This window comes from Condylura cristata, unplaced genomic scaffold, assembly GCF_000260355.1.
Source record: "Condylura cristata isolate star-nosed mole 26May11 unplaced genomic scaffold, ConCri1.0 scaffold00018, whole genome shotgun sequence".
Classification (NCBI taxonomy): domain Eukaryota; kingdom Metazoa; phylum Chordata; class Mammalia; order Eulipotyphla; family Talpidae; genus Condylura; species Condylura cristata.
The window spans coordinates 25,404,678-25,476,766 of NW_004567119.1; the positions used below are offsets into that span (position 1 = coordinate 25,404,678).

Genomic DNA, 72,089 nt, shown 5'->3' on the forward strand with positions numbered 1-72,089 from the left:
AAAGGAAAAGGACGTAGGGAGGGAGAGTGCAGGAGGTGATGGGGCATTTTGGAGTGCTGACAAGATTCTGGAAGTGAGCCCTCCCTGGTGGCACAATGGGTTAAGAGGCAGCACTGCAAGCTAGCTACAGCCACTTCAGTGCATGTTCCTAGAGGTGATCCATACTGTGCAGCAGACCTCTCTTGGCCCACCTGCTGCTCCGCTCAGCAGTGTACTTCCTCAATCTGCCTATTCTGCTCCCCACTCTGTTTCTCGTGAACCCTCTCTCTGCCTCTGGCCTGTACCCCAGTTCTGGATGCACAAATAAATTAATTTAAAAATATTCTGGACAATACTCGGATTGTGGATACATGGCATTATGCATTTTTCAAATGCCATTGTATTATACACCAAAAAGTGAATAGTAACATAACTGATAAATTTGAAAAAAAAATCATTTAGGAGATTCAGAGCATATCAGAATAAAATGTAGACTGTGACAGAATAACCTACTGTGTAACAAATGTATGAAACAACCTCACAAAAGAGTCTGGGAGAAAAGTTGCTGAGCTAAGTAACTTTTAACAGTCATTAAAAACAAAATTTGTTGCATGGTGCTGTATTCTAGTTGATGAATTTGGAGATCACTATATGTGCATAGAGGAGTTGAACATTCATAGGTAGGTAGATAGTAGAAGGCAGGTGTTGCAATGTGGGAGGGGAATTTGCAGAATGGTGGGGAGGAGGCTATAATAATCCTGTAGTAGTGTACTAGAGTTAGAAATATCAACATGAACTCATGTTTAGCCTAATAATAGCACATATCTTTATATATAACTACACAATTACATGTGCAGTAGTATACATTTATATTTTCTTGCACCTGAAGGTCTAGAAGCAACAGCAACCCCATACCACTGAGCAAGCCTAACACCTAGATTTTGATTTCTAATCAATTTTCCAAGAAAAGGAGCCAGGGTTTGTTTACAGAAATGGCTGACTCGAGGACCAGGGCAGATCTAGAAGATGAGCCTGGAGCATCCTGCAGATTCAAAAAGACAGTATTTGAAGCAAATAAACTAACGCTCGCAATAATAGAGATATACTAAAGGGGCAGGGAGAATTATCTGAGCAACAAAATAAATATGCTAATATTGAATCCACCAACCCATCAATAAATAAGCTCTTCAAAAAGTAAAAGAAAAATCTTTCCAAGTCATTTTGCCAAATGATATCATTCTGAACCCAAAACTAGGTAAAGATATTACAAGAAAGGAAACTACACACCAAATCCCACATGAGCAGAGAGGCAAAATTCTTAACAGAATCGTAGGAAGTCAAATCAAGCAATATATAAAAAGGAGAGATGTGATTGATTTGCGTTGCATCAGTTAAGTCGGAACTGTATTTTTAAAGAATTCTTCTCCTCCCAGAGCTTCATGTTAACTTTGGCTGGGAGAGATGTTTTGTAGGAGACTTGGAAGGGAAGTGGAGCTGCCCCGGGATTACTTTCATGCATGGAAGACCGAAAAGAGCACACTTGGCCTTGGTGCAGGACACACACGTGTCGCTGAGCTGCGAGCTTGCCTTGTTGGCACGGGGCAGTGCTGGGCCGTCGGCTCCTGGCTCTCAGGGGATCACCTCTTGTATCTTCTCCAAACCCAGCGCCAGAGGATGCAGCTCCAGAACAGCAGCTGAGCCTGCCGCTTTTCCAGGTCTCTCCACATCCCCCGCATCAAGCTCCTCGGGTCCTTGGCCAGCAGGTCTAACTCTTGAAGCAGCCTCCAAACCCACAGCTCTTCCAGCTCACATTGAATCTCTTCCTCCAGGATCTCAGTGCTTGGGCCCATCCTGGCACCCAAGTGAGAGCTGCAATAAAATATTGAACTAGTTCCACAGGTATATCAAGTCAAATTGTGATGAAAAATCCCCTTTTCTATAGGACTTAAAGTGATTCTTTTCCTCTGATCAAACTTTGATGAATCTAAGAATATATCATGGTGAGTGGAATTTATTGCAGGAATGCAAGATTTAACATTTAGAAATGCATCAATGTAATTCATCCTGCTAAAGATAAATGTAAACCCTGCATGATTATCTCCATATCTCAATTTTCTCATTAAATACAGAAATTTGATAAATTTACCATTCCTTTATAATAAAAATTATCAGCACATTTGTTAGAAAGGAAACTTCTTCAAACTGATAAAGTACATCTACAAGAAATCAATAGTTTACATCCTGTTTAATGAAATGAAAGACTGAGAGCACTTTCCCTGTTTGGAAGGAAGCAAAGCTCTCCAATTTCACTACCTTTACTTAACACACAGTAGAAGCCCCAGCCAGGGCTGTCAAGCAAGAGAAATTTTAAAAATAAAAAAGCAGCATGTTTTCTGGAAAAGAAAGGAAAGCCTAAACATAGATGATATGATCGTATAAAAAAAGAGAATATGAAGAATACACAAACAGAATCCACACAAATAAGTAAATTTAGCAAAGCTGTAGAATGTAGTCAATAAACAAAAATCAGTTACAGAGTAGCACCAACACATCCAAAAATAGGGATGGATTTAAAAATAATGTACAAGACAATCACACTGAAAATTCTCTCAAGTTATGGCTGATATAAGTTAAAGGTCTAAGTAAATGGAAAGATTTCTTATGCTCATTAATTGGAAGTTTCAGTATTGTGAATATATTGATTTCCTTAAACTAAGCCATAAATCTAAAGTTATCTCAACCAAAATTTTAGCAAGATTTTGTGAAAATTAGCAAGCTGATTCTTAAATTTATGACTGTCCAAAGGACTCAGAAAAACTACAGCCCTTTTGAAGATATAAAAGAACAAAGTTGTAGAGCTAAGACTACCCTGATCTTAAGACTTACTAATAAACGTCAGTAGCTAAGACTGAGTGGTGTTCAGGTAAGGATGGATAAAAGAGACAGAGAACCCAGAAATAAATCCACACATATACGAGCATTAATTAAGATAAAGACACCAAGATAATCCAACAGAAAACCTTCTCAACAAATGGTGCTGCCTGTCCATGTTAAAGTAGTTGACATTGATTCTATTTCATACTGTACCTGGAAATTAACCCAAATTGGGTCATATACCTAAACAGAAGAAAAGTTTTATGAATCCTGAAGTCAAACAAATTCTTAGGAAGAAACAACAGAAACCATAAGAGAATTAACATGCAAAAAAAAAATCATAAAATTAAACATTTCTGGCCCTCCCTGGTGGCGCAGCGGGTTAAAGCACAGCACTGAGAAGCTAAAACCACTTCCGCATGAGTTCGATTCCCGCCTGCCTCGGAGGTGACCACATGGCGTGGCAGACCTCTCCTGACCCGCCCGCTGCTCCCCTCAGCAGTGTACTTCGTCGATCTGCCTGTTCTGCTCCTCACTCTGTCTCTGCTGAAGCCTCTCACCACCCCTGACCCTCTGGCCTGTACCCCAGCTCTGTATGCACAAATAAATAAATCTTTAAAAAAAAAAAAATTAAACATTTCTATTCAAACACACCATTAAAAAAAACCCTCTGCTTGGAAGAACATATTCTGACTAAAGACTTTAATCCAGAGTAGTATCCAAAATTATAAAGAAATCTTATAACAACTCAATAATACTAATAATCCTAGTTTTAAAAACTGACTTGATAATGGAAGAGGTTTTACATGTGATAGCAGATGTATACAGGAAACCTCTGTACCATACTCCCAATTTTGCTGTGAACTTAAATGCATTAAAAAATAGTCTATTAAAAATTAAAGACAGGCCTCTCTGGTGGCCAATTGGTTAAGGTGCAGCAGTGCAGAGTTAGCAGCTGCTTCAATGAGTTTGATCCCTGGCCAAGGAAGTGACCCACATGTGAGGCAGACCTCTCCTGTCTTGCCCACTGCTCCTCTCAACAGTGTACTTTGTCAGTCTGCCTGTTCTGCTCCCCGTTCTGACTCTGGTGAAACCTCTCACCACCCTGCACCACTGGCCTGTACCCCCATTCTGTATGTATAAATAAATAAATCTTTAAAAAAAATGAAAAAAGAATACTCAAGGCAGAAAGGAAAAAAAAATTCCCTAAAAAAATACTACAAAAAAATTGACAAATATTTTAAAAGATCATTCAAAATAGAAACTATGCCAATGACCAGTAATCACAGAGAAAAAAAATGCTCAATATTATTGAACATAATTAGTCCTCAAAATCTTCATAGTACTTATTTACTTTTTTGGCAAGGGACACATTTGCTTACATCGTGTGTTCAGACAAGTAAAGCACACCCCCTCAAAAGCAGCTACATTTTAATAGCCAAAAGTTAAAAATAACCCAAATGTCTATCCATGGTGTATGTATAAACAAATGATGGAATGTACTAGAACATCACTCAGCAATAATAAGCATGAATTATTGATATGCAAAACCTTATTACTTAATATAAAAATGTTATTCTGAACCAAAGAAGTATGACACAAGACTACACACTGTAATTTTAGTTATATGAAGTTGCATAAAAGGAAAATGCATATATCATGGCAAAAGGTAGGTCAGTGCTTGCCTGAGGACTGGCTGAGCAAGGTTGCTGACTGAAGAGGGAAACCAGCAAGATCTTAGGCTTAGTCAGTATCTTGATGTCAGTAGTGGTTACGAGGGACAATGCTTTTATGAAACCAATCAAACTACCCATTTACAAAGAGAATATTTTATTAAGTGTGAATTATACCTTAATAAAGTTAATTTAAAATGTATTCTTTTGTATCTTACAAATAAGGTATCAAAGTGCTTACTTGGTGTTTATTCTTCTATTATCATGTCCTTCACTAACTCATCAAAGTGCAGTTTCTGTCCATTTAACATCTAACAATCAATTGTAAATGTGTTTTAAAATTTAGAATATTGATAAATTATTATGGCTGGAGCTGATTGTCTCAATTGATCTGAATCGTGTAATTTCCCAAAGTTGAAAATGGGTACCTCTGATGGTAATTTTACTCAAAATTAAGTAACTTAAAATAATATTTTTTTGGATGAAGCACATTGACTTATGGATTAGAATACAAAATAAGCATGATGACTTTAAATTTAAAAAGGAGCAAGCAGAGTGGTTTCGTCTGCCATTGTTATGGCTTGATCAAGAATATTTTTTGAAAGGTGAGAATATTATAAAGGCAAAGGTCTCAGGTTTAGATGTAGAATCTGAAAGGAGGAGGCACAATCTAGGTAAAGAAGTGTATCATTAAGATTAGACTGGTAGAGTGGGAATAAAAAGCTCTACAAGTATTGTATTTACTAGACTACTATTTTAGGTGTTGATAATGTTTAGATTTTTAATCTAATAGTAGCATTTATTACATTTGGATTTTTTTTTCCTCCTACCCACTGTTCCTTTTGCCTGTTTTCCTGGAGAGCAGTCACCTACTTTCAAGTATTACTGCTTTTTTTTTTTTTAAGATTTATTTTTTTATGCTTACAAGAACTGAGGTACAGATCTGAGGTGCAGGGGTGAGAGGATTCATCAGAGACAGAGTGGGGAGCAGAACAGGCAGATCAATGAAATTCACTGCTGAGGGGAGTAGGGGCTTGTCCGTACAGGTCAGTTGCACCATGTGGGTCACCTCCCTGGCTAGGAATTGAACTCATGCTGCAGTGACCACAGGGCCACTTCACAGTGCTGAGCTTTAGCTCGTTGTGCCACCAGGGAGGGCCTACTACTCCTTTATAATGCCCTTCCTGCTATGGCAGTAGAAGTAGAGCTTCCTGACTCCTATCTCAGAACACCCAGTGTGGACCCACATCACTGCTCACCACATAATCCTCAAATGATCTCCTTTCTTTCTTTCTGACACCTTTAGACACTGAGCTTCTGTTTTGAAATCCCTCATCATCGCAGAGCTGCAAATAGCAGCCCTTAAGTTTGTAGAAGGACGTAAGCTTGCAACAACAATCAAAAACATTGCAAAAGCAAGTGCATTTATTTAGTGTTTTAGTGGACAGGATTTCTGCAACTTGTCTGTTCCAGTGAGATGAATTGCAAGAGCCTGAACTTACAGGTTCCTGCTGTTCATGTTTAGCCATCTTAATGCATCATGGCTGATTGGGCACAGAGAATCTCTCAATTAGTCTTGTTTTGCCATGTTGCACACAGCTCTGTCCAGAAACAGCAACAACAGCACATAGCTGCCTGATACTGCTGAGGAAGACACACCTTATCTGACACCACAGCCTCAACATTGATAAGGCTATTGCCATTGAAGATCTCTAAACCTGGTATAATATCTATGGGGCAGATAAAGGGTGCATTGGGGAATCTGAATCCCTATGTGCTTACTCTCTGTCATTGAACTTCAACAGGAAAAACTAGGAAATGATCCAACATGTTGTGACCGGAAATTAAAGGGCTAAAAATGAGAAGCCAAAAACAAAGCCTTTTGGAAATAGGTCCACATCTTTTTCAGCTTCAACCAAAGCTTAGAAAATCCCATCATCTGTAGCTCTGAGCTATCTTCCTGCAATGCCTCAGTGAGCTCACTTCCAGCCCTGAACTCATTCAATATCAAACAAAACAAAAATCTTGCTTCATACCACTCCTCATCCCCACTCCAGAACTTCCTCTTGCTTTGCCAGACATATTGCTCTTTTGCTACAGACACATGTGAAATTGTGTTACTGGGAAGAAATTGGAAGTCAAAACAACCAGAACAGAATGGTCTAAAGCACAAAATAACATTTGAGTTGAATTTTATTCCAATCCCATTGTACTACTTGATAATGTTCCAGAAATGACGAGATCAACCTCCGTTAAGTGAAAAGCTCCAGTTTTACTTGTGTTAACCATATAGTGCCTATAGGGAATAATCCAGAGAAAAACAAACCTGGAAGCAGATGAAAATGATCAGTGCCATAATTTAAGCTTGGGATTCACAAAGTGTTCCCACCAATACATTTGATTTGCAGTGACTGGAATTCCTAGGAAAGATACATCAATTAAGAATTAAATGTAGGGCCCTCCCTGGTGGTGCAGTGGGTTAGAGCACTGCACTAAGAAGCTTAAGCCACTTCCTCATGAGTTCGATCCCTGCCTGCCCGGGAGGAGATCCACATGGTGTGGCAGACCTCTCCTGACCTGCCCGCCTCTCCCCTCAGCAGTGTACTTCTTCGATCTGCCTGTTCTGCACCCCACTCTGTCCCTGGTGAATCCACTCACCCTCTGCATCTCTGGCCTATACCCCAGTTCTGTATGAATAAATAAATAAATCTTAAAAAAATTATTAAAGAATTAAATGTAGCCTAAGGGAAGAAATCCTACCTTCTGAAAAAAAAATGTAAAAAAAAATCTTGTAAGCATGAATCAAATGTAGGGTGATAAGTACATGTCATGATAGAATTTTAAAGTATTTGATTGACTTTCCCACGTATTTCCACTGGAAATAAAATTTAGGTAGAATGGAGCTGAAGGGCTTTTAAAATTGATATAACTTGTGAGAGTCACACAAATGGAATTTACAATGGAGACCCAGGAAAACAAGAAAAGATACATACACAACACTCACACAAGACAGACACACGTACACACACATACACACACAAATGGGGAAGTCTTAGAAGATCTTAAGTAAGGAAAATATTCCTACTTCACAGTCACTAGAAGAAAAAAAATTACTGAATTAAGAATGAAATGCTATTAATTTATAGCATTTAGATATTTACTAGTGTTTTAACTCATTTTATGAACATCAAAAATACTATGAGTAGTCATTTAAGCCATGTATAACTAATACATCTTTATTTTAATATATTTTTTCATTTATGACCTTCTAAACTTGCGTTTAAGCCACTAGTTAAACAATAGCAAAAGAAAGGTAATGGATAATAGAAAGAATGCCTAGTATTTCCAACAGCTTCCTCTCAAGAGTCTAGGCATTTTTGTTACTAGAGCTGATGCTTAGATGTGAAATTGTTTTTACTGAGTTATTGATGACTTTATCTACACAGAGCCTAAGTCAAATTATAGTGTATTATAGAAGCAATAGCTTCCTTCCCTTTTTTGCATTATTGTACTGTAAGAGCTACCTAAGCCCATTACACAACTGCCATGAATATTGTGTCTGGACCATAAGTCATCTAGGTTTTAACCAAATTAAGTCTCTGCGACATGACTCAGATTTAGTATCTTCTGAACATAGCAATGTAATCTGTAACCATGGAATTATAATAAGAAAAAAAAATGAAAACACAGTGCCTTATTCACAATGGGTATTCAATAAATATTTGTCGAACTAAAGACATGACCTGGGCCTACTACAAATCTCTCCTATTTTTCTCCTATAAATGAATTAGGAGTTACTAATCTATAACACTTTTCTCATGTCATCAACCTTGATATATGAAATGATATTCCTGGAGAGAAATTGTAACTCACATTAGGATGAAATCAACTAACACACATATTCTGAAAGAATGAGTGTTTTTAATCAAGCTCCTAGGTGATCTGTTTCTTAGTGATAATCAATGTAGGTTAGATGGTCTTTTATATTTGACTTCACTGGCAAGGCTTACTCCAAGAATATTCACAAGTGGATTAAAGGATAAATTTTAATCCATTTGTGTTTAGGAAATACATAATTAAAAGGAGAAAGAATGATACATTTTTGAGATCTAAACAATAAGTTCTATTTTCTTTGCAGTGTCCAAATTTTTACTTGGCGAGAAGTCTCATATTTACCAAGTCAGTAGTATATTTTGCTCCATGACCATTTACAGGAATAAACTTCGCCCAATAATGTTTAGTTTAAGATTAATTTAACCACTTAAATGCTGTTTTATGCATGCAGAGATAAATGTCCAGATGCAATTCGCCTTCACCAAATAGATAGGAAGGAAGAAAATGGGTGTAAATGAAAGTATAAAGAAAAATTGATTAGGGAACTTGATTTCTGTATGGATTATTTTATTTAATGTGATTCCCTAATGGGAACTTTTAAGGAACGCTTTACTAGAAAAATTTAAAAATAAAATCTTTTGTCTCTCTGGGACTGTCACAAGGAACTTTGAACAAGCTTTTTAATTTTTTTTTTCATGTAGTAGTGAAAGTTTTGGAAGTTGGCAGGAAGCTTGATTTAGATTTGTGTTTCATTTTTTTTCTCCATAATCAGGTTGTATTATAATTGTCAGGGCCTATAAGATCAAAATCAAGGTCACTAGTAGGTCTCTTTTTACTCAGATAGATGCACATTTAAGTATCTCTTTGGAAAGTATCCTTTCTATTCTAGAAAGAAGGGCTTATTTGGACCATATTCTTTCTTTTGGGGGGAATAAGTATTTATATTTGTGTATTTTTTTCTCGTTTAATTATCTTACATACCAGATTCTGTTTTGAACTCTCCAACTGAGTACTGAATAGTTTCCTTCATGAGACTCCTGTTCAGTTCTCCAGATTCAACTGGTTATGACATTTCCCAATTCCAAGTCCTTGTAAAGTCCAGATATAATAGTGCTGGGTAATTTGCCAAGGCAAGTGAAGAGTTAAATGCAAAACACCAGAATTAAAGTTGGGTAGTAAAAGCAATAAGTGTTTTACTTCTATCTCATTTGGGACCTCCTAAGGCAAGAAACTAGTGAGCTATGCAGACTTAAGGGGAAATAAAAAAAGAAATCGTCCCAATGCTATTCAGTAATCAATTGGAGAAGAAGAAGGGGAAAAACCAGTCAGTATCAGGTAATAAAATATGGAATTAGGGTAGAGCGCTTGCCTGAGGATATATCCTGTAGAAAAGGTTATTTTTCATGATTTATAAGGGTTTTTAAAGAAGCTTGCTGAATGCCTCCGGAGGAAGGAAGACTTCGGGAGGCTTGACATGATTCTGCAAGTGCTTTCCTAATACTTGTTTATGTTTTAGGTGGGGGGTGGAAGAGATGGTACCGCGAGGTGGAACGGTTATTGACCAGATTGATCACGGGAACAAATCTGCCGGTGGTAACCTTGTTTAATGATATGTTGCCGGGCTCAGCACCTTGCTGAGGCTGTGATTCTTCACCGGCTGGGGCCGCATGATGGATCGCGGCGGGACGCTGATGGTGCAATCACTCACGGCCGTCAGCGCTACCGCGCCTTCTGACACTCGCCCCGCGCCCACCGGGCCACTCTGGGCTCGGCGGGGAGCAGGGCGGTATCGAGGCCCAGCACCTTCCTCTCTGGGGCGGCGCTTCTAAGTTCTGGCGCAGGCATCTCTGCAAAGAACTTGCTTGCAGCTCAGGCGACTGTATTCCTGCCCCACCCCCACAGCTCATTAGCGTTTATTTTATTGTGGCCAAACAGCAGAGAAAGCGGGATCTTCAAATCTAAACCCACAGTCGCCTGAACAGGCAAGAGATGTTAAGTACGCTATAGAAAAGCGAACATCATGGGTTATCATTTTTTTATAGGTTTAGAATATATTTTTTAAAGATTTATTTATTTATTCATACAGAACTGGGGTACAGGCCAGAGATGCGGAGGGTGAGAGGATTCACCAGAGATAGAGTAGGGAGCAGAACAGGTAGACTGACCAGTACACTGTTGGGGGGAGCAGCGAGCGGGTCAGGAGAGCCGGTGGGTCCGGAGAGGTCTGCCGTTCCAGGCCAGGTGGGCCATCTCCGGGACAGGGACAGAACTTGCACTGAAGAAGTTGCAGCCAGTTTGCAGTGCTGTGTTCTAACCCCTTTGCGCCACCAGGGAGGGCCCAGTTATCATTTTTTTAAATAAATGTATGGCATGGGTAAGAGGTTGGTACAGTCTTGGGGTAGTTTTTGTCCACTGAAAACGGAGGTGCAGACTTGCATAATTCAGCTGGGGACTTTGAAGGCAGTATCTGTGTTTGCCATCTTTGTCACTCACATAATTGTTTGCTCAAAAAAATGAAGACACATGCAGCTGTGCGTATTTCTACTGGGTAGCTCTTTTGCCTAACACAACTATTATAATTCCTCATTGTTTATCTCACTGATTCTAAACTAGTGTTTTCGCACAAGATAAACCCAAAATCAAAACTTAACAATTCTTGTTACCTTCCATCAGGCTCAATCAGCACCCCTTGGTTGTTCAGGTTGTCCATGTTCACTCTGGGCTTTGAGCTTGCTTCTCCTTTTCACCCTTGACCTGCTTCTAGAGCCAGCAGAAGACCACCTCTTACAAGAAGTACTCCTTGATTGCTTTACCTCCTTCAGTCCTTCTTAAAGACCTGAGTTCTGTTTCGCAAGGCTTAGGATTCCAAAGAGCCTAATATCCTCAGCTGTTACAAAAGTAGTGGAGACTAGGGCTAAATTAATTAGTGTAATAAATTGCCTTAATGATATATTGGGTCAGAGGTGGCCTATACAAAATTTATCAAGTTTGGCTAAGTATTGGTATAAACTCATTTTCTTTTCCTAGTGCATGAACAAGCATGCAGGTCTAGATTCTGGGAAATGTCTCCGAGCGTGAACAAGCTGGGCTTAGGATGAAGGTAAGGCAGGCTGAAGGAAAGAAATGAGACAATCTGGTGAATCACTGAGATACTCAGGCCTTTTCTGATGCCAGTCCAGACTCCTCCATTTGTATGCTGAGTATTCTTTTCCGATTTCAGCAAGTTTTATAGGGGTCTGTCACTTGTAACTAAGAACAACATTATCATTGAACTCATGTTCTATTTATGGTAGATATTACTTGTTTTGAATTTACTTTTTTTTTTTAATATCCAACTATTCTCCCTCCAACAAAGTCCAATATAACAGGATGCATTTATTCTTCCATCTTCTTCTTGAACTTGAACTGTACTGGTGTAAATACACAACCATATGTGTGGTTTTATTCCTCCAGGACAGACTTGGCATTTCTTCAGACTTGGTGGTGCCACAGGCTTTGCAATCTGTAGGCTCCATTGGCGGGGAGTGTTCCTTGAACTAAGTACAGAAGTCTTTGTCATCTCATAGCAACAAGGAGATTTATTTCTTACACCTATGAGGATGGTTGCTATTAAAAAATGCAAGAAATACTATGCATTGGCCAGGATGCAGAGAGAAGGGCCCACCTATAAACTGTTGGTGGGAATGTAAACTAGTACAACCTTTATGGCAAGTGATATGGAAATTTCTGGGGGAAAAAAATCAAGAATCAAAATGTCTTATGATTCAAGTTCCACTTCTGGGTATTTACCTGAAGAATAAGAAAGCACTTCTGCAAAGAGATACATGCACCCCAATATTTACTACAACACTGTTTTCAATATCTGGTATAAGGAAACGAACTCAGTGTCTGTTGGTAGATGTTGGCATAAAGAAGATGGGGTATATATGCACACAGTAGAATACTACTCAGATACTTTAAAAAAAAAAGGTAAAATTTTAAAATTTTATCCTATTTTATCCTTATCAGTAACATGGATGGGCCTAGAGGGATTATGCTAAGTGAAATAAATCAGGTGGAGAGAAATAAATAATGTATGGCTCAATCATATGTGGAAGATAAAGAAAACAAAGTGAAAGCAATCTCTTAGATTATAAGAGAAAAATGCTGATTACCGGAAAAAGGGAAATAGGTAAATTGGGTGAAGGAAGTCAACTGTATGCTTGTAGAGAGAACTTGACTGTTCACAGGGGTCCTAATGTAGTCTATACAGATGTTGAATTATAATGCTGCAAACCAAAAGTCTATGTGGTGTTTCAAACTAATATTACTCAAATATAAATTCTATAATAAGTTTAAAAAAAATTAAAGGAGATTCACAAAAGTGATTTAGTGTCCTCTCAGCAGATCATCTCCATACTTCTCTTCAAGTGACTTCAGTCACTGACCCAATCTGTGTTACGTTACTTCGCTTACTACAGGCAACTCAATTTAACTGAAATAATAAGCTGGTCTCCCAGCTCCTTCAAGGGGTAGGGTGGGAAAGTGATAAATAGAAGAGACACAGGCTCGTTACAGATGATCAAAAACTGGTTGGTGGTCAGTGCCTTTGACAACAAGTACAGTCATTAAAAATTAAACAAACAGGCCCTCCCTGATGGCGCAGCGGGTTAAAGCACAGCACTGAGAAGCTTAAGCCACTTCCGCATGAGTTCGATTCCCGTCTGCCCCAAGGAGATCCACATGGCGTGGCAGACCTCTCCTGACCCGCCCACTGCTCCCCTCAGCAGTGTACTTTGTCGATCTGCCTGTTCTGCACCCCACTCTGTCTCTGGCGAATCCTCTCACCCTCCGTATCTCTGGCCTGTACCCCAGTTCTGTATGAATAAATAAATAAATCTTTAAAAAAAATTAAACAAACAACCATCGAATTTAGAAAGAACCACTTAAAACAAGTTTCTAAAGCTTTATAATCAGTCTCTTTTCTTGTATAAGAAATAGCTTCTTCTTTAAAAGACAAACTGTAGGAAAATATAGTTCTCAGGAAGATGAAAGCATCTTGAAACATTTGAAGATAATGGTTTCTCAAATTTTAGCATGCAAATCAATTACCTATGAGCTTATTAAATGGCAGCTACCTGAGCCCCCTATTGAAGATCTGACTGGGTAGGTGTGGTTTGGTGGGTAGGACACCAAGCAGTGAGGGAGAAGATGAATTGCTCACCCACAGTCCACGCGTCAATGGCGCTGTGCCAGAATTCATCAGAGTAGCTATATTTACATACTTGCAGTTTTTCAGCCAAACTAGGTTATTGAGTTAAGTTTCAACTATATTTTGGAAAGTCACATTTTCCTCCTAAATTCTTCTGAATTTATTCAGTGTCTTCACACAATTTAGAATTGTCACCCTATTAATTTTTCTAAATTACTCTTTAGCTAGAAAAAATAAAATTCTGAGTATTCTGAAGTTATCCCTTGTGTTGAATGAATGCCTGTATCCTAATTTAGTTATATGTTGTCTTTTATCCTCAAACAGGCACTAAGTCCTGTCTTTTTTTTGTCCTCTCTATATTACGAATTATGATGCTGTCATTTGGGAAATAATCCTATGTATATTATTCATTCTATTACTAATAAATCACTATGCTAATCTCTTTCAAAAAGTTACATCAGCAAGCTGTGTGCACAGCCCCTCATAGAAGGAAAGAGTAGCTTTATAAACCATGCAGAATCAAAAACGTCAGACATTATGCAGAAAATAGCTGTACTGAGTTACACTGGTAGACACGGAATGTACGAAAGAGAATTCTGGTTTCCCAATTTCCACCTGGTTGTTGTTTGGCTTCCTCAGCAAGCTTGCTTAACTCCAAAGTGTATGTTAGAGATGTTCTAGCATTGGACTAAAAGGCGATGACTGGGTTCCACAGCCTCAAGAAGCAGAGGCACAAAATAGACCCACAGGATGCTAAGCAAAAATAACATGTAATCTCTGATTTTCCACATTTTTCCTATTTTGTTCTTGCTCCTTCGATCTCCATCAAAGAATGCCTGTGTGTGTGTGTATGGGTGGGTGGATGGGAGTATGCATGTGTTGAGAGAAAGAATGGAGTTCATACATGCTCTTAACTCTCTTCCTTCCACAGGCAGGCAGTTACACAGACTGCCTAAATGTCCCTCTCTCCACCTTCTGGCTCCTTAGCTGACTCATCCACAGGCCATACTGGCAATTTTGGTGGGTCTGCTTTTGAGAGCAACACTTTGTATAAACACGTGCACACACACACACACACACACACAAAACTTGCTCACTGTGGTACTCATTTTGGCATCTTGGTCCATTTGGGATCCACATCAATGTTTAAAAGATGCTCCAAAGTGAAGAGCACAGGCACTGAATACCCATCTTCAGGGGGAGTCTCCTTTATGCTTTAACAGAGAAAGGTACTGCCTATTTAATCATCACCACCTTATAATTATTTTGTAAGTCATACATGTTATTAAAGGCAGAACTGAAACTCACTGCAGTTCAAGAAAATGGCAGTTTCTCAACATATACATAAAAGCCACTTCTTTGTAAATAAGAACTTAATTTAGTAATATTGTAATGTCAGGAAGAGGATATCTTTCACCTTAAAATAATAAATAGCTTGCTAAAGTACATTCTGCATGATGACCATTATAAGCACTGGCTTTACATGGTGGTTAGTATAGAACAAAAACAAACAGTTCACTATGGATCTAGAACAGACTAATGCTATCACAATAAAGTGGTGTGCTTCTTAAAGTTACTTCTTTATTTTTTAGACTCTTAGAAAGTTCTGAGAGCTATAATGTTAAAGACCCTCCAGATAATAACTTAAAGCCAAGACCAGGTGGTAGTATTTTAGCACAATTTTAATTGTGAAACTAATGCACAAAAATTTTAAAACCAGCAGTTGACATTGTTTGTATTTACATATGCTATGTTCATAAATACAGTAATAAATGTACTTTCCATCAATGTTTTAGTCATTGAAAGCTTACCAGAAAAAACACTTATGATTTTTGTGCTCTTTTCATTCCAATAGACAGAGATACAAATGACATTTTATTAATATATTTTCACAAATATGTTTTCTTATGTAAATAATTACCACCAATATTTTATTATTTGGGCCACCCGATTTTTAAACTGTTGTATTATGCCATGTTGCCTCTATAAAAAGGGAAACAGAAAAACAAAATGCTTTGTAGGTGTAAACCCTATTTCATAGGAAGGTATTTATCAGCTAAAATGTGTAATCCTTTTTAAAAAATATAATTTGCTAGTTTGTGAAAAATACAAAAAACAAATTGATGTTTGGAAACAAATAGTAGTTGGCAAATTTTGAGGGAAAACACTATTGTTAGTTACAGTGATAAAATTCAGATGCCTAAAAGAATATTCTAGGGTCAAAAATGAATCCTTTAAAGCCATTTTACTCTCCACTCCAGTTCTATCATTTTAATCACTCTATCACGCTGTATGTGAAAATCACAAGGAAAAATATTAAAGCATTGCAGTGGGTACATGAACATCTGTGGACAGCACTGAAAGCCACTTAATAATCCCAGTGAAAGAAGTTTTACATTTTAAAATCTGAGACCTCCTTATGCAAATCATTTTGCCTTTAGCCATTTCAAAAAGAAATGAAGGACCTAGAGGATTTCAGTTTTATATAACACTGGTGAGATGGTTGTCAACTTTGATCTTACATTAATTAGTTAAGATCTTGACTGATCATAGCAAAACTCAAAACTCTGGTCCCAGTTAAGACAAAGTACAGCCACAGTCTCTAATGATAAAAATCCCCTTGTATCTGACACACTCTTTGTGTATGTATTATTGAATGGCCTATAGTAACATAACCCACTGTCTGATCAAGGCCTTCAAAAATGATACAAGTACATTGTTTAACCTTACTATAGAGACATCAAGTTCAATATTAGGTTCTTGAATACTTAAACCATGGAGGGTATAAACCAAACATGTCTGGGGATTTTTCTATTTAAAGACTAAGAGTTGAGAAATAACTTTTTATCCTTAAGATAATTATAGGAAGTCAAATAGTTGTGGCTGTGTTTCTTGAATATGCCACCTTCCAATGGAATAAAATCTGTTGTGTAGGATTAACAGTTTTGTTTTGTTTATGCTAAGATAAAGCTTAAAGCTACATCTCACTTGTAGAAAATATGACCTTTCCATTATATATGAACTAAAATGTAAAACTCACTAAACAGCCAATCCTGGCAAAGAATGTCCTTTTCCCTACAGGTAGTATGAAATGGAGCCCAAATGACAGGACCCCATCTGAGCCTCCCAGCTCCCCCAGTCTGCACAAACCCACTCTATCAATCATGGCAGGATAATACATAGTGGCTGCACCTGTGACAGGAAATGATTGAGTGCTGAACACAGGGCCTGCTTCGCCTGTCGCCTTCTGCATTTGTATTTCTCCAGGGCCAGTTTGAGAATTTTCAGAACTTGGGGGCGGGGAAGAAGGGATTCCCATTGTATTTGGAGAAAGAAATAATAATGCATTTTGATTATCAAGACATAACACAAAAGAGAAATCAGGCAGCTCCACGCCCAGGTCTGCTCAGGTGTGCGAGAGCATCCTGGCAGCCGGGACCCGCAATTATGAAGCAGGACTTTAAATACGTAGACAGCGCTGCCCACGGCCGTTCTTTCAGAGATGTCTCACTCACCCAGTCGCAAACAGACATTTCTGCCTCTATGATCACATACAAGAAAAAGAACAAAAGGTTGAGGCTCACCTATTGTCCAAAAGAACTGTACAATCGAGCTTGGTTTTCAATGGCAGTGGGGATTTTTTTTTTCCAGCTTTTCAGTTCTTTTTTGGGGAACCTCTGATTTCATAGTTATTTAAGTGGCTTGAGTAAATTCTATAATCTGTTTATGAATACATTGAATTATGGTATATACAATTTAACTCAAGTTCCATTAATTCAGTCATTAACTGAAAAAAAATGGTGAAAACCTATCTGAAAGTGACTTTTTCACAGCACTTAATTTTTGAGTTGATTCTGCCATGTTTTTCTATTGTAAAGAATAAAGTATTGATATATTTTATGTATGCATAGTTTAGATAATTGGATTTTGGGGGTTTCTTAAATAAATGTTTTGGTTACAATAATAAGATTATCTATTAAACAATGATGAAGGTCAAGGAATAACCCCAAAGTAAAACAAACCACCATACTATTTGAGAGTTCTCCCCACTCAATGGGGAAGTGGGAGGACAGTTAATAATGAAAACAGCCAGTCTGGATACTGAACTCAGTTCCTCGGGTACAATTTACATTTCTCCTGCACCACCATTCTCTCTACTACAGAACATGGTCATACGCTCAGACTTCTAAAAAAAATGTGTAACAGAGTAGATTGGAGGGAGGGGGGGATTCCCTTTTATCTTCCCTACTCAGTATCATTATCTCTCACCTTCCCTGAATGTGGTCAAATAAAATTACTGAGAAATAAAGCAACTTCAGTCTTCTGATGCCGGCTCTTTGTGGCACAATGGAATTTCACAGGGTAATTAATATACAAGCAAACATACATGTCCTGTTTTATTGTTTCCAGTCTGGAGAATGTTTTTCGCCTCTTTCAAGCCTTTGTTGACCCGTTGCCAAAAAGTGGAGCAGCTCTCAATAAATAGGGGCAATAGAGGCAGTTGGTTCCGAAAGGGTGGGGGCGGGGGGGGGCAGAGAGGGGGGACTGACTTTCTTTGCTAACGAATTGATCACAGCTTAACGAGAGTTGAGACTGAAGGATAGGAATAAAGTAAACTGCCTGACAATCCCTGTGCCCCAGAAATTGTGTAGCCACATGCGCGGGTGTCTCTAGACCCGGTGCTACCAGTCATAAGCCAAGCCCAGGAAATGGGTGGGAAGTCGGAGGAGATTTGAGGGCTGATCACCTAGCTGCTTTGGGGGCGCTCCCGAGTGAGCCAGGCTGGTACTAGCACACCCTCTCCATCTAGAGACACAAGTTGTGGACAGAGGCTGGGACCGAGCCTGCTTCCCCATCGCTGCACGCTGGAGGCAAGACTTCTCCCCAGCTGCCCAGAGCGCCTAAGCCTCCACACGCCCAAGCTGAAGGTGTCTCCCGCATCAGACCAAACTGAGTGTCTCCTCCCCAACCCCCTTCCCCAGCCCGGCGTCACAGCAGGACTCGGTCGGCGGGGCTGGAGGCTCACTTTTTCCGCAACTGGGGCCTGGCGGTGCCAGCGCACCCCGGGGTGGCGGAGTGGGGGGTCCTTTCGGTTGCTCACCCCCAAATCCCTGCCTTCTTTCGGAGACTTCCTGCTCTGGGCTGCTCCGGGACACCAGTGGTCCCCGGGCCCGCATCCCCGTGGGGCTCCGCAAGGCTAAAGCGCCTTGGTACTGCGCCTGGCCGGGGGGGGGAGCTCTGCTGTCCCGTCGCCTTCGACAGCCCCTTGGGGTCCCTCCTCCGCACCCCACGTCCTGACTAGGAGACGACTTTAATTGCAGAGTTCAACATAAATCATTAGGTCCAAAGAATCCTCGCCTTCCTCCCACTCATCTGCTAGCTAGGGAGCCGGCAAGACAAAAGACGTCAAGGGGAATTAAGCCACTTGGCACCGGGCGCTGAACTTGGAGGTGGGGGCGCGGGAGCCGGCGGTGAGCGCAGGGAGGCGGCACCGGTCGGGTTCCCTAACGAACCCCGAGAAGGGGGAGGTGGGGGTGGAGAAGGAAGAAAAGACAAACATCTGGGGATTGGACCATATGCTGAAGCTTTGTCTTGTCCTTCAAAGTTCGGCTGCCCTTGAAGGGATTCGTCAGGCGGCCCACGGGTGACAGGGAGGATGTGCGGCGAGGGGCGGGGTGCCGGGGGCCGGGGGGTGGGGGCGGAAAAGGCGGAGGCAAGCGCGAGAAGCCGAGCCGAGGGGGAGCAAAGTGACCCCAACTGCGGGAGGAAGGGAGAGACTGGCACCCGCGGAGGTGCGGCGCCAGAGCCCGGCGCGCGTGGATGCCGAGAAGGCCGAGCCTGCGAGAGAAGCAGGAGGCAAACAGGGGTTAAGGAACAGGACCCGCGAGCCGAGAGAACTGCAAGAGGAAAGCGACGGAGGATAAATTGAAGCTAGTAATTGAGGTGTCTCTAAGAAGGGTGCACGTCTCTCCTATTTTAGGAAAAGTGGCTTTGAGGCGTCCCCCCCCCCCCGCCCGCTTTCCTTTCTTTTTTTGCCCGCCAACCGCTGAACTGATTACACTGTAATTAAGGCCATAAAGCCCTCAGATTATCCACCTGTTTATTCACTAAAGTCGGGGTCTCATCAAGCAAATTAGCTGCTTCCAGGCTACACATTGGGCCTCGAGCTTGCCTGATTAATGAAGTTTATTGGGAGCTGTTAAAAGCATTAACTGGAGAAAATCTCCGCAATTCGTCATATTTAAGGGATGGAAATTAAATCTTGCTATGCAAATGAGAAAAAAATTTTAAATCATCTTTAGGGGTTACTATCAGGCTATTATTTTTCTTTAAAGTTCTGCTCAGGAAATAAGCATGAGAACAGGACTCATTACTTGGACTAGAAGTCATAAAAAATCAGTCTTTATTTGGCATCATGATGAGTGAAAAGGGACAAAGTAAGAAGATTCTGATTCCCAGTGCAAAGAAAATGTCAAGACACCCAATAACAGGCAGTTCTCCCAAGCAAGACAATTTTTAGTTGAAAGTTAATGTATCCATCTACAGAGTGTGATTGGGAGTAGTTGTTCGCAGGGTTTTTAATAAACATTATTAAGGGAACGGAGTGTGAAGAAATCAACAGCTAAATGAGAGAGGAAGGGAGATAAGAAGCGCCCTCAGGAACAAATGCAAAAGCCAGGAAAGTGACATAAAAAACCACCTAAAATAAAGCCGTGTGTTTATATATACATGCACCAGTTACAGAAAATGTTTCTTGAGTCCAGTGTTTGCTATCCTAACCACGGCAATTCTTGGATGCAGCACCAGCAAGGAGGAGGCAATGTGTAATCCAATGGAAAGAGGAAATGTAGTGCAGATGGAGGACACCATCCAGAATTTGTCAGGTACTTGCTTTAGGTGTGGCTTGGTGATCTCATTGCTAGCCAAATGTTTATTAATGGTTGCAATTACAGAAGTGAAGGGGCAGAGATTTTAGGATACTAGTTCTCCTGGAAAAGTGAAATTTTTTTCTACAAGAGTAAGAAAAGTTCATATATAGCTATCTTCTATTTCAAGAAAATATTGAAAATAAAAAAGGTGCAGTGGATACCTTTTTAAGCCTATGAAAATCTTATGGAATTACAAATCTGTCAATATTTTGAAATTCCTTCTATAATTTTTTTCTAGGGAGATTTTAAATAATTGTATATCTTGAAATGTCTGCTTGACTGGTACATTGTATGTTTCTTTATGGACAATGTCTGTTTTACAATTTCAGTAAAATATATATCAGGGTGTAGAAAATCTAAATGCTAGATGAGACAAAAGAGACTTAGTTAATAGGAAATTAGGTGATTTAAAAAATTTATCTCACTGGAATAGGCAACTCTTAAGAATTTAGTTCCAAAATAGGTTAGATTTTTGTAATTATTCTTACTAAAACTGCCCTTCAACATTGATCTTTAGGTAATTCTCACTTTCTTTATTAGAAAAACTTAAAACACGGAGATTTATTCCTTTCACCTTACTGAAGTCACAGTAGGCAAGTAGCAGCAATCATTTATATTAATATTTCTTTCATAGAGGTCCAAGAAAATCCAATGTATGTATTCCTTCCCTCTGCTGGTTGTAATGTAGCTTTGTGAAATCAAAAGAATATAAATTCAAAATCCTGAAAATTCATTAGTATCTAAAACCATAGGTAATCTTGCAATAATGTGTCTACTATCTCCCTAAAATGCTAATATATTCTAAATAAGAACCACAAAAATCTCCTTTCCTTTCTGTCAATTCTCTATGTTGCATTATTTATATATATATATTATTTATAGCCTGATTGTTTTGAATTAAAAGTTTAATTCAATATTGGAAATAATCATCATCATTTCAAAAAGTTTTGGTTAATGACTGAAGCATTTTTGATAAATGCCCCTGATACTGTCCATTGCATTATTTAGAATGCATTTTATCCTTCCGTTCAAATGATTTTAAGTGATTATTCAGTAAAATAAAGCACAGATGTAAATTTTGCACATTTTTGTTCAAGCAAATACAGGGTTCAAAAAGACTTTTTCTTCTATTGTTTTGAAGCAACCTGAGGAAAAACAATGATCCTTTCTGCAGAAACTGATCATTTATTAGGATTTGGCTTTGCTTTTAATATTTTAATTAAACACATCAATGAGAAAAGAGTGACAAGTAAATTCTCTGAGTATCTAACAAAATACATTTTGCTGCAAACAAAATTTTAGAGGCTATTTTATGTCTCACAATTTTAAGATCAAAACATTTTAAAAGGACATGATGCACAGCTTAGTCTCTGGTTATCAAGGTGTCAGGTATTTAACAGTTTATTAAAAAATCTGAATATTTTTGTACAAAGAGAATTTGCTATTAGGGATATCGTTGTATAGGGTGGGCTTCTGGGCTACTAGCTAGTAGATATCAGTGACTTTTACTGTACTTCTCACCTCTAGAGTGGTGTGGATAAAGAAGGTCAAACCGTCCCTGATGAAAAGAAACTTTTAAAATGCTTGGAAAAGTCAATGAATTAGATTACTCTGTGCTGGAAGATATTAGGATTGGGAGATCAAGCTCCCATCAGCCAAATCAAGAATACTCCAAATTAGTAAGAAAACTCACAGTTTCTTTTTCCCACATCAGAGAAAAGCCCTCCCAAAGCTAAAAGTGCAATTTATGGAATGATCATATTACCTGAAAGCGTATGTTTCACAAGCAGTAAACTTTTCAGGACATGCAACCTAATTTTCATTGTATTTATTTCATAAAGTGCTTCATAAATGCTTGAAAATGATTCTTGTCCTTTTCACTTTAAAAAAAGTCTTTTGCTACAGATAAAATTGTAATGTTAATAAACCATAATTACTGTTTTTTCTATTTGCAACAGTAATGAAAGCTCAATGAAATGAACCAAAGTAAAAGAAACATACAATCTTCCCCCTTTTCTCCTAATAACCTTTAAATGATTTATGAAAGAAAAATGCTGCTTTATTTTGCCTTTATTAAGCAGCACTTCCTTCACCAATTAGTCTGTCTTCTTACATATTCAAAATAGTAGGATAAAAAGGAACTCTACATTTTTACCAAAGCCTCCAAAATTCATTGTTCTAATTAATATGATCTATTGGTTTTTCAAATATTAATTTAAAATTTGTTTTCAATTAGAATAGATGCCAATGTGCCTATAATATTTAGCAAGGACATTTAAAATGCCACCTTTTCTATTGTGGGTTTTTGGGAGACACAGACTTAAGTGTTAGAATAGACAGTTCAAAACTATTTCCAGTCATTTTGATAGAGTGAGCTTGCTACTGGAAAAATAGGTACATGAAGATAATAACGTTGAAATTATTTTCATTCTCAACTCTACAAGTATTCCTCAAGTGAAATACATGTCATTGTTTTCCTTCCAGGGCAAACTTTTGAGTCTAGAAAGGTCAGTACTGGGATTTTATTTTGAAACATGATATGACCTAATTCTTTCATATGTTGCAGAAATCCAAAGGGGGTACAGGGTGCCTCTTTCTTTTTTTCTTTGATGTAAGTCTAAATTGCAACAGCTAAAATGCCTTCCCATAATTGTAATGAGATCAGTGGGTTTTAAGTATGGAATGAATCAATTATTGTAAGCAGAGCCCCTGTGTAAATCACTGAATGCCAAACCAACCCAGGATTATACAATGAATCTTTGACAAGTACTCAAGGTTTCAGCATAGTCTCAATAATGAGGATTAAGTACTTGCTATCAAGTGAAAGCAAAGTTTTATTCACTTATAAAGGATATGTGAATATTCATTAAAAGAGGTCAGTTTGAATGAAGCTTTGTGAAAAAAAAAATCATTAATAAGTAATGTCAAGTTTATGTGAGAAAAGAGAAAGATTCCAAAAGCATCTTCCATGAAATGGCAATATATCTGTGATTAATAAATGACTACCAATTAAAGAGAGCAAAGCTGTTTAATATTTTTTATTTTAATAAAACCCTCTAAAAGTCAAATAAAATGAACGATAATCACAAAGGAAATCAGGACTGTGTCAGTATTAGCAATTCTTAGAATTGAGTATTTTTCAGTTGGGAAGAACAATAGAACAGTTTTAGCAGAAAGAAGAGAGAGAAAAACATTAATTTCATTATTTTTGATACACTGCTAGAGGCAGACAGACTCACAGAGTAGAGTCCATTTAAACCAGGTAGTTCCTTTTTGCCCCTTCACACAGTGGTTGCTTGCAGATAATTGGCCTTCATTAATTCACTGTAACTAGTTCTTTAGTAACTTCACAATTTACGGTTGTAGATAACAACTTGGAAACATGAATTGTAGCTCATGTTTAAGTAGCCTGAATCCTTAGCAGTTTCTGAATACACTTTACTTCTTAACTTCACAGTAGTGTTCATGTGATTCTTCTAAAACAACATTTGGAATGATTCAGACAGAATATGCTTTCCCTGTTTCAGGTAACATTTCTTGGACATATTTAGGTTCTGCATCAGAAATTAATTAAACTAGTAAATAACCCACAAACCTTAATATCTGTGAAAACTGGACTACTGAAGTTCTTCAGTAAATTTTACATGTTGTTTCCTCTACTGTATCACTCTTTGGGCATTCCATGCATTATGCACCAAGATAAGAAACATGATTCTTTAAAAACATGGAATAGTTTTTCTTACACACTAAGTGAATTCAATATTCACAACAATGTATATGTAACAGAGAAAGGATAAACTTATATTTAAATTTTTACTTTTTAATTTGAACCATAGTATATACAAAATAAAAAGAAAATACAACAGTCTGTGATTTAATTTTTGTCAGTTAAATTATGCTAACGAAATATACTAAATTAAATTATACTTATTTCTGTAATTAGAAAATTAAAAGTTGTGGCATAGATATTGTAGATATTTGCTATAAAATAAGATCTATAATACCTACATTTTATGTGAACATCATCATAGTCTTTTCCTTCTAGGTTTCTGTTTCATCAAAAATAAACTGTAATGAGCTTCTTAAATTTTTAGTGCACATTCTTCTACTCTCTGTTTCAAATATACTTATTTTGCCATCTTTGTATGTTATTCTTATTTTAAGAGAAAGATCTATTATTGATGTGCATTGTATAAACATGGAGATCTCAAAATAATGCAAAACTCACAAGAGTGAACTGAAAGAGAAACACTTACCAAGAACCTGTCAGTGTCTGCCTGAGACAGCTAAAATCAATGTCTCAAATGCATATTCAAAGGCAAGTTTTTAAGAGAGAAACTGGAGTTGGAAAAGAAATGATTTCGAAATACTGAACATTTATAAATAAAAAGACAAGGGAGTCTCGTGTTCCGGGATGGAAATGAAATTTGCAGTGAAAGTCTGACATCTGGTGGCAAAAAGGAGGAATATCGGAGAAGGAAATATTACAAATTATTAAAAAAATGCTTTTTTAAAAAAATCTTTTAGGTATTTTGTGTAATAGTTCACCTCTTCCTAATGGGTGTACAATGACTGTTACATTTACACTTCCTAAACAGTGTATTAATGATGTTATTTTGAGAGGATCAATATATCAGGCAGCAATTGTTTTAAAAATAATAAACATGCATTTAGAAACAGCTTAATGCTTATTAAATTGACTCATAGAAAGTAGATTTTATATCACACCCTTAGACGCCAAAGGAACTTTTCCTATACCACCCCAATAGCAAATGAAAAATTAAAAATTCACTGAGAATTTTTTTAAAAGCCAAGATGACAAAAGTCTGAACATTCCATTGAATGTAATCTTCACCCCTGCTAAGCATGAAAAAGATAATTCAGAAAAAAGTATTCATAAGTTTTTCCTTCTTATCATAACCATAATACATTTTTTATTAGAATTGTCCAAAGGCATCACAAAGTTGATATAACAAACCATGCCCTAAGATTAACAACGCAGTATAGTGAAATTTGTTTTTACTATGTGAAGTTAATCCTGTTCAAATTGTGCAGAAGCAAATTACAGCAACAACTTAAAAATAAAATTAGGAATATTGATATGTCATAAAGTAGATCTTTTAAAGTAATTTCATCTGATAATTTTAACACAGACCTCGAATATTTTTTTCATAATAACCAGGGATTTTTTTTTAATTACCATTAAATCTCAAAATACAAAACTTGAAATTAGTGCAGGTTAATATCTTCTGCATATCACAAGTGAAACGAATTATCCAGAAAGAAAGCTTTTGTATAATTTATGTTCCTTAAAAATATTTGACCAAACAGTGTAAAAGTCGTTGCTTTTAAAAACATGTATTGGTAACTGCCCTTCATCCCCATTCTGCTTAGTATGTACAAGCGAAGTCTTAGTGCTAAATTGGTTGTTTCTGGCATGGCTTTTTGATGTCTTCATTCTGAGAGGCAGCACGGTTCACAGCATCGAGAACGCTGCTGAGATGGGAAAAGGATCCTGCCGTAGCGTTTCGTAAATCCTCGGCTGTAGCAGATAAGCGATAACCACTAGATCAACATCTGGTTTTTCCTCACTTCCCATGCTGTAAATGTATCTGTGCACGGATCCCTACCGGGCTGGCTAACTCGTCTTCCTCCTTGAAACCATGTGTGTAGTGCAGGACAGACAATTCATGGCTTACGGTGAATTTTCTGAATGAACTTTAGGGACATTTCATGGACTGGGAACATTCGGTCCTGTGGTTAGCAAAGAATCTGTTTTATCACACCCTGCATCAAAGACATTAAAACCACCCTGCTAATTCACCCAAGAGAAGGTGATAGTCCACCTGCTGAAGAAAGTCTTGAAGGGATCTTTAAAGGTGAAATACTTTTGTCAATAGCATAAAACATTATTCTGTTTTAGAGTCCAGGAAATATTTGGGATGTTTATCCAATAATAGAAACTATAGGATTCTTTTCTTTCCTTTGGAGACACCTCTCTTGTCGTTTACATTAAATACTTACAATGCAGTTAGGTTACATGGGAAAAGTCTCTCCAAGTGTTTTGAAGGTAAGAATCCTTTCTTAGCAGAGATATGTGAATATGTATGACAAAGAAATTTCAAAGCACTGTAGAAGAAAAACTTTATGTAGCCATAACAAATTTTGCTCACTTTCCTCCAAAAATACCATATGTCCTTTTTCTTAAAACAATGGATTTTTGCTGCCAAAAAAAAAAAAGTTTTTTGAGACTCTCTGGATGGGAAGCCTGTGTTCTTCCTTTCTTATTTTAGCGGGTAAGAGCTGCTGTTTGGGCAGATTTGAAACAAAAAGGGTGGCGTGAGCTTTTGCTGGTCTTCTAGCTTCAGTGTGTGGCACATAGGGGAAATTCTATGATTATTTTTGAATGTATAATAAATGAATGAAAAATGCTGCTTTTTTCCCTCTCCAATATCAGTAAGCTTCTCCTAAAGGCATCTATTCATGTTTAAGAGAAAAACTGGAATATAAATTATAACAACACACGCAGAGACACAGTATGTGTGAAGTCTTTGAAGATTATTTTCTCTGGACAAAAAAAAAGGAGATGAGAATCATATATCACAAGCTTCCCCAATTAAGCAACACTTGGGCTCCATGTTACAGAGTATGTACATGAAATAGGTAACGTGTAGTTGCTAATACCTATGTTGGTGATGTTTCAATAGTGAAGTGCCATCTGCTGCATGAACAAATTTGCACATAGTAATGAGCCCTGAGTCTGAAGTGATGTATTTTAAATGCAGAAGTGTGTCAGAAATCTGTAACATATCAAATACGTGGGTCCATAATAAGTATTCCATAGTTATGTTAACCATAATCTGAACATTTGATTTTCTGTGCTTTTTACCATATAGTGATATTTTTAGCCGTATAAAAATTTATTTTTACCATATACTATATGGTAAATGATATAATGATATCTTTTTGGAGCTCTCTTAATTTCCACATCTTCCTGATCATTCTTGACTGTATTCATTTCTCCTTTTGATTATATCGTACAGTATCTCTTCTCTATGCTTTTAATTTACTACTCAAATGACCGTCTTAGTATATACCAATTTCTCTAATGACATAGTTATCTTTCCCAAATGGCTGTAAGTATCCCAGATCAAGTTGTACATCTCCAGTGTTTGGCATATACATAATATAGAACAGGGTTTTCAGAGAGAATGTTAACTACGGGTATCCCTGGTGTCTGCTTTTATAGTTATGAAAAAATAGAGACTGTTTCCTTGTTCACTGTTCATCTAAAGGCATCTGGTCCTATCTCCAGTCACTCACTGTATTAATGTTATTTTTATAACTCTAGTCACTATTTAAAATTAATTTATTATATTTTGTTGGTTTCTAACTTCATCACCTCTCTCCTTCACTGGAATCTCAGTTCCAGAGGACAGGGCCCAATCTTCCTCATTCATAACTGTATCCCTAAAGAGTAGGAATGCTTCATTCTAGAGGGGTGCTTCATGACTGTTAGTTTTTCCTAATCCATTCCATTTAGAACTGCAAGCTCACTGGGATTAGATGCATAACATGAGAAGAAGATTTAGAGTTCACTTAATCTCACTGTCCCCCCAGGGCAGGAATCTATTCTCTGTCATTCCTGAGAAAGACTCACTTGGCTTCTACTTGTGTTTGCACAACAGGAGGTTCTTCTTATATTGAGCCAACTCCAGTCATTGCTGGAAAGTGCTTGTTTTGAAAAAGATTTTTCTTGCACTGTCTAGAAATCTGTCTCACAGATGCACTCAACACCGAGTCTAGTTTGACTCCATGGAGTTACACAACCATGTCTATTTCTACATAATTACTCATCCAATATGTTCACACTCACACACACACACACACACACACACACACACACTTTCCTTTTTGAATAAAACATTGCTGGCATTGTTTTTTCAGCCTGTGAGCTGTGTCAGACAGGAGCAATCCCTGCATTCATGTCCACATAGTCGAATGGGAGAGACAGATAATTAAACACATTAGGATGATAAGGTGCATTAAACATGATACTTGAATAAGAAGTACAAGATCAACAAGAACCAATGAAAGACTTGGTCCTGAAGAGAGGCAATCCCAAATTGTGTTGACTCAAATGGATGTAACTCTCTCCTGCATCACTCTCTGACACACATAACCTACATTACATGGAGACACTTCTGAAATTGGATTTGTGGGTTTTTCCTTGAGATGGTAACATAGTAAGTGTGGTCTCAACAGAGTCACAGCACAAGAGGGAAGTCTACCAAAAGGAACAAGTTACAATTAGTTTACTTTTGTATAAATGATTACATGTTACCATCCTTTGCTAGAATTTTATTTTACGTGATCTTTTGAAAGATTAAGTCTCTCACTATGGCTTCACATTTTTCCCAATAAAACGACATGGGATTGCCATAAAGAAACGTGGTATGTTTTTAGACCTTGCATTTTTTTGGGTTATGTGCTTTTAAATTTCTTATTGTAATGGTCTTTTTTTTTTTTTTTTGATTTATTTATTTATGCATACAGAACGGGGAGTACAGGCCAGAGGTGCAGGAATGATGAGACAATTTGCCAGAGACAGAGTGGGGAGCAGAACAGGCCGGCTGATGAAGTACACTCACTGCTGAGGGGAGCAGCAGGCAGGTCAGGAGAGGTATATTGCACCATGTGGATCACCTCCGGAACGGGGATCGAACTCATGCTCAAGTGGCTTTAGCTTCTTAACTCATTCTCAAGTGCTATGTTTTAACCCACAGTGCCACCAGGGAAGGGCCGTAATGATCTTGTTTAAATAGACATTCAGTCCTCTAGTCAAACCGAGTAGTTTCTTAAATAATGTAGACTGTCAGTCATATTATGCAAAGTTTGATCTGAAATGTTAAAAGGAGGTATTTAGGAGGTGTTCTGATGTTTTCACAATTAGCCTTAACCAGGTTGAAATTTCCTTGCAGGGTTCTGTTGTTATCAGAATTTGTTTTTAAAATTTATTTTCCCCAAGTTTACTGCTTATCTTAATTTTCTTCAACTGTCTGACTGCTTCACTCATTCTGAAATACATCATTCTCTTCATATTTTTTCAGCACAAACTTATATTATCCCTTTCATTCTCTCCTTTTCTAACATATTGCTTAAAAAATGTAGAAACTCCTAATGTAAAAAAACATATAACATGGCCCTCCCTGGTAGCGCAGCGGGTTAAAGCACAGCACTGAGAAGCTAAAGCCACTTCTGCATGAGTTCGATTCCCACCTGCCCCAGAGGTGACCACATGGCGCGGCAGACCTCTCCTGACCCGCCCGCTGCTCCCCTCAGCAGTGTACTTCCTCGATTCTGCTCCCCACTCTGTCTCTGGTGAAGCCTCTTGCCGCCCCTGCACCTCTGGCCTGTACCCTAGTTCTGTATGCATAAATAAATAAATATTAAAAAAAATACATGTAACAGTCAAGATGATTTCACATGAAATGTCAGAAACTCATAAATCAAATTGATTTGAACAACAAGGAAGAAGGAACTTTATTATCTCAAAAAATCCAGAAGCAGGGATCTGCAGAGTAGGGTTGAGCTGTACTTTTCTGAATATCAGGGGTTGACCTCACATGTGGGTTGGTGTCTTGCTCCTTACACAAGTTGTAATATGGTGGCAACAGTCCTGAACATCACATTCCGATACAGTAATGTACAGAAAGAATGGTCTCGTCCACTGGATTCTTATTTTCAGTGTAAAGCTCTTTAGCATTTAAAGTTCATTCATTCAGCAACCATTTTTCACTACCCTATAAATGCAAGGCAATAGTCTAATAGCTTGAAATGTAGCTATGAGCAAAACACTGGACTGCCTCTGGTACAGGGTATTTGTACCTGTACTGATCAGGGGGCCACTATGATTGAGACATAATCCAAGATATGCCAGTGAAAAGAATCACTTTTCTCCAAGTCATGGGGGGGAGGGGGGAACCATTTCAACACATTTAAGGTTTTCTAGGAAAGTTTCAGTGGAGGAAAGTACAGTTAATAGGCAACAAACTACTATCAAAGAATTTATAAGAATATTTTATAATTTAATTTCTGAAGATTATGTGATTGTCTTGGTAGATTCTCTTGTTTATAATTTTAGGTTAAAATAAACAGCATTGATTTACATATTATATATAATCAGTATTATAGATACATTGTGATCACAGCTACATCTTTTTAAATCTTGGCATATTTTTAAATAGTAATATTAGAATGCTGAATAATATGTTATCTATAACTGGGTGGTGGGACTATTTTATATCTCTCCTACTTATTTTTATTGAGATATTATTTGGACATTACTGAGAAATTCCCACCAGAATGCACGCACTTCACCCATGGTCCACCGCCATTTTCTGCTGGGCTTCCTTCTCTCTGTCCTCGTACTGCTTCCCTCGCACATTCTATTTATGTTCTACTTTGCCCGCTAAACTTCTTTTTAATAAGCTTGTTCCTTTTTAAATTGTTCTTTAAATAAAAATAATTTCATGTCAACTGTGTCCAGGTATATTATCTATCTAAATCAAATAAAACAAATTTATGGAGCCTGACGCGCCCTGGTCGCAGATCATAGCAATGACATCGCTGTTTTTTCTTCTCAATAACTTCTAGCTCAACAAAGAGATCAGCAACTTTGACTTAAGAAAAAGAACTCCTTTGCTAACACCCTTTAGGTGATTGAGCAATAATATACACTGTTTAAGAATGTAAATATTTGTTAAAGTTTATGATGATTATAAATTTGCTCCATAGTCTTGCAACTATACTTTATATTACTGTATTTTTTAAGATTATTTTATTTATGCATACAGAACTGGGGTACAGGCCAGAGGGGCAGGAGCAGTGAGAGGATTTACCACAGGAAGAGAAGGGAGCAGAATATGCACATTGAGGAAGTACACTGCTGAGGGGAGCAGTGAGCCATATGGGTCACCTCCCTGGTTGGAGATCGAACTCATGCTGCAGTGACTGCAAAGGCTTCGTAGTGCTGTGCTTTAACCAGTTGTGCCACTAGGGAGGACCCTACTGTATCTTATTTTTTAACTCATTAATCATTTACTAGAAAAACTGTTTTTAAAAAGATGTATTCATTTATGCACATAGGAAGTGGAGTACAGGCCAGAGGTGCTGGGGGTTAGAAGATTCACCAGAGACAGAGTGGGGCACAGAACAAACATATCTACTGAAATACACTGCTGAGAGAAGTGGCAAGGGGGTCAGGAGAGGTCATCACTTAAAGGCAACCTCCCTGGCGAGGGATTGAACTCCTGCTGCAGTGGCTGTGTGTAGCTACATGGTGCTGCACTTTAACCCACCGGGCCACCAAGGAGTGCAAAAATCCATTTTATAGTATAAAGAACAACAAAAGCCCTTTCTTCACACATACATATTACAATGTTCTTGGTTTCTACTAATGTCAGACTTAAAATAAGTCCTATGTAGTCCAAAGTCCATCCATCCTTCCCAAAACCCTGTGGTTTCGATTTTCTTGAAAACTCATCTGTGAGGCTAATAATGACCACACACACTGTCAGGAGCCACACATTCTCTGGGGAAGAAAAACTGTCAAATTGAAAGGCAGCAAGCCAGCTCTTCATGGCTGTGGACAGGATAATCTGCAAAATACCCTCAAGAAGAAATGTGTGCAAGCAAAAATATATCTAATTTCTCAGTTGCTCTAGCACACCTATACTCATAGCAGGGCTCAATTTAATATTTTAGAAAGTGGTTATGGAAGAGAAAACATTTGGAGTTTACCTTTAATGCTACTCCCTGTAAAGCAAACTGTCAGGACAAGTGCAAATCGGTCAACACTTAACATTCCTCAAAAGGACAGAGCCTGGATGTAGCTGGAGAGTGTGTTAGCTGTGGACCTCTTGAAACTGTTTGCAGGAACAAGGTGAGCACTGTTTTTTCCTATCAGTTTGATACCCAAACAGCTCAGAGCTGATCGGATCCTTCATCAATCACCATGATCACAAGTGTTGTATGGACAGGGAGTTTCAGAGAGCTGATCTGCCCTGTCACTTTGAGCTAGGTGAAGAACATTGCTCTTTTTCTTTCTTACTTTTCTTGAGGCCATCTCATCCATCAATTGAACTGCACAATTGAGAACTGAAACGAAGACACCTGTAATGATTCTTGGTTAAATGATTGGGCTCTGCTAAACCCTCAAGCATTCAGTTTGACTTAAAGAATCATCCACTGATTGTTAGATATTCACCTACATAAATGAGTAGTCAGCCTGGTGACTCATGTAGCTACAGTCTCTGGTTTTGCAGAGACTTCAAAAAGAACATACGTATTCCAAATTAAAGCAGAAACTTGGAAATTTCTGAATGAGTAGCATTATGAATAAATCTGAAAGGCCATTTTTAGAAAAGAAAAATGAATACAGAATATAGGAATCCTGGTGAGTGAGCTTCAAAATGTGGATCAAAGACAGGTGTCTGTAGCGTACAAGTTCCAGTATAAAAAGTGGGTGGATGTGTCATAGTGTAGTGAAACCACATGAGAAACGGGGTGTGGCCAGGGAATCTCAGGCAGTTCTGCTACCTTGGAAGTGACATCTTCTACAGAAGTTAAAAGAGCCTTATTTTGTCTTTTGCATCAGTGAATATGATTAAACTTTGGCTGTTGTACTAAATTTCCAAGATTGTAAAAATTCAGGGGAATTAAAAAGGTCATTGCAATATTTCATAGCACTAGCAAATCTGGAATAATGAGATTGGAGAAGTGAAGAAATTGTTGGAAAAGAGAACAAGCCTACAAATTCTGGAAAGTCACAGTAGTAGATCCTTTTAAGTATGCATGTATACAGTACTTATGCCATCAGCATGTATGAGGTAAAGATGGAAAGAAATCCATCAAAGCCAAATACCAAGAGAAGATATGGCTGAGCAATAAGCACCTTTTAGATTGCAAAACCACATCCTTTCAGATTCAGTTATCTTAGATAAGAGTACTGTGTGAATTGAATTTTGCGGTTAACTGGTTTAATAGAAAAGCCATTGGTCAATGATACCAGCCTTGCTAATCAACAAACAGAAAAATCACTAAAGAAGGGACCTCTTCATCCTTGCAACCCAAATCACTAGCATACTTACTATGTGTTCATTAGGCATTTCTTAATTATATGAACTGATCAACTATTAAATTATTATTGAACATGTAATGAAGCAAATCTTAATCGCAGAAGCAAACTCATATATATATATATATATATATATATATATATCACACACTTTAAAAGAGGCCCCATTAATATGCATTGTTAACTTACCTCTGGGGATTTTTGGCTTTGATCTTGTCCCCTGGCAACAATCAGTACTGCAGCCAGATAATGTTTTTACAACTCCAACTTAATCAACTATCCTGCATAAAGTCCTTCAAAATTATTGCCCCCAGGATAAAGTTTTTAAAAATAACAATTAGGAAAAATCATAAAACCCTCTTGGTCTAAAATACCAGGACAACATTAATTCTACTCTTCCACATCTCTGACCACAGCTTTTACCTCTTACTTCCTGAAATATAAGCCAGAGTGTTAGCAAGCTGTTTACCTTCCCTGTCCTCTGATCCCTTCTTCTTTCTCTCTATCCAAGTCACTTACATATGTGCTCTGGATCCTCTGGGCTCAGCAGAGGTTACCCCAAGTCTTCCTTTCTACCTTAGCTTGAGTGTCAGGGTACCCATTATGGGAGAGAGAGTGAGCACAGGAGAAAATTTCTGTTTTTTCTAGGAATTCCATTAATTTTTCCCCCCAAAATCCCTACCTCTGGGGATAGGATTTCAACATATTAATTTAGGGGTCACAAATATTCAGTCTATATCACAAATCAAAAGAATGTCAAGTCTTAGCAATAATTTTGTTGTTCATTCTTGATTCCTTCTATGTCTTGGCTCTAAGTTAACTTTCTAGTCTCCCCTTAATAATCCGCTGTTCAGATTGTGAGTTTATCCATGTCCTTATAAAAATACTACCAATTTCACATTGTAATCTATGCATCATTGGTAATTCCCTCCTGAATCTGACTAATACCTACTCCAACTTGTAGGTGTCAGGTAACATACTTTATTTTCCTACTAGTCTAAGACTATACCAGATTTAGTCTGTGATCAACATATATAAAATCTCTCAATCAATTGTCTACATCTTTTTTTCTTTTTTCAAAATGTTCTTGAGCACCACAAAAACACAGCATGAAAATACAGATAATTGGGTGCCGTAGAGAGTGAGTTATTCCACATGGATTTGCTGATGAGGCCAAACAGTACGCCACACTAAGTCACAGTCAGGAATGGAGGCGACATGATTTTCAAGTAATGGGAGGATCTGCTGGATCTGTTGTTAGCACACTTACTGACTGATTACTGATTTGGACAGTTCTTACTGCAAGGAAGTGACGTATTGCTATCATGTAATTTACTTCCATGCAATAAAACTCTTTAACAAGGGCCCATTTTGGGGCCTCAGTAAAAGTTTATGAATAAAAAAGATCATACTGTAGCTTGCATCACCTTGAGGTCAGGGAATAGGAGGGATATATTCATAATTTTTATATCTCTCTTAGAACCTTGACAAGCTGGAGGAAATGGAGAGGATCATATTCATGTACTTCAACGACTCCAGCACTGTGGTTCACTAAGACAAAATTCTAGAACTGAGTGTCTGGGATCATTTTCTTTGCATATGATGAGAATGGATGGCTGAGATTGTCCACTCAGTATCCTGATTTGGTTCAGAGAAATGAACATTTGATATTCAAACCCTTAAGGTCTTCCTTGCATTTACATCATAGCACCCGAGGAGCAATCAGTTTACAGGCTTTGCATTTAAAAGCCTGAGAATCAGTGACAGCTTGCCTTTTCCTTAGGAGTCTCTCCTTGTTTGTAATAGCAGACTTTCATGAGTAGAAACTGGATTATCACCTCTATCTCCCACCTATACTTAAACCTTCCTTTCCTGTGTAGTCAACAGATTCAATATTTGTAATTACAGTGAGCGGTACCAAGTGGTAAGAAGCCAAGTATCTGTCTGAAAGGATTGAACTATCTACTTGAATGACCTGTCTCCATCAAATCCAGGCAATGGAAAAAGAAAAGCCTGTACTTGGAAGGCATTTTTAATAAATACTTTATATGCTTCTATTGAAATACGTTTCATGGAGCCATATCTGCTTACATTGATCCATTTTATCCTGAAAACGAAATTTTCATTTTTCCACAAAGTACAACAGTAAAGACAAAAAAGTAGAAACATAATAGCAATCATTATAAATGTTTATAGACATAACGAAAGCCTTATCTAAAGTTCATCCTGTTTAAGGACATGTTTTATGTTGTACAATTCCTCTTAGAATATCAATCTAATAAGCACCAAATGAGGCTGAAGACAATGCTGTTATAAAAAATGGAGAAAAATGATTAAAATATGATAATTATACTGACAGCTTATATGCTCAATCTAATCAACCAAGCTTCCAATTTGTCATAATGTACACTCACTCATACATTATTGCTTAATTATAGCAACACTTCTGTTTGGAAAGGCTGTCAATCATGTGCATACCCATCATTTTTCTTTTTTTTTCTAAGAAGGGGCATATTTTAAGCAAGGATTTGGAGCCATTATGCTACTGATTTAACCCTTGGAATACTTTGTATGCAGAACTTCAGTTCTTATTGAATGCTTTCCTTTGTACATAGATTAGTATAAGTATTATTATGTTAATGTCATTATTTTAAGTCAGAAGTGATTTACCACATTCTAAAGTGAAATCTTGGCAAATTTGTGATTTTTATCGTTCTTAGAACAACCTATGTGTTTGCACTAAAAATAAGAAGATGCAACTTTTTTTAAGAAAGAGAAAATATTCCCAGATTCTTTCTCCAGCTACCTGAAATCACATTGATGGAGAATAAAAGGAAGTGGTGGAGCAGAGAGGATGAAATGTAGATCTTAAATAGGACATAAGTCCTTTACCCTCAGAAAGAGTTCTTATTTTTTCCTTCATTTCCTTTGACATTATCATTCCTCTTCCACAGATAAAAAAAAATGTTTAGCATGTTGCTCAGTGTATCTGCCAGGGTCACTGAGAGCTTAATAACTTGACCATATCACCAAGTGGACACTAGTAAAATGAGCCCATAAATCAAAACAGCTATTCTTATTATTGAAAAGACTGAATGAAACTTCGTTTTAATCAATTATTTTGAACATACTATTTAAGATGTATGTTTGTATATGTGTACAGACCCCATAGCTGGTATGTATAAACTAATCATATCAATGAGAGTTAATTGATAAGATTTTTATGTATATGGTGCAATCTCAGTTTTGTTTTTTTTTTAATTTTTTTTTAAAGATTTATTTATTTGTACATGCAGAACTGGGGTACAGGCCAGAGGCTCAGGGGTGGTGAGAGGCTTCACCAGGGGCAGAGTGGGGAGCAGAACAGGCAGATCGACGAAGTACACTGCTGAGGGGAGCAGCGGGCAGGTCAGGAGAGGTCTGCCACGCCATGTGGTCACCTCCGGGGCAGGCGGGAATCGAACTCATGCGGAAGTGGCTTTAGCTTCTCAGTGCAGTGCTTTAACCTGCTGCACCACCAGGGAGGGCCAATCTCAGTTTTTTAACCAATACCATTATTAAACTACTTCATCAAAATGGTCAGATTATTTGGTAGAGTTGAATACAATGGTCTCACTGAGTGTGAGAATTTTTAAGTCTTTAAGTATTTGAAGAATTGTTTCTGTAACTCTAGGATCTACTTTTGAGAGAGAAAGAGAGGCCATTTTTTTTTTTTCTCGGTTCTCTAAACATTCTCCTTTGGAAGAGCAAAATAAAGAAGCAGATATTCAAATATACACGCTTCTATTATTCCTTAAAAATTCTGTAATGGAGTCCTCCCAGATGTCTCAGGGGGTATAGTTTCAGCGCTATCAAGTTATCACCAGCTGCCTGAATTGGATCCCCCACCAGCTAAGGAGCTGACCCGCATGGCGCAGCAGACCTCTCCTGTCTCACCACTGCTCCCCTCAGCAGTATATTTCAGTGTATCTGCCTGTTCTGTTCCTCACCCTGTCTCTGGTGAATCCTTTCACCCCAGGATGTAGTACTGCAAGCCAGCCGCAGCCGCTTCAGGGTGAGTTAGATCCCTGCCGCAGAGGTGACCCACATGGCACAGCAGACCGCTCCTATCTCACCCGCTGCTCCCATCAGCAGTGTGCTTTGTTGATCTGCCCGTTCTGCTCCCCACTCTGCCTCTGGTGAAGCCTGGCCTGTATGCATAAATAAGTGAATCTTTAAAATAATTTTTCTTTTAAAAATTAAAAAAAAATCCACAGTGATGAGATTCCCTGACATAGGTATAACCTGACGTGGGGTTACTCCCTCTCCTTGCATCTGATCTGAATTTATAACTTGCTGGTAATCAATGCAGCCTGTGCCTGTGAATGGCATGACCGGCCAGGCAACTTCTCCTGGTCCATGTGGAACACTGGCTCTAGCAGAATCAGCTGCTTTGTCTGAGGCCACATGGTGTGCTGTGGTTGACAGTCCCAGCTGTGCCCCATCTCTCAGACACCGAGCTAAGGAACCAGGAATGTGGAGGAAGCAGCAGGGCCCCCCATGGGAGCCCATCCACTAGTTGAGTCCCACTAACTGACCTTCTTGAAGGACACAGAATCAGAGGTTCACCCTGCTGAGCCCTGCATGGAGTGTTGCCCCATGAAATCCAGGCAACCTAAGCCAATGACTGTTCACTCCAGCCAACCATTTGGGGACAGTTTGCTCTGCCACAGTATTAACTAAAACACAGGGCAGCTGCTGAGTCTGTTCTGATGCTGCTCACAAAAGAGCTTGCTCAAGACAAAAAATCTCCAAGTGTGAGTTGTCACTGATAAGCTGAGAAAAGTGGCATCCCTTTTCATTTTCCAGCACAAGTGTCTCTCTGATCTTGAGTTCCTTGATTCCAACATACACTGAAGTATCTGATAGCATCAACAAATAATGGCCAAGTGTGACACTGATATTAAGTGACATTCAACAGTTTTATTTGATGAAGGAACTTTCACAAATAAATGTATTCAGCTATCTCCCTAAGTGTGTTTATCACTAACACTGTGGCTGGTTTTCTAGAATTATGACTATATGTGACTGATTTTGCCTCAAGGATGAATGCCTTGGTAATTTGGACATCTTATCCATTTATGCAGCAAATTTTAACAATTTTATAGCAGAGAGCATTATTCTGATGTAGGGCTGGAAAAACTCGATTTGTTTATCACTGGGCTTCTAAGAGAGGAGGAAGTCCATCAAAAACCCTTATCCATTTCATGCTATTATTTGACAATATTTTAATATATTTTCTATTGATCACTCATGCAATAAAATCTAATTTCATGAAATGTATCAGTCTGCATTTTTGTCAGGGGAGCTGCTTGGGTGAAATTTCTATAATCACAGATTCTCTTGGCTCAACAAATATTCATTCAATATTTATAGTAGAATCTGATGATTATATTTCTGATATTATTTTTCATTTTGCTACTTGTGTACCATTTTTATTGCTCCTAAGCATCCAAAAATCTGTCGTCATTCACCTCTTTTTGTAAACTGTGTCTAAAATGCATCACATTATTATAATTGTTACCATTCCTGACATCTAATGAAAGCATACTAAATTCCAGGCACTATTCTTATCTTTTTGGACTAACTACTTCATTTACTCCTCATCACAATTGCCATTGACACTATTATTGGTATTCATTATTTTCAGTTATGGAAATTGAGGCAAGAAGATGACACAGCCTGCCAGATTTACTGCTAGTAAATATTAGAAAATATTAGGATGAGAATTCATACCCAAGGGTTCTGATGCACTGACAATAGTAGGAAGGTTTGTGAGAAAGTAGCCACCTCTGGCGCTTTTCTGTGCCAGGTGGTGTGGCTAGCCTGGGGGACAGGAGTTTGGTGTGGGAGGAGGTGGGGAGATGTCACTGGGCTAAATTTCTTCACTTCTTGATGACTCCTTGTTGGTCCCCAGCTCACTCCTCCTGGCCCATCTCTGGCAGGTGCTTCTTTCCTTCATCCTCCTGCTCAACCTGGTGGCTTTCTGCTGCTATCATATAATATTCCAAAGCTCTACAGAGAATACAAAAATTTCATCACTACCTCAAGCAATTTATAAACCTGAACAAGTAAGTAGGGGAGAAGAGTTGGAGTCTAAAACTCTGCAAAGAATTGTTACAAGTTTCTATTTCACCCAACATAGCTGAAAGCACACTTTGTTTACTAAGCAGAAGGCAAGAAAGATTCTTGAGAATAGTACCTTGCTAACTCACAAAAAGAAGAATCTGCAGTGAGGTTGGCAGCTTTCCGGATACCTGTGGGGTCCACTGAGCCCTGTTCAGAAGCTGTGCCAGCAAAGACCAGAAAAAACAAGGATCTTTTCATATGCAAGTGTATCATGAAGAATTTAGGTTAGCTGTAGGAAGAACAATCTGACACAGAATATTTCAACCTGACACTAAAACCCCTAATAAATTGAGATGAAATTTCAGCCAATTAGATGAAGAGAGAAAAAAATCTAACCAGGCCATTAATGTAGTGGTATTAGATCTAGAAAGCCTATTAATGATTTACTGAGTTCTTTACTGACCTGATTAAATTTACCACACAGTTTGATAGCAACCTGGGTATCATTAGGTACTAAAGAGAATCCATAATCTCATTCTGGAGATATTGGAAAATATAGCAACTGCCTTCTTGTTTCACCAAAGATGTTGGCACTTTCTAAAGAAGAAAACATAAATTCATGCATTCAAAATGTTTTCCAATTCTAATCAACTAATCAACATATAACTGATTAAAGTTATATGTAAAAATCATAGCATGCTCTCTTTCTATATATGCATACATTTCTGATGAGTGGATTTTTCCTTTTAACTAGTATAAATCTTAAAAAATGCAGCATATGTTAATTGCAACCCTATCATGTGCTTGGTGCTATAGACAGGGATTGTCATGTCTCCTACCTTATTTAGCAATGTTATTGAATAATCATCTTAATTTTCCTTGTAGAAAATAAAATCTCTACCATCTGTAGTCTAAAGAAACTAAACTAAACTAAACCTTTATTTATTCTTTGATCTTATATAAAATTAAGATGATAATATTTACCTCCTAAAGCACTATGAAATACTAGAGTTAATTAACTAATATTAATTAATGTTTATTAAATACCATGAAGACCCAAAACAAGGTAGGTCTAAATTTAATAGTATTGTGTTTCAATTCTTCACAATGACTTCAGTATTCTTTTCCTCTTTTATTTTATTCTAAGGTAACATTTAACTCGAAAAAACTTGAATTAGCTATACCTGCCAGCTGTTAGCAAGGTCACCTGGCTAGCACTAATGTTTATGCTGAAGTTTTTATATATAATCCAAAACACATGTTCACAAAAAGTAGACAAATTTAAGCAGAAATGATACTAGGAAATTCTTTTAGTATTGAGATTTCACATAGCTAGGAATACGTAAGATGGAATGTGATGTTCACTCTCATTTAGGATAGCATCAGTAGTTCCAAAACATATTTTTGGAACTACTCAGGGCAGTATTCTTAAGCTTCCTAGGCTCACTTCACAGTAATTGATCAACAACATTAAATTCTTAATCCAATAGAAAATGCTTTAAGAGCTACAGTTGAATTGTGTTCATATTGAACTGCTTTGAAAATATATTAAAGTTTTCAAATTATGGCATGTATTATACAGAATTCACTTGAATCTTGCTACAGTTTGACTTCTAATACCATAGTAATGAAAGAATGTCAGGTGGTCTAAAAAAAATGAGTTTGCAAGTAAGTGGAGTGGGCAAATTCATGAGCTTTTATTGTAGTGTTCTTTAGGCACTAAAGAATATGTAATGTTACATATTACATTTTAAAAGTAAAAATTAAAGAAATAAACCTCTTTCTCATATTCATTGTCAAAGTCAGTCACACTCTCTCCTTCCTTTTCCATTTCCAGTCCAAATATCTAAGAGCTGTGAAGTGACTGTGAAAAAACATTATCTTCCATTCTAAGGCATCATATTTGCTTTAATTTTTCCATATTATGAAGTATAAATAATTAACTTGTAAAAATAGCATTTTATAATCGATAAATGATTTATTAAGTGCAGTGTCTGCCTTATCAGACCCAAAGCAATTTTAGCATCGCTGTTTATTTAATACAGCATTTTTATGTATAAATCTTTATAAACTGTCCAAGATACAATAAAAAGCTAACGTGCAGACAAAATCCGTGAAGAACTGGCATATTTTTAAAGCTATATAGAAAAGAATGTACCATTAGAATCAAAGTAAGTGGGTATATTGTAACATAGGAGTAAAGTTAGGGCAAAGGAAGGGTGTTATATAACCTTAGATTACCAATTAAGCCATGTTAAACTGAAGTAATAATAGGATATCAGGAATCAAAACTAAGACAACAGAAGTGGACTTGATTTAAATTTCTATACAAAAGGTTGATATTAGTATATATTACATAAATTGACATGAACACAAGAAAACACATAATGTTAAATTGCTTTCTGTTTCAAAAGATAGGATGCAGAGACATGATTCAACTCTATTTCAGATGGAAATGTTTTCATGAAATTACAGCAAAGTTCTTGAGTATGTTTAATGTCCATGCTCAGGAATATTGGAGGTTTGGGGGCAATTACTCCAAAACAGGAATAGAAGGAATCTTATTAGGAATAGTAATGTGTGGAACTAAGGGAACATACTTTTATGAATGGGAGATACTGGCTTATCACCCAAGTGTAACAAGCCTTATCCCTCCAATTTCTAGAGCCATCTTGCTTATGGCGTTAATACACACACTAGCCAATACTTCTGGAAAATGATATTAGGCAGTTAAGAAACATGGACTCTAAAAGAGTCAAGCTCATAGAAGCAGAGAATAGACAGGTGGTTGCTAGAAGTCAGGGCAGAAAAGGTAGGGAGAGGGTAGTCCCAGTCTCATCAATGCCAAATAAATAAGTTCTGAAGGGTGACCAAATAGTGGCTACTGTTAACAAAACCATATTGTGCATGTAGAGTTTGTTGAAAACGTAGATCTTAAAAGTTCTTTAGACCCTCACTAGTGGCACAACCAATTGGAGTGCAGCACTAGGAAGCTAGCTGCAGCCACTTCACCATCCCCAGCTGGGGAGGTGACCCACGTGGTGTGGCAGACCTCTCTTGTTTCGCCTGCTGCTCCCCTCAGCAGTGTACTTCGCACAGTTTTCTAAATGTCAGTAATAGTCCTGTAAAATGGCTTCAAAAACCACATGTACTGCCTGTGGCTGTTTGGAATAATGATCATTTTATATAAAGTGACTATTACATCTGAATGGTAAGAGATTTTTAGCAATAATTACTTTTTTATCTTTGTAACTGGATTTTTTATATAATCTAGGCTACATATATAGTTCCTAGGCTTTATTTTAATATTCACAAAATATAATTTATGTATTTTATTTTTATATATTTTAATACAATATATAATGTAGCATTTTTATATCTGCAAAATAAGTTGGGAAATTATCATACAGTAATAGAAAACTTGACTAGTAAAAAATTGGTGAAAACTTTTAAAATGAGTTGTCATTTTTCACTTCTGTAGCTAAAAATGGTAAAGTATTGTGCTATTCATACTAAATGTTACTGAGGGTTCATTGAATATACCCAGCCAGAATAGATAGGGAATATACCCATCCAGGGGTGAACTTTGATATGACTTATTTGGAAAATAAATGGATGATTGAAATGTCTAAAAGGCACAGCCTTGGACTGTACTATGACTTCTGGAAATTTATATAGAAGAATAGAATCAGAGATACACATAAAAATTTATTATTTAAAACAGCAGAGTTTTAGAAACATTCTAAAAATTTAACAGTGAGGAATGACTAGTAAATGTTATATTCATTAAAAATCATATTTTGGCAATCATAACTTAAGAAAACGTTTATTGCTTAATGTAAAGTGAAACCAATAATGCAGAATCCTAATGTTTATACACAATGAAGTTTCAGTAGAATAAATTGTGTGGGTGCTTGCACAGTGTGTGTGTATGTGTTGTTGTGTATAGGAAAAAGACCATGCTACCATTAATCATTTTTCTAGTTTGTAGGATTGTGTATAATTTTTTTTTATAAGATTTATTTGTGCATACAGAACTAGGGTACAGGCCAGAGGCTCAGGGGTGGTGAGAAGCTTCACCAGAGACAGAGCGGGGAACAGAACAGACAGATCAACGAAGTACACTGCTGAGGGGAGCAGCGGGCGTGTCAGGAGAGGTCTGCCACGCCATGTGGTCACCTCCCGGGGCAGGCGGGAATCGAACTCATGTGGAAGCGGCTTTAGATTCTCAGTGCTATGTTTTAACCCGCTGCGCCACCAGGGAGGGCCGTATAATAATTTTTATCTCCATATCTTTTTGTATTTTTAAGTTTCCTACAACTAAGATAGATTAAAAAAAACTCTCTTGAAAATTAAAATTATTTTATCACCTAGGAAGTAGAAATTTCAATTTGCTCAATTTTTAAAAAGATGTAAGCTTTGAAATTCATCACAGTCTCTTAACAAACTTGGAAATTGAAAAAAATAACTACCATCACTAGAAAGGGCAGGAAATTTGTGCAACAGTCTGTAAGAGTATGAACCACATTCATTTACATGGATAAGTATGAAAATCAAGTGAAAGCAAGGAGAAACTTCAATGAAATAAAAAGCCGTCAAATGGCATTAAGTTTTGATTAAATTGCTAAACAAATGCAAAGATAAGTGCCTACAAAAGACTAGAAGGAAACTTGCAAACACTGATAGTATTATTTTTCTTCTGTGCCTGATGGTAAATGAACTTTCTGTTTACCTTCTTTCTGAACTATTCTGAAATTTGCTTCTTTTCCCCTTTATGATAAAAAAGTGTTTAGACACAATGCATAAAGTCTGAACCAGGAAGATATACCTTGCACAAACATTCATCTCAATCTTTTATCTTGCTTCTTAATTCCTAGCCATCATATGGTTGACATACAACCTCATGTCAAATATTTAATTAGCATTTGTCAGTGAAGCATTATGGGCTTTAACATTGAATTTATAAGATATGGAAGGAATGTGTTTCATTTGTTTTATAGCTCAGGATATATATAGCATTGTTAAATTCAAGGAAGCTGACCTTCCAACTATCTGAACAACTTGTCTCTATAGGTGATAATGAAAGTCCATGTTTATGATGCGCACTTTTGCTACTTCAGGATCCGCTTAAAAAACAGTCTTTTAGAACAACACCTCACATATGATGAGACATGGTGTCAAAATTTTATAAGGGAGTTTTATTCTATTAGGTTCTCATTTAAGTTATCAGAAAATCAACTTTCACAGGAAACATGTGCATACTAACCATCTTTCTCTGTTTTGGAATACAAATGCATTAGAATAAGCAAAGCTTATTGACAGGAGATTTTGATAGGAGATTTTGTCTGATGCATTTTCATTTCCCCACTTAAGATAAAAGACTTGTTTTTGAAATCGTTTGTCCATTGATGGCGTAATGTGGAAAGAAAATGAAAATACAAGCAAACAACACATACAATTAAAATCTGAGTTGATCAAAGGACCATGGGCTGAACGGGCTTCCCGTTGGAACTTTCTTTACCAGTGTGGACACATATTCTCCCTTTCACTTCACCCACAGCCCCCCTCCCCCTCAAAAAAGGAAATATGAGACCACAAAGAGTGACAAATTGAAGATGAAATACACATATACACATATAACCTCATTGGATGAAATATATATAAATAGTTGGAAATGTCATTTTAATTACTACCCTGTGAATACAAAAGTATTTGACTCAACACTAATGATCTTGATACTGGCACTGAACCAGAACTAATGTCAAAAATTTGCAAAATTTCAAAGAACATCACCTATAATATCAACGTGTCCTAACATCAAGGTCATTCTTTAATGATGAGGATTTTATCCACTTACATAATTTATGTGTAAATGAAGAATATAGATGCTCTATGTTTCTGAAGGAAGAAAAAAAACTTCTACCAATTCCAACTTTCGGAACTAGGCAGTACTCTTATTAATATAATTCCAAATGATATCACATTTCCCAAAAAATCTCTCGAGAGCGACTTGAGCGCCGCACCACTATCTCTGGAAGAATTACCAATTACTACCTTTTGCACTTTCTCCTGAGCTGGATAAAAAGTATCCATCTCCAATTTATCAGCAAATACATTATAGTGCTGGGGCCGAGAGTAAAAGAAGCTTTTCCTTAAATTGCCATCTCTCAAGAGACTGGCCTTTTCTAACAGTTAGAAAATTGAGTCCCTATTACCCAGGCTTTTATCAGTTTGAAGACTTTATCTAAAGGCGTGGTCCATCTGCGGTCCCCTTTACCTTGCATTACAGGGTCAGTTTCTGATTTTCAACCCAGGGAAAGTGTGTGCGGTTCAAATCGATGTCAAGATGAGTCAATGGAGGCAGCCGGGCGTGAGCAGCCCCTAGCCAGGTCTAGCCAAGAAGATAGGCCTGAACAGTCACCTAGACTTGTGACTCGATTGGACCAGTCTTCTTGCTTCTGCCCCATGCCATCTGCCCTTCTAGGGTCTTCTGTAAAGCTGTCAAACCCTTAGCAGCTCATTGACAACAGCAAGAACAAAGGGAAAAGTCATTTGTCAGGTGACCAGGGGAAAGAAAGCATCGTACGTTCCAGTGCAGAGATGCCTGCTCTTTGGTAGGCGCACAGTTCTCACTTGTTAATTCTCCCACCACCACCACCCTGCAACTAAAAGATTATCTATCTCTATATGAAGATGAGAAAATAGAAGCTCAGAGAGGTTAAATAACTTACGCCAGATCACAAAGCTCTAAGTGGCAGAGATAGAATTGAAACCTGCATGGGTTTGTTCCCAGGATTCCTGTCTTTTTTTTTCACCACCTGTCTAAGAAGGACTGATAATTGCAGCATGTGAAATTGTGTGTTCTCACTGGGAGGTCAGAGAATAAAGAAATCATTGAACCCCTGAATTCAAAAGCTCAACCAGGGTCATTACTGAGAAGCACGGAGGAAGTTACCTCTTGCAATGAATAGTTGTATGCATTGTGGCTTTTTAATGGGAGGCACAGGGGCAGAGCAGAGGTGAAATACAGGAGGAAGAGCAGCTGAGAATGTACTACACGCTGACAAAAGCAGACCGGCATGGCTCAGAACTGGCTTTTCTGCCCTTGTTGAAAGCAGCTGGTTTCAGCTGCAGGTATAATGGCCAAGTTTTCACCTTCACATTTACACCCAGCTCTTCCCTCCAGAAGATCATTCTTTGAGCTGAAGGAAATAGGAGTCAGGAGCTGTGCAGTGGTGCATGCCTGCTCAGCTTATTAAAACATGGGAAGAAGGCCATATTTCACCCCCCAGAAATAAAAAAAGATAGACATGTGAGAGTGTCTAATCCATCGGAAGAAATTAGCAGGCAGAGTATGTAGCTGTTTGAAATGATGAACGAGGCTGAAATAGCCACACAGACTAACATCCAGTGGGATAATTACTCCAAGCTCTCAGGCTAAAATCTGTCTTGGAGGAACTGGGAGGCTTTGATGACTCAATTTCAATGGGCATGCTTATGAAATACATAGTAAAACCTATTAAAATTGAAATTGTTCTTGGTAGGTTCTGTGACTAGGCTGCTGACCCTGTCAGGCAGCTTTTAATAAGATACACACTATTTTTATTCTCAAAAGTGGCATGTACGTTAGCTGTCCACATACTCAGTTTTAACCCTATAGTCACTTATCTTATGATTTTTTTTGCATCGATGTGGTTTGAACATACTCTTTTCCTTCTAATCTGAAATAAGCCATTTCCAAATGAATGTTGGTCTTGGCTATCACTGCAGCTTTCATCTTTTTTATTCTGTTAACCAATTTTCCAGACAAGAATTTTTTTACAAGACTGAAAGGACTTCACATCAGCAAAGAGAATATTTCCTCATGCCATACTTGTTGAACTAAAACAATGTGGTTTTCCCAACAGTGTTTATTGTGTATGATGTGACTGGTCATTAATTAGGCTGTTGACATGGAATATATCCAAGAATAACCCACCTACATCCCACATTCTACAATGAATTACAATTAAGTAGATCCCTACCATCTACACCCTTGAATACCTGAAGACCCTAAAAGGTAAGAAAGTGAGCCGATTGCGGGAGCCGTGCTTCTCAAAGCGGGGTATTTATAGCAGCAATGCACCTGTTAGACATGCAGAAACTCAGCTGCACCTCAAGCTACCTAATCAGAATCTGCGTCTGAACAATATACACGCACACTGACATTTGAGCAACCCTGCTCTCCCAACTAGTTTTAGATTTCTGCCATCATTCATCTAGGTACTTTGTACTCACTTCAACCTTTCTCAAATAAAACATATTTGGAAGGGAAACAACTGCCAAGAACTGGAGAAAATTCACTCAAGCTCCCCCTCCTATTTTTTTCAATATATAAAAAAAAATCCCTTTATTTTTTACTAAGGTGCTTTTAAATATGTGATTTTTTTTTTATGGAGTTAATGTTAGTTGACAACACTGTATATGATTTATCAATATAGGTTCACCCCTCTTTAGTATGTCACCACACTATCAAAGCCCCATAATTCTCCACCATAGTCTATTGGGCCCCCAATGGCATGAAGCATAGACAGTCACTCACACATTGCCCTCTCTAAATTCTTGAGTATAGATCAAATCTTTGAGAATATAAGCCAAAAAAAAAAAAAATAGTAAGAGAAAATTGAATTGACCTAAAGAAAAAAGAAAGGAGATTTTTAGATTGATAAGTTCTCACCCATGTAACAGAAAAATGAAAGTGATCCTAATACTCTACAGAACCTGGGGGGGGGGGGAAACTATCTTGAGGAAAAATCTGCTTTTTTTTTTTTTTTTTTTTTTTAAAGATTTATTTATTTGTGCATACAGAACTGGGGTACAGGCCAGAGGCTCAGGGGTGGCGAGAAGCTTCACCAGAGACAGAGTGGGGAGCAGAACAGGCAGATCGACGAAGTACACTGCTGAGGGGAGCAGCGGGCGGGCCAGGAGAGGTCTGCCACACCATGTGGTCACCTCCGGGGCAGACGGGAATCGAACTCATGCAGAAGCGGCTTTAGATTCTCAGTGCTGTGCTTCACCCCGCTGCGCCACCAGGGAGAGCCTAAATCTGCTTTTTAAGATTTTCATCTATAATTCTGCAGAGTTAGGATCAGGTAACACACAGAAATCCTATTACAAATTTGCATAAATTCTAATTTTTTTAAATACTGGTGAACTCACATGAAAGAATAAGATATTCAGGGGTGGCAGAAATAGAGGGGAGACAAATGAGGCAGGTAAGAATAGGGGGGTTGAATGTGGGGGTTGCTAGTGATAAGCACCCAGAAACACAAATCCTGGTATCCAGATATAAGGCTTCTGCTTATATTAAGTGGAACTCACAGAAGGCTGTGCCTTCAGTGAAAGAAGTGGAAAATATTAATAAAAAAATACACTTACCAATTAAGGGTGTGACAAAAATACTCCCTTCTGCTTAAATTTATAGTAGGAAATTTGCCATGAAGAAAGGAATCATCATGTTGATAACTTATACACATTTAAAGTCAAATATTCTACACATCTGAGAAGGGAATTTGAAACAGAGAAATTAGCTTAAAAATTGGTACTGAACTAGAGATAATTTTGGAATGTTAGAAGATGAAAACATAGAAGCACTTGAAATAACAGTGGAGAATCAACAAGGAAGACGTTAACCCAGAAACTGTTACTTTATGACCCATTGGGATATTTCTCAAAGGCCTTAAAGTAAGGCATCTGTGGAACCATATTTTGAGATAAGACCCATATCCATAAGTCATTTTTTCAGTAGTCAGGTGGCTGGATAACAATTCAGGTCTTTATTTATTTAGAAGTGTCGCCTTGCACTGTTTATGTCATGAGAAAATTGGAAAGGGAAAGGCATGTGGAACCTGTTATGATTCCTTTCAACTCAAATTTGAATAACCTAAGATTGCCATTGACGTAAGACCAACAATTGTGTTTATTATACTATAACAGTTTTCTTCATCTTCCACATTTACGTGTCCAGTTTAATATTTGTCAAGATGGAAGATTTTCACATATGGAAAAGACATCACAGATTGTCATTAAAAAGTTAAACAATACTTCCCAGCTTGCCTAATTGTTTGTGTGGGGGTCGGGAGGGAGAATCCAGGATCTGTGTTGAGTCCTTATCTCTCTCTTTTTTGTTTTTTAAGATTTATTTATTTATTCATACAGAACTGGGGTAAAGCCAGAGATGAGGGTGAGAGGATGCACCAGAGACAGAGTGAGGAGGAGAACAGGCAGATGATCAAAGTACACTGCTGAGGGGAGCAGCGGGCAGGTCAGGAGCGGTCTGCCACGCCATGTGGAGCTCCTCCGGAGCAGACGGGGATCGAACTCATGCAGAAGTGGCTTAAGTTTCTTAGTGCTGTGCTGTAACCCACTGGTCCACCAGGGAGGGCCTGAGTCCTTATCTCTTGATCTTTTTTATGGTTGATCTTTTCATTTTCATACTGTGCAGTGTGTAGGGACTGGATTTTGCTAGTTCTAAAATAATGGGATTCATAGAAGTAGTCCATAACATGCACCACTTAGGAGGATAGTTAATGTCAATGTTTATATTGCATGTAATAATCTCTAGTTAAAGCTTAGAAAAAGTGAAATGGCAAAACTGGAAGTAAAGAATCTAATCCTGTTTAGGGAATAGTCTTGCTAGAACTAAATCATAGGCCTTTGATTAGGGAAAGCATATGTAACTATCTGACAATTTTTAAATACCACGTTCCTTTCCCAGAGCCATCTGCTGATACAAGTGGAGCTGAGCATGCTACTATTAGAATGGATGAGATTTAGAGAGTGTCATATTACCTACCAAAAGGCTACTGAGGTTTCTAGTCAGTCATTGTTAAGAGCAGGTTTACTTTGGGTCAAAATTCCCAACAGCAGAACAACCCAAGCCCCCCAGGAGGGGTCACCCAGCCTGCCCCACCCCAGCACCACCCATCTCACCCCTGTCTCATCAGATATCAACCCCATGGGCTCCAGCCCCTCAGGGTCTCAGCACACCTTCTGTGTTTCCTGCCCCACCTGCCACAGACCCTGAAACTGTAGGATTTCTGACCCTCATTGTTCTCAGGGGTATTGTCCTGGTGCTCAGTGCTTGCTTGTCAGCTAGGGGTGTGACAGTGAAGCAGGAAGTTTCCCAGGTCTGCTTAGGTTCTGCTACTGCCCCAGGCTTGCTGCTGCGGGGAGTGGATTGCTTGGATTCTGCTGCACTGGAACAGAAAGTTCCTGCTGGCCCAGAGTAGTGGCTTGGCTACCTTTGATATTATACCTCTGAATCATTGTAAAGCAGTGTTACCTGCGAAAAGAGAACCCAGCACCTCAGCCCCGGGTCCCTCCCTTGGGGTCCCTGCTGCTATCAGCAGTCTCTCTGCAATTATCGTTTGCTTGCTGACCTTCAGTCCAGTGCACCCGTGATTAATCCTCAGTCGCTTGGACACAAGAAACTACATGATCGATACCTGTTTGGCAACAATGCTCCATTCCCAGAAGGCACTTGCGTCCCCAGTGACCATGAATAAATTGCCCAATTGTGTCTCTTTCTTCCTTATTTTTTATTGTATAAGAATATAATGTGCCCATGTCTTCTCTGGGAGAGAATCATATTATTTTGTATCTCTTTTTAAATCCTTACTTTACACCAACATTTTCTTACATCTTTAAGATGTTCATGATTCTTATATGAATCAATATTTGTTGATGAGGAGGTTGACCTGAGGCTCCTGTGGGCCCGTATGGGCTTCAGCTCTGTCCAGCTGACCTGGGTGTCCGCCTCACGCCTCTGGGGAGTTGCTGGGACTCTGCAGCTTCAGAGTTCTCCCTGAGGTGAGGTGAAGCTTTTCTTTCACTCCTCTCCTCTCAGGATTACTCTTGCTACTGGAGACTTTTGGCTCCAGATGAACTTCAATACTTTTGTTCACCTTCTTTCAAACACATGTCCCATCTCCATGAGGACTAGGCCCACTGCATTTGGAGCGGGGAGGACAGTCGTTCATCAGTTAGCTGTCTACTCCCTTCTATCTCCTCCTCCCTGTATCCTGTTTCCTTCATGACCTGCGTTTTCCGTGTCCAGTACATCAACTCCTGGGTAAGGCTCATTCCCAGTATTTGCAATTGTGTGTCGTATTCTCTTTATTTTCCTCTCATCCCTCATATGGAAAGTGCAGTAGATCGTTGTGTTGATCTGGTATCCCACCCACATTCAGGGTTCCTCTTTTGTTGTGTCTTTGGGGTTTTCTACCAAGTTTAGGCTGAAGCCTCAGTGAATAGTGACCCTGCTTTCTTCTCCTAGTTCCTTTACATCTTGGTGTTGAGCTATGTTGTGCCACTGTAAACAGGCAGGGCAGATCACTGCTGATTCAGGCAAAAGGAAGAAGAATCTTGGACTCTGAGGTGCATGAAGCAGGACACCAGAGTTGTAGGCAAGTGTGGAGACAGATGGGAAGCCTGAAAGATTGAAATATGAATAGAATTCAGTGGACCAGGTGCTTTAGGCTGCGTGTGCCCATCACCACAGAACTGAGAGTTTATTGTGCACAAAAGGTGCATCTGCGTGTTGACAGTGGAAAGGTGGAAAACACAGCTAATGCATTTCAGAGTTAATGGGCTGTTTGGAAGGCGATAAAGAGCCAGGCTTTCTTCATGTTTTTTACAGTGTGGTCCTACCTGAAGACCACTTCTTTCTGAAGCTCTGTCCTTCTGGACAGTTGTGATCCACCACCTGGTGGTGAACACTCCAGCACCCTTGACCACCCCTTCCCCATAGTGGTTCAGGGTTGCTCACCATATGCAGACACGTGTCAGGTGCCGTTTGGGCTGTAGCTAAACGAAGGGCATTTTCCTATAAAGAGGACAGGTCCTTGTTGCACATGACTTTCACCCATGCACAAAATTGCAAGTCACCTCAGGCTCCAGGGACAACCACCATGGGACATGTTTGACCAATAGGGGTGAACAAAAAATCTCAAATAGTGAGCACATAGCGGGCAGCACATAAGTGGTCAGCGATCTCACCCAGAGTGTGTCCACCTGAAGTACGAGCAGAGTGCTGGTCACCTGGGCAATAATTCTGGTCTATACTGGCCAGTAATGATGGTCCCACTGTTACAGGACACCAAATCTGTTCCAAAACAGGGGGAGAGAGGGACACCCCTGAAGCCCCAAAACCTTCCTGCTCTAAGTGGGTTCTGCCATCCACTGCAACAAGACAAAACATATAAAACTTTAATGAAAAGGGGACTTTAATACAGTATATATACAATATGGAACACAAAGAATATAACTTCTAAATCAGACACCTGAAGTTACCCATCCCCTCGTGAGCAAAAGTCAACCCAAAAGGGATTGGCCCAAAGCAAGGCCTGAAAGCCGCCACGAGACTAAAGCACCTTCTGGCCGGGACCCATGGGAAAGGGTCAGAAATGGCCAGACAAATCTGAGAACAAAAGAGCAAAATCAAAATCAATATAAACACTGCCATAGTCACCTCCCTACAGGTTTCTCATCCACATCTGCCTTAGCCAGTCCAGGGTCAGCAAACAAGCCCGGTTTCTTCATCACATGCTTGCTGCTCCATGTGGCTTCCTTAGGTCTCCTCCTTCTCCATCCAGCTTCATTTCCTTCTCTCCTTTTTCTCTTCTCTCCTTTTTCTCTGCTCAGCTCCACCCTCCTTCTGGGTGGGGCAGGGAACCTGGAACTTCCCTTTTTCCTAGGTATCACCCTGTTACACCACCAGTGACCAGGAATGCTGTATAGCACTGGCCAGTGGAGACGGTCACTACTGGTTCCCCTGAGGTGGTGTTAGGGATGCCAAGTGTCTTTGGGAGTGGTTGGCCAGCACTGAAAACAAATAGCACTTTGAGGCGCTAAGCCTGGGGCCTTTGGTTCTCCTTTCAGGCAATGGAGAGACATATCGAAGACCCATCTCTGAGACAGGTTTTTGACTTCTCTCCCTCCCTAGAGGTTGGCTGGGTGCTCCTTCCTCCCACCCTCCCTCCCTCCCTTCCTCCCTTCCTCCCTCCCTTCCTCCCTTTCTCTTCCTCCCTTCCTCCCTTTCTCTTCCTCCCTTCCTCCCTTCCTTCATCCCTCTCTCCCTCCCTTCCTTCCTAGACTGGAGGTAACCTGCAGGAAAGAGCAGTCAAGAGGGGTCCCTGCGGAAGGAGGCTGGAGGACTGTGGGCCCACAGCAGGATCTCAGAGTCCAGGCTGACTGGAGGAAGCCCGGAGGAACTTGAACTTACACCTGCCTGTCCTGCCTTCATCCTCAGTCTCAGACTGGCCAAGACCCACACAGGTCACACTGTCGCTGGCTGTTTGCAGTGTCCCTGAGCTGACAGATGGTGTGTGGGGTGAGTTCTTTGTGGGGCTCAGAGGGAAATGTTTGTGAGCCTCAGGGCCCCAGGGCTTCGTGGCTGAAGGCAGGGTGTTTGTGCACGGGGAGAAGTTGGCTGTATGGATGTGTGGGTGCTGCTGGCGCACAGATACAGGGCAGAATCTTCTGGCTCCAGGGCATCCTGGAGTGGTCAAGTGGTCACTGTTTGGGCACTCAGGTGAGTAACAACTGGCCACCGTGTTATTTTAAACGAGAGCCTGGTTGTAGTAATAAAACATGAGCTCCAGCATTTGCTCAGTGCCCTATTTGTACCAGTACATGGCAGTATATTCCAGGTGTTGCTTGAACTCCAGGGTCTCTTGTTCCCCCATCACTGTCATCAGATATTTTCGTATCTAGGTAATTGCAGTGTCCATGTGGCCTGTGGGGGTGAGAATCTGAATATAGAATTTACTGTTGGGCAGCTACAAGAAGACTCAGAGTCTGAGAAGAGAGAAGACCCCCTTTTCCAGAACTCACCTGCTCTCAGGAAGACAAAGAGCCTGGAGCCCATGGGGCACTGGACAAGATGGGACCTTCCTGCTGAGTGTCCTAGTCTTTTCTGGCTCTGCAAGAGGACTTCGCAGGACTTCTCTGCCCATGGTGGTTTCTAGAAACAGTAGTCTCTAGTTCACAGTTCTGCTCCCCTCTCAGGTTCTGCTGGCTCTCTACTGGTTGGTTCAGACGGAGCGACCATAGGCAGGTGCAGAGGAATGGGTGAAGTAGGCAGAAATGCTGACAGCAATGTCACATAAAGGTGAGGGAAAATCACTTGATTTAGAGCCCTGTACCACTGAGGATCAAGGAAGTCTACTATTACTGCCTAGAAAATGTCCACCCTTCTGATTAATGACACTTGCATCAGTTTACAAACAGCATGTTGTTCTATTGCAATTAAAATAGACCTTCCCCAAATTGCAGCTCAGGTCAGGATGTGGAGGTTCTAGGTTATTTTGATTTGACCCTTCCTACAGAAGGAGAAGATTGTACAGCTACAACTTCATTCAACTTCCTGTATCCCAAGAGCTCTTCTACAAGCTGCAGGTTACAAAGTGCTAGATTAAAAAATTACAGAGAGACGTAGTCTGAGAGCCAATCATGATCTCATAAAAAAAAAAGACACTACAGCCAGCATTTTATAGAAGTCATTTCTTCATGATATGTGCCCTAAGAACCCAAGAAACAAATTATTGTAGAAGATTCTGCTCACAACCTCAGTTTAAACAATGTTACATAAGAATCTTCTATACCTTTAGTCAAATTCTTGATACAAGAAAACACTAGTACCAGTACAGCTTACAGGAGAAAATCAATGAAAAGAAAATCAAGCACATGAGAAAGAAAGAATAAAGGAAATTCACCTAAGATCGGCCAGAAACATTTTCCTTTATCCATTTCTAGGGGAGGGTTGTACGAGCTGGGCAGTGTGGAGGCACTTGAGTCATGACCAAGTCACTATACATGGTGTTTATAGTTTGGGCAGTTGGAGGAGGAGGGGATCATCAACCATGCCTAGTTATTCTTGTTGTAATGTTGTTTGCAGAACTAACATTGGGTTATAACATTATAATGTTGCAGGTGTACAGGATTATAAGTCACCATCTCTATCTATTTACCATCAAAAGAGTAATTTTCATTTTTCACCATCTAGCATTTTTATTGAATACTTGGTATTATTTGTAAGAAGCCCACTATGGTCGAATCTCTTCAGATACCCTTAACGAGAAGTGTTTATGTGTCTTCTAATAATACTTGATTTAATAGTTATGTACAAATTAGCCTCCTGGCTAGTTCAATAAATATTTGCTGAGTACCTATGTGTCAAGTATTTTCCTAGGCCCTAGACATGCAAAGACAATAAATATAGAGCAGTGGAGATAGAAAAAGAGATAATGCCCATAAAATTCATCAGAGCTATGAAAAGGCTGTAAGTCATAAAGGACAGCAGAGAGACTGACTGTCCAGCAGGGAAGTCTTTGTTGTGGGCCAGTTGGCTGGCACTAGAGACAGCCTGCTCCCATTCCAACTCTCCGATAAAAGTAGTTCCATATTCATTTCTTCATATATGTTAAATAATGAGAATTCTTGATATATTTTAAAGTGACAATGAATATTTTAATTTCTCCATTAATGCATTAAAACCACATGGATCTGGGCATTTCCATCACCATACGACAGCCAGCCAGACAGCACCTTCTCCTGCTTATGGCAGTGGTTATTGAACCTACTGCCACACAAACATGGAAAATAGCCTAAGTCTGATAAATAACACATCATAATGGAAATATTTTATACTTTCCAGTTATGTGTGTGTCAGATAATTTCTCATTTACAACTGTTAGATCTTGATTAATTCTTTAAGGATGGCTGGATACTAGAGAAAGGTTTTTCAAAATACAAACACTGTGATAAAATAAAAACCTAAAAATGTATGTCATTACCTTTAGGAAACAGCCCTCTCATTAGCAGCATAGGCTTTGGTTATTAAGGTATTTGTCAAGTAAGCTTAGCCATAAATCTGACAGTAGCCAATAATGGGGAGGAATGGCTTATTGGCAAAGAATAAAGTCTTCAAGTCTAATCCTACAGTCATATAATTAGAAATTTCTTAGAAATATCTTTTTATGAGCTCTCCCTGTTGGCACAACAGGCTAGGATGCCAGCACTGAAGCGGGTGCATCCATGCAGCCCCTTCAGAGAGAGTGATTCCCTGCCCAGGAGGTGACCCACATGGCGCAGCAGACCTCTCCTATTTCACCCTCTGCTCCCCTCAGCAGTGTACTTCATCCATCTGCCTGTTCGGCTCCCCACTCTGTCTCTGGGGAATCTTCTCACTTCCCTTGCACCTCTGGCATGCACCCCAGTTCTGAATAAATAGACAGATAGATAGAAAGATAGATAGACAGACAGATCTTAAAAAAAAAAATTCACATTTCTTTCACAATATAAGGAGAATAGTTTTGTTTTTTTTTTAAGTCACTGATTTCTCTAAAAGACCACATGTAAAATTATAGATCTTTGACATTTATACTGGCTACTAAAATTTCATTGATCCAAATGGAGATGCACATGTAATACAATCATTTTTTACTTGTTCTTCCTGTGGCATTTGTCATTCTACCATCTAAATAAAGAAATAATTTAAGATGAGTTGGATTACTGACTTGAGTATATATTAGCAAATAAGATCAGAACTGGGATTCAGTTTTAATCCAGTGTCCAAAATTGTGTGCTGTTACCCTCCTACTACATCAGACAATAGCTGGACAGGATCTCAGCAGGCTCAGTATTTCCAGAGATTTCATTGACATTCTCCAGCCTCATTAGCCTCCCTCATTGATGTTCTGCCTGCACAGTCCACATTGGATGAGATGACTGATGCACCTAAAATCAGTACAACTTGAGTTGGGAATAGCTATAAAGGCTCAGGAGGAGTGAGTAATTAACAACTATGAAAGCCTTAGAGCTACTTCTACCTCAAGAAAAATCTGCCTTAACTCCTTACACTATTTTATGCATTGTGTAAAGTCAACATATTTAAGGTTGGATTTTAAGGTTACATCGCCCTTCTTTCTAGGGCTTTGTAGATTTTTTTTTAAAGATTTATTTATTTATTTATGCATACAGACTGGGGTACAAGCCAGAGGTGCAGGGGTGGTGAGAGGATTCCCCAGAGACAGAGTGGGGAGCAGAATAGGCAGCTTGACAGTACATTGCTGAAGGGAGCAGTAGGCCAGACAGGAGAAGTCTGCTGAGCCGTATGGATCACCTCCAGGCGAGGGATAGAACTTGCACTGAAGTAGTTGCCGCTAGCTTGAAATGCTGCATCTTAACCCACTGCACCACCAGGGAGGGCCAGTTTTGTAGATTTTTATAGACTAGTCTACCTAAATTTCATTACAAAGTGATAATCTTATTTAAATATAATGTAGAATATAATAAGGTATAAGAGGGTTATATTTTCATTCAAATACACGTTTTTAAAAACACATGCATCCTTTAGAAATAACAACAGAAATTATAGTCTCTGACATATGCATCACTTATGGTCTGACAGAATGTTGTAATTATAACAAAGTACTTTTTTTTAAATATTTATTTATTTATGCATACAGAACTGGGGTACAGGCCAGAGGGGCAGAGGTGGTGAGTGGATTCACCAGAGACAGAGTGGGGAGCAGAACAGTCCGAATGATGAAGTACACTGCTGAGGGGAGCAGGCGGGGATGTAACGCAAGCTGAAGTGGCTTTAGCTTCTTACTGCTGTGCTTTAACCCGCTGCGCCACCAGGAAGGGCCCTAGCAAAGCAGTTTTAATTAAAGTAGCTAGGCTACATTGGCCTCTACTCATGTGATTTAAATTGTAAACTAGATGTTTTTTAATGCCTAAAATCTTGAAAGTGTCCAACAAAGCATCATTCTCTGAGTCAAAAATATTAAATATCGGTGATTTGGTGATGGGAAACCCAAGGGGATTGTAACTGAAATGGAAAAGTGCACAAAAATATGTAAAAATAAACTATTATAAAATTTTTTAAAAATCGGTGCCTGTTACATGCTTATTTATATATAAATGGTCTCAAGTGACTCATTTTTCAATGATGAAAACATAAATGCAAATGGATCAGTAGGCCAAATATAACAGTGAGCAAGGCTTATTGTCCAGACTAATAACATGTAACATGAGATTTAATTGTAAGTTGCCTTAAAGATTCATTTTAATGCAATACCCAATCAAATATATTTACAATCTACAATACCCACTCATTTCATAGAAGTTATTATTCCATTTACTTTTACAAAGAATACATAGGGCAGAGTAAGAATAAATATAAACAAGATACAGGTTTTTGTGAAGAGTATCACAAAACGTTCCTATGGGATATGAAAGCAAACTTGAAAACAATGGACATTTCTAGTTGTAGAAATTTAATTGCTGATTTCTCAAATTAATTTGTGAATTAGTACGACTTTTTAATTTTTTTTTTAAAGATTTATTTATTTGTGCATACAGAATTGGGGTACAGGCCAGAGGCGCAGGGGCGGTGAGAGGCTTCACCAGAGACAGAGTGGGGAACAGAACAGGGAGATCAACGAAGTACACTGCTGAGGGGAGCAGCGGGCGGGTCAGCAGAGGTCTGCCACACCATGTGGTCACCTCCGGGGCAGGCGGGAATCGAACTCATGCAGAAGCGGCTTTAGATTCTCAGTACTGTGCTTTAACCTGCTGCGCCACCAGGGAGGGCCAGTACGACTTTTATCAAAATTCAAAGGGATTTTATTTTGTGGTATTAGAAAATTATTTAAGGTCACCGCAACAAAGAACATGTTAACAAAATCTGTGTGTGTGTTTATGGAGATGGAGAGAATGTTCTCTGTAGTCTTTGGATAAGAAATAGTGAAAAGAAGAACATACAAACACAAGTAACTGTAGTCTCTCAGTTTCATAAAGTCATGGATGGATTCAAGGTTATTTATGTTTCATAAAATTGTGTAAAATAGGCCCATCTCTTTACTTCGCTTGTGAATTTTGAGGAAAGACTTTATTCCAGCTTTATCTCGAACCTTATGATAAAGTAAATCATTCCTTCCTTACTTCATGTGTTCCTTTTATTTTCTACCTCTTAGTTGAGTTCAACCCCACTGCATCACGGTTAGCTGTAAAAATGTTGGTTATTCTAGGATGTCAATGGTGAAGAAAGAACTGTTTATACAGTTTTTCCAGTACATATTGTTACAGGGCAACCCAGTTGGGTAGCCTGACAGTGACTCCTCACCTTTGTACTTAAGAGCTTAAGATTCAGCTGCAGATATATATACAAAAGAACAATAATGGGTTGATTTACAAGGGAAAAAGGAAATGAAAAACTCAGAGAAAGAGAAAGAGGTAAGTTAATGTGTCCTACCAGTTCCACTGACTTGGAACCCCAATAGCCTGCTAAAGCCAGTGTAGAGCCAAGAGACAAGCCGCCAGAGGCCAAAAACAAGCCATGTTCCCCAGGGCCAAGAGAGTCTCAAATCCACAATTCTGATTTTGATTTCAGCCTCACTGCTTACCTGCACCCTCAGGTCCCAGCTTGCTTCTCTTTGGTGTTGATGGGATTTGTAATTCCAGTATCTGGGGTGGGGGTGGGGTCCTTGAACTCTGTACCTGTTGAGTTGGTTCAGGACATCCTCTTCCCCTTACAATATTACAATGCCTGACATAATATAGATAAATCAGCACCATCAAGCCACATACAGTGTTGCAATCCAACATCACCACAATCAAGAAAAGTAAAATGAGTATCAAAAATAAATAAAGCACTATAGTACTTTGGTGTTGGCCACCTGCGGAAAAATTGTGTGATATATCCCTTTGGTTTTACCATCTTCAAAGACTGTACATTGGAGACAAAGTTTTAAATGCAAATTCTCAGTCCAGAAGTTAATTCTTTAAAAAAGAAATCCATATATTTATAGTTGTCCCAATTGAAAGATTTTTGAGGGCTTATTTATTACCTAGACTAGGCACTAATCTAGGACAATGGATAAGCAAGTATTTAAAAATCAAATTTCTGTTCTCTAGAAACTCACAGTGTGGAGGCTGGTTATATTTCCATTAATTGAAATACCACAGAAGTGTTCATCACTATGTCTGTTACCTAGAAGCACACCGTTGATGTGCTAAAGAAAAACGATCAGAAATATGATTAGCAATTACCATCTTATGGCTTACCTAGAAACTGCACTCAAGCACTCAGTATATTTGTAGCTGAAATTATTTTCCAGAACACAAAATTGCACAAAAAAATAATTTCCTTTTAAATCTACATGCATCTGATACTGTATCAGTTTTGATAAACCATAGCATGCTAGGAGTGAGAGGCACAATGAATGTCCTACTAAATAAAAAGCCAATTCACAAGCTGAGTCATTGCAATTATCTTAGCTGCTTCATTTCTATCCTAATGCTAATGTCGCTGAATTGTTTTAAATGGCTTTGAAGTGATGAGTTTATGGTTTCACCACAGATTAGGGAAATCATGGTTTACTGGCCAAGTCACTGACCTTCCAAGATCCTGAGCTAAAATCCTGTTAGCACACGTTGTTTTCATGTGAACTTGATACAGAAACTCAGAAACTGAGAAAGGAGATCTGAAAGGCACCTTTCTAGAAAACAATTGATTTGCTTCATTTCATTGAAATGGCTAATGCTTTGATGGTTCTTATTTACAATGGCTTGTCCTGCTTTCCAAAGGAGTTGATAGGGTGGAGTCTTTAACATCATAAACTTGATCCGAACTTCCTCTGTAATAAACAGGAGAGATTTCAGGGCTGTGCCCCTCCTCACCAGGCCTCTGGAGCCCATTTGCTTACCAATTTGTAGCTAAAGACATTGAAAATGGTGTTCTTCATGCTCAGCTGCTCCAGGTAGTTGAAAATAGTTCTGGGAAGTTCAATATGCAAACCGGTTTGGGAGGCTGAAAAGCTTCAAAGAGAAGAAAATGTGACCTTCCTTACTACAAGGCTACAGCTTACTTGAATTTACTTGTAAGTATACACTTTCCTTACCATGCATAATAGTCATAAAATAAAAATATCGATTTTTCCTTTTACATGACTCCCTAAAGAGCTCAGGAAACCAACAAACTGGGATTTTAGCTTGTAAATATATTTTAATGCCCCAAACATGTCAAATTTCATAGTAGCTTATGTTGCATCCGTGGTGGAAACACTTGTCTGTTACAGAGTAAGGAATACAGAACTCTCTTCCACTTGAATGAATATAATATTATGCTGAAGGTGAAGCCCCACTACCCAGAGCCCAGCGTTAATTTGTTTTTCCCTTTCTTTCTACTCTTCTGAAGTTGTTCTGGGTGAGTGTTTGTTTTGTTTTGTTTTGTTTTGTTTTCTCTACTTTTGAATAGCCGATCCAATTTAATTGTGATCAGGTTAAAATCCAGCCATTAGATTAGTGCAAAATGCTGACTTACTGTGCTCCCCAACTTTTTCTTTTTACATATCAGAAGATTTTCATTGAACAGGTATGCCCCTTAATAGGTCTAGCTATTTATCAGGAATGTTTCCTTGGGATATGAACAGCTTCACAGAAAAGCTTTCTGATCCATCTTATAGATTGGGATTTGTTGATTTGCCAATTAACAAATTAAATTCTGCAGAATTTAATGCCCTATCAAGAAGCAGAACCTCACATAGGTTAATTCCCCATCAGCTTGCTTAGTGATTTAGTCATGACACTTCTTTAGTCTGAGATGGTGAGTTTGGGGATAATCTGTAAGTCATCAATGAGAATTCCTACCAATATTCTCAAAGAATATTCCTTTGCAGTGATGCCTCAGCATCCAGCAATAGAGAAATTGTTCTCTTCAGGTCTATAAAAAGTCCTTATAACTATCATCCCAACCCCACCCACTCTTTCGTACACAAAAGAATTAACTTGAACTTTGATGAAAAAAATCTCAAGTCAGAATTCAAAGGATCTTTTTCAACCATGTAGTATTGTAACATTCAACCTCTTATCTACATTTTAACAGAATCCCTCCATGACCACAGTTCCATTTTTAGTGTGCTTCCATAGTGAACCTATTTCTTTTCATAATGAAATATAACTAACTCATAGGTTCATCACAAAAATGACTGCAAGCATGCTAGTAGCAATTAATCATGATTAATAGTAAAATAATAAAATAATTTTATGTCAGGATTTCTTAATTATTTTCAATTTTAATAAAAATAAGCAGCTTGAGAAATTTAAATCATCTTTGAAAACAAATTTTTTTGTGTGAAGCTGTTCATGTCCCAAGGAAACATTCCTGATAATAGTTCCACCTATTAAAAGCAAAGTCATATTAGAAACAAAATTAAACCATAAAGTTCTAAATTTGCCTTTTAATTTTAATGTATATTAAATGTGTATATATATACACATTTAATGTCTTTAATGTGTGTATTATATATATATATATATATATGTGTGTATATATATATATACACATGAGAATCGTATTTCCACTTTCCTATTTCAGCTATCCAAGTTGTCTAGGAACTGATAAATCAAAAATTAAAAATCTCAATCCAAATGCCTTAACATATAAGGTTATAAGAATAAAACAAACATCATTTTTCTCACTCTTTCCTTGGGAACCTAGCTGCTAATTAAATAAGAGAATATCTATATTGAAAGTCAAGAGGATGAGTAATTAAAGCTAATATACTATAATGGTTTTGTAATCTGAGTATATCAGATTTTATATAGGTACAAATAATACCAATAAAGATGAAAAAATTAACATGATGTCTTCAAATGTTTATAGATTCATAGAGATAGATGCACACATACCACATACACACAAACATGTACACACATACATACATGGGTAGACAGGATGATAAATATCTATATTTACCTACTTATATAATCTCTCAACTTAATAGCTAATACTTCTGCAGAAAAATTGTGGAAATCCTTTTTCATTTCAACATGATCCCTTATGTCAGTGAAAATACTCAAAAATTCTAATTCCATTCCTAACTATTTCCTTGAATTACTAGGTCACACTTGTAAAATCCCTCCTCTTTCCTGTGCCTGTCTTAGCTAGACAACTAGGCTAGACAATAAGGCATCTGCAAACATAATTTATACGTAGACAATACACACAAAATGCACAATTAAAGATTATATATTGATACAGTACTATTATTCCTTGGAAAATTAATTTGAAACATAACTGCCCTGTTGCAAATGAAATGAAAAGTAGAAATTTAAAGAAAGTAATTATCAATAACTATGAAATCCAAAGCTTTGAAATTCAATCAGACAAGCGAAGAGTTAAAATATGAGAACTCCTAAAAGCTTAGATGACTTTGGAAACACAGATCAAAAACAAAGAGACGGAAAGTATAATTAACTCCATTACTGCTCAGTCAAATGAAAACAGGCGTGACATCCTCTCTTATTTATGACACCAGCAAATAGCTCAATTCCACCCCTGGATATTGCTGTAGGACAGCACTGGTTCCACAGCAGGTGAAACAGAAACAAGCTGCTAAAATTTATGTCACCAGATCACGTTATAGATAGAAGATTTATGCAGAAGTCCCATAAAAAATAAGTAGCTTTTATATCTTCTTATAACAATCCCAGTACTTTAGCAAACAAGTCTATATATAGAAAGCTGGAATTTTCCAAAGTGCATTTAGAATAGTGCAAAGCTTATTCACTAAAATAGATATTTTATCTCAGACACTGGAATGCACAAACAACACTTTAAAAATTTTTGAATAATCAAGACATCTATTCACTTTTATAAATGGTTTTTGTTCTGGAGTTTTCCCTTAGTAATTAAAACTTGCATCAATATTGTACATAGCCACCATTGTTCAGTAGGTCCAACAAGAAGAACAGAAAAGGAAACATTGGATCACTCACAGCATTTATTCCTGGGATGTCCTCCAATTACTGTCTGCCTCTGTTCTTACTTCTGGTCAAATCTTTTCTTTAATTATTTGGGAATTTCCACTGCCTAGGACAGTGATAGCCTTATTGTCACTATGTAATAAATATATTTTATCCATAAAAGACTTTACGATGCCTATATATTCTCCTTTCCCAACTCAGATGGCAGAACTCTTAGATTTCTCTGTCCATTATCAGTGTCTATGACAGGTACCTTATTGACAACAAAAGTTCAATAACTATTGACTGGTTGCCTGATGTTCTGAGTTAAATAGTTTTACAATGATATAAAATCCTTTCTTTACTGCTGGTGGGACTATAAATTGGGACAACTCCTTGACTGTCCGTTTGTTTTTACCTTGCAAGTGGAGAATGTCCATAGCGACACGCTAGCTGATGGGTCAGTAGGAAATGCTCACATGGAGCTGTGTCAGATAAAAGAGAATGTGCAACTCTCCCTATAAGAATGACCAGGGGACTTTCCCAAGTTGGATGTTGGGGACAAAACCAAATGGCATGTCATTTACGTAAAAAATTGAAAGAACGGGGCTCTCCCTGGTGGCACAATGGGTTAAAGAACCACATAATGAAGCTCTCTGAAGCCGCTGCAGCACGAGTTCAATTCCTCACCAGGGAGCTGACTCACATGGCGCGGCAGACCTCTCCTGACCCACCCGCTGACCCCCTCAGCAGTATACTTTGTCCATCTCCATGTTCTGCTCCCCACTCTGTCTCTGGGGAATCTTCTCACCCACCAATCCTCTGGCCTGTACCCCCGGTTCTGTATGCACAAATAAATAAATCTTAAAAAAAAAATTGAAAGGCCTATGAGGGTTACAATTGAGATGAAAAAAATGTACAAAATTATATAAAAATAAACTAATATATAAATTAAAAAAAATGAAAGGAAGAAGGCAGTACTGTGAATTGTGTATTCTACTACACATTGCAATGTTTTTAACGAACTGCACGGCACACAGCAGAGTGATATTTGTGGGGTAAAGCAAGGACTTGGCAGTTGTGGAGGTCACGCAGGTGCACAGATGCTGGGGAGTGCAGAGGTGTTGGAAGTGTTTAACTTTTTAATTTTTGGTGCTGAGAAGGTGAGATTTTTAATGATGATTATTCTTTTTACCTTTCTATAATAGGAAATATTTCTTAAAGGATTATGAAAATGACGTGGCCAAAGTAGTCACTAATCTACCTTGGGATCAGTCCTAATCAGATTCTTGTCTTCACTTATGTATATTTGTGTAGAAATTTTGGTATGTATGCCCCAAAGGATATATCCTATCTCAGCAAAACATATGAAAGCAATATATATGTTTCCAGTTCATATACTCATATATATACAATATAGATCTCCGTCAATAAAGGATACATCATACTCTATGATTTAATACTCTCAGTCTCTATTACATAAGGGTTGATATGAACATTATTCTGTTGAAATATGCAACTGTATGCACCTATGATCTTGTCTTTGTGAAAACCAAAAGTGTCAAAACACATCCTTACAGTGTCCAAGGTACCCCCTACATTCCACCCCTGTACATTTCACTGCCAGGGGAGGTCACCACTAAGTGATCTTGACCTAAGAAATGCTGCTCCTCTAGATATTCCATCATAACTCTCTATTCTCAGCCTTCATAAAAATGTTATATAATGGCCCTCCCTGGTGGCGCAGCGAGTTAAAGCACAGCACTAAGAAGCTAAAGCCACTTCCGCATGAGTTCGATTCCCGCCTGCCCCGGAGGCTACCACATGGCGTGGCAGACCTCTCCTGACCCGCCCACTGCTCCCCTCCTCCCTTCGTCGATCTGCCTGTTCTGCTCCCCGCTCTGTCTCTGGTGAATTCTCTCACCCTCCGCATCTCTGGCCTGTACCCCAGTTCTGTACAAATAAATAAATAAATCTTTAAAAAAAATGTTATATAAGCTCATGTGTTTGCTTTATTGTTTATTGTTTCTTTAAATAATTTTATGCTACATAAGGGCAGGAACCCTGTCTGTATTATTCTCCACTATTTACCTAGGACTAATGGTACAGAATGCTCCAGAAATACCTGAACTGCGGTTGACCAAATTTATTTACAGGTGTTTTTCTACTCTATGCTTCTCTCCATTGCTCCAGCTTTTACAAAATGGCTGGCTATCACATTTATAATTAAAAGAAGCTATTTAAAAAGCTATTTATACTTCAGCATCAATCAATGAGTAATCTAGCGATGCAGAAGCAGGGCTGATGAGGCTAAAATCCCGCAAGTTTTCTACCCACAAGGTGTGGCCCTGCCTTCATATTCAGTTATGATTCAGCCAGATGCATGAATCCCTCAAACCTCACCAACATGCTCTTTTCTTGCTTTGTAAGTTTTAAAGTGTAGTTCAGTTACTCTCATTGAGAATGTATTCTAGTATCTATTTGAAGAACAAAGAAATGGACTCCCTGCCCCAAGATTAGACAATCTCCCAGACCCCCAACCAGTAAGAGGCAAGTATAAGTGTGTCCTCAGCTTGCTTTGCGGAGGACCTGGTTTGGGGTTCTTTTTGTTTTAAGAATATTATGAGGTGAAGGCCAGGCCATAAAGACCATGCTTCCCCTCTCATTCTTCTATAAGAGAGTAGTCTGACCTAGCCCTGATCTCCCACTGTCAAAAAAAAAAAGTCATTCCATCAATAATGTGTTGCAAAAAGAGAATGAATAAGTGAGCTTGTAAAACATTCTTTTCATTGGTCTTGCTGTGGCAGTAAAAGCCATAAAACCCATAACTGAAAAATGTTATATTTGATAAATATTGAGATTGGGAAAGAAAAAAAATGTATTTATAAATTGATTTGTTTTCAATATAAGACCTTGTATGTAAGGTTCCAACACAGTGAATTTTTACAGTGAAGCCATAAAGGCTAAAATGGGGATGATGAACGTGGACAATATAATTTATAATACTTGCATAGCTTTCAATTATTCAGGTGCTTGAAGCCCAACAAATTGAATAATGAACAGGGGTAATGAATCGAACCCTGAGACGATGATAGAACACACTGAATAGTCACCACCCAAGAATTCACATACAAAAGTGGCTTGGAAAGAAACTTGTTTGAAGGACACATTTTCTCTTTCAAGCTGGAACAGTAATGCAAGAAGGAATTGCTTTTAAGAAATACCTGTTAAAGGCATAAAGCTGCTAAAATTGTACATTTCAGATGACCAAACAAAAGTTCAGCAGCATAAATTGGCCTGTTACATTCTCAGAGTGCTGGTTCTCCATTTCGTTATTTTTAACAACATTGAGAAGGGGGAATACATTCATATAAATTATTAACCGCCATCGTTATAGATTTAGGCTTGGAGATGTGCTTATGTTCCCCAGATCCTAAAGCAGAGTTTTAAAAGTATTTCAGACAACAATGCAAATCAGAAATTTAAATAAGGAAATGGCTTCTGAACTTGTCATTCAGACCTGGGTTCCGTGATGCCTTCTTGGTGTCTGCAAGTGAAGGTTTTCAAGGAAGGGACACACCAGCCCTCTCTTTCACCTGCGTCTCTGCTTCTAGTGACCCCAAAGACAGCAAAAATAGACCGGCCGAAACTTATGGCAAGATCTGAAGTAGAAACAATTCGCTGAAGTGAATACAAGTGAGGGGTTCCCCTGCCACACCCTGCCACCTCCCCCACACAAAAGTTGGGCTGCATTATTCTTTTTTTTTTTAAAGATTTATTTATTTGTGCATACAGAACTGGGGTACAAGCCAGAGGCTGAGGGGCGGCGAGCGGCTTCACGAGAGACAGAGTGGGGAGCAGAACAGGCAGATCGACGAAGCACACTGCTGAAGGGAGCAGCGAGCGGGTCAGGAGAGGCCTGCCACGCCATGTGGTCACCTCTGGGGCAGGCGGGGATGGAACTCACGCTGAAGTGGCCTTAGCTTCTCAGTGCTGTGCTTTAACCCGCTGTGCCACCAGGGAGGGTCTGGTCTGCATTCTTATCCTCATCCTCCACTAAGGAGATTGTCAAAGCCATGTTAAAATATTCTGTCCGGCCCTCCCTGGTGGCGCAGCGGGTTAAAGCACAGCACTGAGAATCTGAAGCCACTTCCGCATGAGTTCGATTCCCGCCTGCCGCCTGCCCCGGAGGAGACCACATGGCGAGCCAGACCTCTCCTGACCCGCCCGCTGCTCCCCTCAGCAGTGTACTTCGTCAATCTGCCTGTTCTGCTCCCCACTCTGTCTCTGGTGAAGCCTCTCACCGTCCCTGAGCCTCTGGCCTGTACCCCAGTTCTGCATGAATAAATAAATCTTTAAAAAAAAAAAAAAAATTCTGTCCTCTAGAATATTGCAGACTGGGAGACATTACTGTAGAGTAATTTGGGTTTTGTCAGTGTGACCAAACAATCTGGTTTCACATCTCCGCTTTCTCATTTTCCTAGATGCATCTTGGGCACTTAACCTAATCTTCAGATTTTTTTTAATGAATAATAAGGGTAATGAGATAAGGGTAATAAAGCTCATGAGATTATGGGAGATTAAATGAAATAATATATACACAGATACTTAGTATAGTTCTAAGTACTTAGCACTCTATAAATAGTAACTATTATTCCTGGTTAACACTACAATGCCTTTGGTGTTTAACTGTATCCAAGATTCTGGTACCTGATATTTATAAATACAAGTTCTGTCATTCACAAAAAAAAAAAAAAAAATTAAATGATTGTTGCTAGCTTAGGGCTCTCAGTAGTAGCTATTGCCACTGTATTCTTAGACATAATTTGGCAGACATGGAAAAGTTCAGGGAACAATGAGTCCTTATACAGCTCTGACAATTACTTTAAGGGATAAACAAAAGGGCTTATCAGTTTGATTAGAATTGTCAACTACTTGTCACATTGGTTAAATTGCTGTGCCTGTATAACTTGAACTTGATTGTTCTGATCCTCAAGTTTTCTTCTACACAGTGGAATTCATGATAATTAACCCAAATCTGTCTTGGAAATACAAGGTCAACTGTGCACAACTCTAAAACCAGTTATCCTAGTGGGAGAGTTTCATATCAAATTCTCCATGGCATCTAACCACTCAAAAAATAATTTAAAACTATTGAGGTGCATCAGGAGTTTTCTCAGATCCAAATGTAAATCTGCTTGAACATCTGGCGTAGTCTGCATTTTGTTTTTGGTCACTCATTAATCAAAGGAACATAGAAGGTGAACATTGATAGGGACTTTGAAAATGACCTGATCTGACGACTTTAGATATGAGAGATGAGGAAACCAGATTCAAGAGAGAGAACTGTGCCTCCAAGAGCCAAAATCCACATGGAATTTTGTTATGGGTCATAAAAACATCTCTATCACTGCTGAAATGTCCAGAAAACAGTGGTGTAATAGGTGGAGTGTTCAGAACACAGGGTGTACATTCTTAGTTGCCGCTTTCATTTTAAATCCCAAAAAAGTGAATGGTCTTTTATCTATCTATGAACTTCTGTAAGATATTATTTAAATGCCTATTCAATATACATCATATAGATAGATAGATAGAGATATACCTCATACATTACATCAAACACTTAATTTTAATCTTACTACTTATATTTCTTCAATCCAAATAAATTACATGGTATTAAGTGCAGGCATCATCTTTTCCTTTGTATGTTACCTGAATGTATGCGAAAGTCACTCCAGCTTCCCACTGCATACTACTGAACAAATGAGTTCAAAGGGGAGTAATTTCAGACCATTATAACTGATGAACCATAAACTCTGAATTCTGAAAAAAAAAATTCTTTTGTTTAAGGTTGACCTGGAACAACAAAATGACAATAATTCGCAACATGACCTTAGATCTGGCAATTAACCTTCTGGACCTTGGTTTCTTCACCTGTGACATGAAGAAGGAGCTGCCAGGTGTTGCCTAAAGAAGGAAACTTTCGCTCTGCCGTTGTACAATTCCAAGTGACTTCGACCATGGTCTCTGTAGTGTCAGGTTGTACCCGTCACCCGTTCTAATGGCCATTTAATCTTACTTCTAAAAGCCAGGTCCCACTGGTGTCAGAGGGTGTATGCTAGTTCTCAATGTGTGATGGAGAACTCAGTGGTGGGGAACAGATGAGGATCGATGCCCTGTTATGGCCATAGCAGGGAAGCAATTTCAACCCTTGTGCAGAAGGGCACTGAGCTTTAGCTGGGAGCATTTAAGACTGCTAGAAGCAAAATGAACACTGATAGTAGAAGCCCCACACAAGATCAGTGTTTGAGGATGTCTTGCCAGAATGCCATTTTCCTCTAGGGAATAGTTGGTCTGCCAAAATAATGTGCATCTGTTGATCAGACAGCACTGAGAGACATCCTTCCTTTCACCAAAATAGTGAAATGGGTCTTGTGAAATCACCCAAAAAGAACAGAATCTTCTCTTTGCCCTGAATCCCTACTGCTCCCTATGAACTGAGATTTATGGCTGATAACAGGAGTTGTGCTCTCTGGAGACTCTCAGAGTGTACACAGGTTTAGAAAGGACTGAAACTGAAAGTGTTCCTCCTAGTCACAAAAACTGGCATAAAGAGAGATTGCCTCTGGAACAGGAAAGCAAGAAGGAGGAAGGAAAGTTGGCTTAGTTGAGTATAGTGAATAATACCCTACCCAAATAAATCACATCAGGTAAGGAAACAGCCAGAGGGAAGAAAAAGAGGGTGACCCCATAGGAATATTACAGAAGGAAAATGCTACACATTTTATCGTTGGTGTCTGAAGGTTTTAAAACAACAGCAGATAGCAGTTTCCACCTTGGACAAAGCTATGACTCTTCTAGATGCCTAGAGACAGAAAAGTAGAATTAGAAAATTACCTGAAATGACGATCTCCCCAACATCACAAATTCCCTTAACATATTTTTGCCAAAACTGCCCATAGGTTCTTCCCTGCTACATTAGTAATGCTGAGAAGTAAGCAGTAAGAACTAGCAAGCTCTTTTGAAAATATCTTTTTGAGAGAGAGTAAACTGAAACAAAATCTTTCAGTCAAGGCAATTTCAAAATTAAGCAATTCCAAAGGATCTTCTTTGCTCCTTCTAAAGAGCAGCAACTTTGCTTGGTAGATTTTGTGTTTTTTTTTTATTTTAATTAAATAAGTTTAATTAAAATATTTAGAAATATTATTGACCAAAACCTTGCTATCTTCATTATTCATTCAGGCACTTACTCTCACATTCTCTTAATAAGAACTTGAGGAGACAATATAACAACTAATGTAAGGTACTTATTTTTAAGTAGATCTTCAAGTCCATATTTGCCTCGGCCAGCAGATTGAGATACTTAAACTGGGTGTCCAATACTAGTTTCATATTTGTAATAAGCTGCTGTGAGAATGACATCAGATAATGTACCTAAATGCCTGCGACAGTGCTTGGACCAAAGTAGGAGCTCAATAAAGGACAAAAGGAATCATTGCCATCACCATTACCATTATTACTTCCCTCACATAACTGTGTATCTTAATAGAACAGCAAGTTCTGCTTTGGTA

At 38.5% G+C, this 72,089-nt stretch overlaps 1 protein-coding gene across 1 annotated transcript; it reads right to left on the bottom strand.

Annotated features, from left to right (window-relative positions):
* Positions 1-18,957: 18,957 nt before the first annotated feature.
* LOC101629310 (leucine-rich repeat extensin-like protein 5) lies at positions 18,958-54,634 on the bottom strand. The gene is given in 8 exon segments (XM_012726771.1): positions 18,958-19,389; positions 19,648-19,723; positions 39,860-39,944; positions 52,417-52,591; positions 54,182-54,266; positions 54,268-54,324; positions 54,358-54,502; positions 54,601-54,634. Coding segments are annotated over 8 exon segments (1,089 nt in total).
* Between the last annotated feature and the right edge of the window lie 17,455 nt (positions 54,635-72,089).